This window comes from Mesitornis unicolor, unplaced genomic scaffold (assembly GCF_000695765.1).
Source record: "Mesitornis unicolor isolate BGI_N332 unplaced genomic scaffold, ASM69576v1 scaffold13582, whole genome shotgun sequence".
Lineage (NCBI taxonomy): Eukaryota > Metazoa > Chordata > Aves > Mesitornithiformes > Mesitornithidae > Mesitornis > Mesitornis unicolor.
Window position 1 is genome coordinate 61,397 of NW_010169972.1, and position 63,616 is coordinate 125,012.

The 63,616-nt window shown below is 41.3% G+C and overlaps 1 protein-coding gene across 1 annotated transcript; it reads right to left on the minus strand.

Annotated features, from left to right (window-relative positions):
- Positions 1-32,638: 32,638 nt before the first annotated feature.
- On the minus strand, positions 32,639-47,251 carry ELOVL4 (ELOVL fatty acid elongase 4; the record flags this gene model as incomplete). Its single annotated transcript, XM_010179539.1, has 5 exons — positions 32,639-33,532; positions 34,056-34,183; positions 36,380-36,551; positions 43,720-43,800; positions 47,060-47,251. Coding segments are annotated over 5 exons (849 nt in total), but the record flags the coding sequence as incomplete, so codon positions are not given.
- Positions 47,252-63,616: the final 16,365 nt, after the last annotated feature.

The window sequence follows — 63,616 nt, forward strand, 5'->3', positions numbered from 1 at the left end:
TGGGTTTGGCGTCTCGGCACAATCCAGTTGCTGTAAGGGGAATGTGAGGTGCTGCATTTTAAAATGCAGGTATGGTGCTTAGTAGTGGGTGTTTTTTGTCACAGCCTGTTACCTCTGCTGAGAACCAAGCAGGGAAATGAGGGAGCACTCGAAATGGAGCGTAGGCATTGCTTGCTGCTATTTGTACATGCGATATTACAGGCCTTGCTTGTCCTGCTGAGCTGTGCTGAGCTCCTTGAATTAGCAGAAGACCTGGGGGTGCAGAAGGCAGAATTGCAAGTCATGGCACTTCTCACCATCAAGCACCCATAAGTATCACTGTTGAGTATGTTAAGGATGGTACCACTGCTCAGATCCAGCTGCCAGAGCAGCACAGCAGTGTTAAGGGGTGTTTTATCCTGACATGAATTTTGGAACCATAGTTCACTGTTCCTCAGCATTATTTGGTTTTTAAATAATTCCAAGTGATTTGTGTGAGCAATCTGGGTTTGGGTGATAATCATGGGCTCTGCCAAACTTTGTCCTCTACTTGTGAGAATAAATAATTAAAAAGGGAGGAAAAAAAGAGATTCTGACTTAGCTGATTTTTTTTTCCCATCTAGTATGTCGAAATCCCATCCAGGCTTTGTCATCTGCTGCCTGCTTTGGGGCAATATTGGTAGCCAGAAACATCCATCTGAAAACGTAAATTATGCTTTTGGCTGAGACTCCAAATTATCCAGTGAATCACCTCTCCCAGGTGCCTTCTCTGGGTCTGAGACCAGTGGCAGCTCCTAGGGCTGAGGGCTAAAGCTATGGAGAGGTGTCGTGGTTGTGGCACACCCCCTTTGCCATCATGCCCCTTGGGGATGTGCTGCACCCCTAGCACGCCTGGACTCCTTGGGGTAGATGGGCCCTGAGATCACCTCAGAGCCAGGCAGCCAAACTGAAAACTGCTCAAAGCAACAAGTAGGGAATACCATCAAGCAAGTAAATAGGCTTTTTAACATGTTCATGAAAGACAAAGTTAAAGTGGAACAGCGACAGAAAGGGGCTATAAGGCTCTCTATCCTGTGGAGGGGCTAAGTAGAAAGGGTGAAACTATTCAAGCTGTAGACACCTTGGCCACAAGAACAAGTGATGAAACTGGCCACAAACAAACCTACACTGGGAAATAAAATATTTCTGATATAAATTCTGGAATAACTTCCAGCTAAATGCAAAAAACACAACTGCTTTTCAAAGCAGAATTTAAACAATACATGGGAGGGATGAGATAAGGTAAGCACATAAGCTGCCTCACTTGCAATGATGTACGTGTTAGAATGTATTTTTCATGGGATAGTCTGAATCATGATGCAAAGAGCACATCACACGGGGCACAGCACTATCTTCGCATTGGACACTTTCTGTGTCAACGGTGCCTAATGTGTGGCAGTACATGTTTAGGTGGAGAGGTCCACCCTAGCCAGTGAGGATGTGTTTCAGAGGGAGATATTTTTATTATCTCACACTTAATCTTCCAGGTATTTCCTGGAACAAGGTGTTGCACCCAAAAAAGTCTTTCCTTCACCTTCTGGCTGCTCCTCTGCTGATCACATTGGAACATCATCATCTGTGCAATAAAAATCAGCTGAGCATCCCCAGCCAAAACAGTGCCAGCATTTGAGGACTGGAGCTGGTGGTCAGGTCTTCCCCTCAGAGTAGTGCAATTGAAGCCTGCACTAACAGCACGAAAACATACCTGCATGTATGGCTCTTGCAGTATGTTCCATTGCTCAGCCAAATAAGCTATAATCATGTTTCCTTTATGTGCTTTTAAAGGCCCTAATCCCTGCAGGAATAAAAAGAAATTATTTGGCAGATTAATGTAAACACTTCATTATACAATCAGAGTTTTTGTGTTTGGGCCAGAATATTTATGTTTTCCATCAGTAGGAAAATACATAACAGATACCTGCCCATTATTAATCATCTTTATGTTAAGAAAACCTTTCATTTATGGTTACCTAGTACATATTGTGTGATTAGGTTATTTTAAAATGTGATGAATGGAAATTTTACCTCTATTCTGCCAATGAGGCAATTTTTATACTCAGATGATATTTACATTATAAATAGCACAAACCGACTGCATTAATACTAATAGAATCATTTGTTACTGCTCTCTCAGCACTCCTCGTGAAAGCTGGCTTCATTGGATTTAAATCCAGCCGGAGCATTTGCACGAGAAGGTATTCGTGTCCCATTAACATCCCCTCTGTGTGCCAGCGGGAAGACCATTTCCTTGCGTGTTAGCTCCACGTGGAAACAAATCAGTGTTCTTTCATGACTTAAATTAGCCTCCCCTCCTCCCCTTGCTGGTTTCAAATGCGGTTTTCACATTAATCTTCTTAATAAAGCTCGGAGGCATCTGTGCTGCATTTCCTTGACCGTGTATGTATCCAAATTTCCATGAGAGGTAAATCAGGACATCTGGCTTCTCCTTCCCCCTTCTTCTTCTTTTTCTTCATGCAAGCAGTCTTTCCTGAGAAGAGCTCCAAGCCTAATGAGATGCTGCAGTAGTTAGAGAAACGCTGCTGGGTGATGGTGCAGAGTGTGCTGCTGGCACGATTAACTCACCGCAAGCTCTCTTCATCACAGAAACATGTTTCTATGCTGAAACGCATCTCTACACTCAACCCCTTCAGCAAACAAAAGCATAGTTACAGGATGAGGGCTGAAATTACCCTCTCATGTATTGGAAACCAATAGTGCTTAAGGCTGCATGACAGTGCTGATGTGAATAGGGATACAGAAAATCCCAGTGCTGGACCTTGCTGTGGATCTCCAGCATCATCTGGCAGCATCCTCAGAGCAGGAAGTTGAGCAATAACATCTCACACACGCATAAACACACGTACAAACACACACACACACACACAAGCAAGATGCTCAGGATTTTGTTTTTCCTTGCTGTTGCACATGTGGCCTCAGGCCTTATTTACTGCGTGCTAGCCAAAGCCTGTTCTCAAATACTAATTTCCTAATACTTCTTTTTCTCCCCTGTGGCATTCTTTACCCCATAATGTGACTGCTTCACAAACAATAATGAAATTATATCTCCACAAGATGCCTGCAGCAGCGAAGCAGCACTGCTGGCCTTGCCTCCAGCCCTTCTGAGGCACAATGTGACAAACACAAACTGCTGCCTACCGAGGGCTGGCCTGAGGCTACCTTGCAGTGGGGGCAGGAGGAGCACGAAGGAAACTTTGGTGAATTTTGCTTGAGTGTGTACATACCTAAAAGCCCCCCTGAACCCCTTAAGTAGTGCCAGATTGGCAAAATCCTGCCCTGCCTGAAGGCAGAAGGATATGCTCTAGCTAGGTGCTATTCTCTGTCCTTTCTGATATCCCAAGGCACTGGGCTAGGACCACAGCTTCTGATACCATGGGATCAGCACCACAATGAAACTGATGGTGACATCTCCATCCTCCTTGCAACTACTGCAGCTGGCTCACCATAAGCATCAGAGCAGTGAATCAGATTATTGGTGGTAGAAGATGGCCTCTCCATCGTCTGGAATGAGACCTCACACAACTGAGCAAAAGCAGAATAATGGAGAGCTGAATTCCTAACTTTCTCTTTTCAAGCATCTTGCTTTATTAACTAGTAGAGAAATAAATATGAAACAGATGGTAATCACAAAGGGACATGATCAGACCATCTGCAACAGAGCCAGCGTGGAAGAGAGCAATGACTGATGGAGACTCTCCATCGCCAAACTCTGCCTCTATGGTAGATGAAGGAAGTTGAGCAAGTTGGGTTAAACACCAAGGCTGTGTGAATGTGGCCCTTTTAGCTCTGGACTGCAGAGACCCAGGTGTGACCAATCCCAGGTTTTGGGAAGTCTGAACAACTCGGTGCTTTCTGGAGTAGGAGATACTAAAACTCACCTTTGTGCCGTAGCGGGTGGTTTGACTATGGCACAGCATTATCAGAGACACTGAGGGAATCACCATCCCTCTGTGAAGAGAAAATGTATGAGTAATAATGGGAAGGACACTGCAAATGGAAAACGGCATCTCTGGAATCAACAAAACCAATGGCTGCATTACTGCTCTGCAACGCTCTGCTCACCAGAAATGCACCCACAACCTTGCTTTAGGGGTCCCCTCACATTTGGTCTCCAGACACTCCACTGCTTTCAGTATTCAGTTTTATGTGCATAAATGCTCAGTGACAGATTCTAATCAGACAGCATTATTTAGAAATGTAAGATTTTCCAAAAGATGGCATTTGAAGTGTCTTGCTATGGTAATTGATGTTTTTGCTTATTCCTAGATTACAGACATCATAATTATTTCACATCATCTTCCTGCTACTTGGAAAAAATCTGCTTACTTTTTTGGAGGGGAAGGAAGGAGAACAGCTGCTTATTTATATACACTGATTTGCTATGCTGAGAAAAAGAGACAGACAATAACACGAAGTGTCCCATTTCAATTTTTCTGTCTTCTCTTAGGGTATGCATTAGCTGCCATTAACGATAATCACAGCTTTATACCTTCCAGGTGTTTCCAAATTTCTCCCTTAATATAGTCTATATATAACCAACATGCATTTCATAATCAATACCTTGACAAAATATGCTTTAGGGTTATTTTTTCTGAATAAATATTACCATTATTTTAACACTGACTCAAACTTGCTGGCTTTTGCAATTACATCACTAACCTGATTTATACAGCTGCTAAAGTGAACTTGCAGAATTGTATTAGCAAACAGCATCTCTAACCTCTTTCATCTTACTTTTTTAGCTCCATTAGAGCAACAGTACCAAAATACCCTTTAAGGTGTTGTCTTTGTTCTCTAAATCATAGTATTTGCTGGAGCTGAGTGTACGTGGGCCATTATTCCATGGGATATTGGATTGCTGCAAGGGTAAGTTCTGAGCAATGAAAAGTTCAGATAAATAAACTGCAGCCCACAAAATCCTCTCACCCTTCTACCATGTTATTCTCTCCCAAAACCTCAGCTTGATTTCACAGTCACAACTGCAGTATCAAGATGTCTCCAAAGCAACGGTTCAATTTCTTCCGCTACTGCAGAACATGGCTTCTGCTTTTGTGCCCCTTTAGACTGTCTCACAATTACCTTCAGCTCCCCGGTGCCCACAGCTCATCCAAAACCTTTGGGGTAGGGATCTTTTCTCTATGTACAAAACATTTCTCATGAATCTGGTGTCCCTAAACACTAAGGTACCACACATCGTCATTAATAAAGGTCCATGCATGCAGTCAGGCTATCACAGAGATTTTTGAAGAGGCTATTGGAGACTGCCAGAACTTCTTTATAACAAATCCTTGGGGTTTAAGTGGAAACCTAATACTTTGTTGAAATCCATGAATTTTAACCTTATTGCCAACCTCCATCATCTGTCCTTAAAACTATACCTCATAGAAGTTCATCTATCCAAATATTTCAGCTGTGGTTTCATTGTCCATTTTATCATTGCCCAGCAAGCATAGAAAGATTCAGAAGCTTAAAAATAAGATTCTCAAAGACTTTTGGGACTAGAGATAGGTGATGCCATCTTTTGTCATGAGACCTAATCGACTTATTTGAAATAGCACCATTCCTTGACACTATTTTGGGAGAGCTCCTGGAGGACTGCATTTCTGCAGTTTGATGGCTGCTGTCTGCCCCTGAGGTGGATGGATGTTCAAAAGGAACAAACAGGTAAAGTACGGTGCCACAGTATTTAAAAGGAGTCTCCCATCTTCCTCTCTTCACTTTAAAGCTGATGTGAGTTTGCTGCTGCTGTTGTGGAGAGCAGGTGTGGACATTTTCAGACTGCACCTGTGGGAAAGGGGGAGCATTTTCCAGCTCTGGTGGCTCCCCTGCACCAGCCCATCCTACCATCTGCTCTGTGGGATGAAGGCTATGGGGAGACATTTGGGACTCACAGTGTTGTCCAATTCAATAACGGGGTGAGGTTGTCCTGATTTTGGTCAGAGGAAGCTGGCCCAAAACTTGCTCCTTTATGCAGGCAAAATCCTAAAAAACCTGTTCAAGTGGCTCTAAATCAGGCTTGAAGTTACAGCTGTGAAAACGGCCAACATGGACTCTGGCGAGTTATAACTGCTGTCCAGGATCACTCAGGGAGCATGGGAGAGGCTGAAGTGGTGAGGGCCAGCCTAAATGTGCAGGTGGAAATAGAAGGGTGCCAGAGAAACACTTCACAGGAGCCCAGGCACAGCACAGATGTCCTTAGAAAGGGTCTAGAGTCTTTCTAGAGACTGGATATCTTTCACCAACAAACTGTTTTGCATTTTTGCATGTATTGAGGTCATTACAATATCTTTGTCTTGTGTCTTGGACCTTAATTATACTTTCAATCTTCCTTTCAATCACTTTAATTAATTCATTATTTATTTCTCTCAGATATTCAAGGGACATGTCTGTCAGAGCAGATAAAATGGAGCTGAGGTACTGGATCAAATCCCGGCATATGATTATCCACCACGTGGGAGGGAGGAGAGGGAATTTAGGAAATGTCCTCTGTGAGCTCTGCCAGACCTCTTGAACATAAAGCCAGAAAGTGACCTCTGGTACCTTTCATTAACTAATAAAAATATGGCTACTGAGTCCAAAATAGTAATTCTCAGTGCCTTCCTATGGCTGAGACTGGGGAGCTGGCCTGTTTGCGGCCACTTCCACCATAAATGCCCCATGTGGATTTTGGACAATGTGCTTGGATGCATACTTCATTTCGGTGGTAGATCAGCATGCCAAGTGTTTCTGTGAATTTAAGAAGTGTTCATCTTTGGGTGCCAATGTGAATTTTTAAAAGTTGACATACCTCCTTATCCCATGGTGGTCTTGCCTGGATGAAATGTGTAAGTGAGCAGAGGTACTGCAGCGATAGGAGGCTCTGTCGCATAACTATTGGCAGCTTAGATGATTTATGAGTCCTGAGATAATGGATAAATCTTTTCAGATGCCATCTACATATCTTGTGTTTCTATGTGGTGATCTGGGATCACATATGTTGTAAATCAAACAGACTTAAGCAGTTGGCCATTTGGATGAAGGATATTATATTTTATTTATGTGTTTGTCTACTTCTTTCTGGAACTCATAAACTCTGCAAGTCACTCTGTAATCATTGTTACAGCAGATAATAAGCAGTACTTACAGCTGGTGGGAAAAATCACACTAATACTTCTGCGTCTGGGGGCATACAGTGAACCAGGCTGAAGAACCAGAGCAATCCACTAAAGAAGGTTCATTTTGGACCCAGATCAGGGTCATTTTATGGTCCCACAAAAGCTGTGAAGGCAAAACTGGAGAGGTGACATGGGACTGTGAGTGTTGAAAGACAGGGCAGGATGGGAACCATCGAAGGGAACCTTTGTTAAATGACAGCCTAGCAGGCAGTGTAGCTGGTGTCTTAATAAGTAACTCAGCTGCTAAGTTATGGGTAACCATTGACCTAAAATGTGCTTTCAGTAAACCTATACATCTGTCTAGTATCGGTTCAAGCAATTTAACTGCACCAGTATCTGACGGATGCAACCAAACCTGCCCAGGCACACTGTACTGGGAAAGGATTTGGGATGACACGCTACTGAGTTAAGAGGCAACGCGTGAAAGGGAAATTAACATTTATTCAAAGCCAACTTTAATTTGTTCAAAATAGCACCAGTTTTAAGTTCTTAAGGCTCTGCGGGCATTTAATACATTTTAAATGCTTGATGATGAATTAAACATTTTGAGATTTTCCCTTTCTCATACTGATGTGGGTCTGAGGGGAGATAAAAAGTAGGATTTGATGTCATTGTTGTGTAATTAGACTTGTTTGGCCTTTCATTAACCGCTACAATTGCTCCCTTGGACCTGTCCGTGTAGCATGATTTGTAATTCAGCACAGGATAGGTTTCCCTGGCTTCACATAATTGCTCAAATTTTTATTTGTCAACTGTTGTAGATCACAAGCATTTTCAGTTCTGCATAGGCAGGCAAATGCTGCTTAAAATAACCCACATCTTGCAATTCTTTCCCCTCCCACTCGTCTGATTAAAATATTTAAAGGAATACTAGACAAATTCAGATTGTTAAGTACCAGACATGTCCTTCTCTGTATCAGCTGACTCCTGCTCATCCTGACAAAAGACGGAAAGGAAATCTCAGTGAATCAGAAGTCTGCTGTTGTCTAAGCCAGGAATCCTCTCCTCTAGTGAAGGGGACAAGCTCTAACATGTAACAGATTGGACCAAATATTATGGAAGAAGAAAGGAAATAGGCAGCAAAGCTATTATAATGTGTTAGTTAAAGAACTATCTGTTGCAAATGGATTTTAAAATAAAGTTAATAATTGGGTCTGCCACAATTGTTCAAAGGTCTGTGATTCAAATGGAAAATGAGAAGTCCCAGTGTGAGAATTTAGGGGTCTTCACATGAAATCTGTTAACCTCACTGCTTGTATGTGATAAGCATGTCTGATGTTTGGTAATGGGATGTTATGGCAGGCATCAGGAGCTGCCCATTTCAGCTGCTCATACATGAATCACACAGACTCTTCTTGTCAAGGTCAATGGTCTGTCTTCATCTGCTCAACGTTTTTGATACCAGCTGCAGTCTTCAACACAGAACTTATCTATATATTCCTAGGAGTGGTATAAAATTTATGAGAGTGCAGAGTGAACTGCATCCAAAAAGACCACTCTGAGGCTAATAGTTGATAAAGAAAAACATTTCCTCTACAATGATGATTTAGGAATACTAATTTTCTGATATACGGGCATGAAATCAGCACCTTTGCACCAGCCAAGACAAAAGAAATGAGGCTGGAGAAGCAAGGACTACAGAAAGCAAGAAGCAGACTTTCTTATTGGAAAGGTCTTCCTTTATTTTAAAAAATATATATTCTCAGTACCTCTAGTAAGAAGACTAATGGGAACTTTAAAAAGAGCTTTCCATCCTACAATTTTCCTCTGATTTTCCTGCTAAGAAAGGTAAGTGACATGTGGGGAGAAATGCTGATGGGAGGTGTTTTTGATGGAGTCGGTGATGACCAGGACCAGGATGCAGCTGCTTAACAACAACATAATTACTTAATCTTTTTATCAATAAAAAACCCTGATAAGACAGTATTGATGGAGGAGGGAGAGTTTAAAGCTCTGCTGATGAATGATGAGTGAGAATGAGACAAGCTGCTTGGACAGGAGATCCACATGGAAGAGGACACATGAGATGATGATGACATCCTGGTCTTGACACTCAGCCCTAGGGCTTCTCATGTCCCTCCAGAGATGTCCCCTCAGCATTGGGTCCTGGGGTCCATGGGGCAAGAGAGGGTGGCAGGAGGACCACAGGCAATGTGGGTTTTGATGCCAATGAGGTAAACATGACAGTGAAGGTCCTACCAGGTTTGGGAGCTTGAGGTATGAACCTCTACCCTGTTACTGTAGCTGATAAAGCACCAAGTCTTTGCTGTCCACTGGCTGGCCAAGCTGCCTTGGGTGAGGACATGGGCTTTCCACACAGCCCACTCACCAAAATAGGTGAGAGGAGGAAAAGTGAAGAGAGAAATGAGGGTGAAAAGAAAAGGTCAGGAGAGATTCGTTGAGAGGAGGTGCAGGGCAGGCAATGGAGTAACACGGACATTGTTGAGCAGGTGAAGTGACCAAGCACGTGTGTGTGGTGTGCCCAGTACAGCTCCCATCTTCCCAGTTTGGGAGAGGTTGCTTTGAAAAATTATTTCACCAGCACATGGAAGAGATGCTGAAGAACTTTCTCCTTAAATCGCAAGCAAGGCACAAATAGTTTCTGATGGAAAACAATATTAAAACTGTTGATTTTTACAGCAAAAAATAACATCCATTAATCAAACAAATGGCACGCTTAGGAACTGAGCAGTGTGGGAGAACAAATTGATTGCAGGAGTTGCCTATTCACCTTAAGTCTCTCAGCATTTCAAAGTGTACATAATACCCAGCTTTATTATTTGCTGGCCCTTTAAGTTGGAATTGAAATGCAATTAAAACGACACTTCAGAGAGCCATACATTTTAATTAATGGCCTGCATTGCTGAGAAGTTGGAAAACAAAGAGAGCGTTGCCCACTTGCAATGAGTAAATCAAGACAGATGCGTTCCTGGGCGTCCATACATCAATATGACGACATAATCTAGTAAAGCGAGAAACCCATCTCTGCTGTAATATCACTTGTTTTGCTTCAGAAATTTAGCCCAACGGGTGCTTATGATAAGTTGAGTGCCAGCGAAACAGCCTCAGTCTTTAAAAATGGGACAAAATATATCTAAGGAGATGTGGTCCTCCCCCAGGGCTCCGAAACCAAAAGAAGCCCTCATGAGACTCAGCCAAGCTGAGCTCTTGCCCTGACCTACCAAACTGGTGGCTCAGTGTCACGGAATCGCACCAAAATGGCTACACGCACACAATTAATGAACTCAAACAAGCTTTAATCTGCAACTGAAATGAAGCAGACAAAACTTCATTCACCAAGACAACATCCCACTGACATTCAACAAATACAGGTTCGAGATGCTGGTTGGGAATATTACCAGACACAGCTGAGTTAAGAATTCTTAAGTTTTGGCCAAACGATCCAAAATGTGCACTCACTCACTCACTCACCAAAAAGGGAGGGCTCTCAATCTCGAGAAGTTACCTTAAGTGGCATCCCAACTCAAGGGGAGAGTCCCCGACTGCAGACCCGCTGCTCCGAGGAGGACCGACTCCAATGAGTCCTCCTGCGGGGCCCCATTTATACCCTGGTCGAACCTGATCTGTGGTCAATACATGGTCGTGTCACCCCCTATTGGCTGAGGACCCCAACTTTCCCACCTGTGACCCCCACTGTGTGGAGCTGTGAGAGGGGAGGCAGTCCTGGCGCCACCAGGGCCAGAAACTTGAGCACTGTCTTTGTTGGGTTTTTCTCAGGTCTTTAGGAGGGTGGGTGCATCTGCCACACTCAGATGCAGCAATCACAGATGAAGATGACATCTACGAGTGGTGTGAGAAAAGTGTGAGCCTCATGATGTAAATTCTGGGGTTCACTCCAGCTCAACAACCCTGATTCCCTAAATTTGTGAATATTTTACCACATGATCCACTTGTACATAGCATTTACTTGGAAACACATTGAGACACTGAAGAACAAGTAACACCACAAGATTTTGCTGAACAAATAGTAAAATGGGACATGGTTCACTTGATATAAGTCACAGGCACTTTCAAGAGTATGTGTGTCCACCCACGCTTCACACATCGGAGATGATTTTGGCTAAGGAACAGGGGCTACATAAAAGGGATTTCTTTGTCTCTTTACAAGGGGAAAACCAAACCAAGGCAAAGCATCAAAAAGACGCTCAAATGAGCCATGAGTTGAGCTGTCCTGTCCCTTTATTAATTTCAAAGTTAAATCTAACTGTTTTGGAGAAGATGTGGACAACCTTTGGCGCTTCAATCCAACAGCAGGCTCTGATCTAGGTGCCTTAGTGAAACACAGAAAGGACTGAGATAGAGAAGTGGGAAGATGCCACTCAACAAATCAGTGGTCCTCCCTTATTTCAAATGCTTTAGCCAGTTTTGGTCACCTCATCTTAAAACACATGAAACTGCTGGGATTCAGAGAGGGGTCAGCAAACAAGTGAACGTGAAGAAAAACCCTTCTTGCTTGCACCTCAAGGTTGAGGCAGCTGAGGGCTTTCCATTAGTCTTGAAAGAGCAATTAGTCTTTCTACATTTCCAAATCTTTCAATTTAGATTGGATGTTAGGAAAAATGTCTTTACTGGAAGAGTGGTCAAGCGCTGGAACAGGCAGCCCAGGGCAGTGGGGGAGTCACCATCCCTGGAGGTGTTCAAGAAGTGTGTGGATGTGGCACTTCAGGACATGGTTTAGTGGGCATGGTGGTGTTGGGTTGACAGTTGGACTTGATGATCTTAGAGGTCTCTTCCAACCTTAATTGGAACCTTCTGGGGTTCTATGACTTTGGCAAGGTTGGGTAATGGCATCACTAAGCCTTCCTGTGGCCACTGCTTTTCCAGATGGCTCACACCTCGTTCGTGAGCAATCCAGCCCAGTCAACCCTTGGCCTGTGTGACTACAACCAGGTCTCTGACAGTCCGTGGGCAGGCATAAGCATCCCTTGGCCTGGTCTGCAGGTCTTGTCTGTGGACAGATCTGCATGTCCAGATCAAGGAAATCCTCAGCACATGTGTGTGCAGAAGGGGAGTTGCATTGGTTGGGGAGACCGGGGAGAAAGAGAACTGCTGGCTTTTTGCAGCCTGGCTGCTGTCACCTCTGCCTTCTCATTAAATATAGTTGGAAAATATTTCTCAAGTGAAAAACAGTAGTTTAGTTTGTTTATTTTTTTCCTCAGCATTTAATAGCTCTTTTTGAATGCATCACCAAGGTTTTCTAGCAGCCAGCAGTCATAGTAACATGCGCCCACTTCAGAGTGCATGATTTATCCCTGAGATCAGGAGAAGGTGGGTGGCCCTTACTCTACACCTGCACGTCCTCTGGGGCAGCAGCAAAGCTGAAGTGCTTCATCTTTTGGGCAGTTTGCTTTAGTGAGATCTCCTCCTGGCAGCAGAAACTGGGATATCATATTGTCACTCAGACTGGTGAAATGGAGCCCAAATAGGCCCCTTACCAGCCTCGTTTTATTTTCTGAGGTACCAAAAAGCTGGGATGGGGAAGATGCACTTGAAAGGTTACCACCGGCTGAATAAAATGGGCCTGATTTGAGGTCAAGTTAAGTGCAATGAAGTGAAGGCGAGGAATTTGGATGAAACAAAAAACCACTGTGTAATTATTAAAATAACAGATGTGTTGCTTTATAAACCACAACGACCACATATTTAGGGTTATGCTGCATTCTGAACTTCGATTTGTTCATGCAGTTATGTCTTAATTGCCAACTTTTATAGCAAGACAAAACAAGCATAGAAAATCTGAGCCCCTAAGTCTATGTGCTATTATTGTTGCCAAGAAGAAAATCCCCTTCTCTAACGGTCAAAGACTGAAGGTGAACTTGAACTTTCCAAGAGCCTGAGGTGGAGTTTGAATAAGAATTCATAAAGAAAATGGCATGAGCCTTTGGCTCAGGTATCCAAAACGGCACACTAAAAATAAAGAAGGATGTCTCTCCTCCTTTTGTCGTGTCCGTACTGCTGTGTGCACTCAGACCTGACTGCTTTCCACCTCAGAGCGCCACCCCACTGGCCACTTTCTGCACGTTCACTGCTGTTGCTCTGCTTATTCTGCAGGTGAAAACCATTAAAACCAGTTGGTGGTGTAAAGGGTGAAGAAGTGGCAAGTACACTCAGCTGGTGTGTTTGAGAACTGGGAAAATAGCATCATCCCAAACTAAAAGTGGCTAAAATCCATTTACCTACAGCTACCCTTGACTATACCTTTGCATTGTCCCTGAGTTTTGAACGCAGTCTGCAGGTGTATTTAAGCAGAGCATTTGCAACGGCACATAATGGGGAACAAGCTAAATATCAGGAGGATGGGGAAATAAATTCCCTGGGAAGCTACTGGAAGATCTACACTTTCAGTATTTTAGTGTTTAAAAGCTTTGTTTAAGAGCTACACCACATTTTCTGGCAGCAATACGGTGCTCCCTCATCCATGCCCATAATCAGCGCTGGTTATTTTTGGAGCTGTCACCTCCATCCTGCTCAAGCACTCTCCCCACCAGTGTGTTCCTTAGAGGAGGCTCTGGCAGAGATGTACTGGAAACCAGTAAAGCCATTTCATGGGTGTGTCTGTGAGACAAACAAACCACACACCTGAAGTCACTCATAGATATCAATTTGAGTTTGTTAATCAAAAGCAAGAAGAGTCAACTTTTTCAGGAATTCATACCTCTTTTCTGTTTGTGAAGCTAGTTTAAGTGCCTACCCTTTAAAGATAATGTTTCAGAGGAAAAAAAATGGACAAACCCCTGAACTTCTCAAGATTCAAGATCTGGCACAAAATAGGAAGCCAATGCTAGACTCAACTGGGAGGACGGTGACCCAAATTGTTTGCTTGCCTCCCCACAGCAGCCTTTTGGTGTCTAAAGCCACTCGCGGTTACAAGGCAGGATTGATCTGACCCAGTCTCAGGAAACCCCAATGCCAGCGGCTGATTTCTGGAAGGAGAGGATGGATGGAGGAGAGATACATGTGCCTGCTTTTTACACACCTTCCCTACTGATGTGCAGTCTCCTGGCAGGACCTGGGCACCGAGCTCGGTGGACCATTTGCTGGTCTTTTCTAGGGTCCCCTTTGGTGCGGCAGTCCCCGTGTTGCTGTAAAAACGCCCAGATGCTCTTCTTGCTGCCTCCAAAAGTGGCCCCTGCTCTTCTACGTGTTACCTGCCAGTCTATATATGTCTCAGTTTTGCTTTTCTGTTTGCTTATTGCTAAGAAGGGGTGCAGGCAAGCCTCCCATGACCCTCCAGGACCTTTGGGCTTGGTGTCCATGATCCATGGCCAGGGGCAAATATGACTCAGCACTTCTTCTTTAGCAAACTGCAGGTTAATGGCAAAGCAGCCAAGGCTTGGGCTGCCCCCAGGAAATGGAGACATCCAGGAAAAGAAGAAAAAAAGGCTTCCAGGATGATTAAAGCGACACCTTGCAGGGCTGAGCAGCTGCTGGAGCAGAGGGTCCCTTTGCAGGACCCCGAGCTACATTGACATCACCTGAGGTTTCCCCGTGGGGCAGCTCAGAGGCTGAACGTGTTAACTGAGAAAAACCACATTAGATTTTTAAAACCAGCATTGGTGGACAGCCCTGCGCGGTGCAGTAGAAAGAAAACTCGGCACTCGGCTGGGTAATCCTGTGATATTTTGAAGAAATCGTGCCCCCTGCTGATTTAATTAGATTTTTTTTTAGCCTCAGCTCTAAACCTGGTGAGAACATTCAAACATACTGATTAGCGTTCAAGGTCGGTAACTCAGATGTCCTGCTAGATAGTAAAAATCTTCTCTTTCAACCCTGAAATAAGATGCTAATTATTGATTTTTTTTGGAAGCAGAAGGCAAAAGATGAATGGCACATCCTCGCAGGACCAACCTTTCTGAGACCATGCCTAACATTTTACATGCCCTTTGTAGCATTTAATGGAGAAATAAAACCCTGGAATAATAATAATACAATCAGCAATTTGTGGCCAGGGGATTCGCCAGGTTTATAAAGCCTCTGTGGAAGTTAGTGACATACCTGCATGGTGAAATTGTCTCCTTTTCTAGCCTGCCTGCAATGGACAGTTATCACTGCCCATTTAAAAATGACCACGAGTGATTAGCACAATAAAAATAGATTGCTGTGGAATAGCAATGACTGTTGTGTTTTTCACAAGATCGTTGTTTCTACCCCAGTATCTCACATCAGCTCTCTCACTTTTTTTTCAGAAAACCTCAGCTGTGTCAAACCAGCTGGCACTGAGGTCACCCCCAAAGCAGTTTGTGACACCAAAAGCAGGAAAGAAAGGACAAAAATCCATCAATGCGCTGCCATGGGGGTACCAGTTGGGCTCCCAGCCACCCCACATCCAGTTCCACAGCACAGCCAAACACGGACCCATGCTCCCCACTCTGCTTTTGGGTAAAGGGCCACCAACCCACAACCTCCCATTGCCCCATTCCCATCCGGTGCCTTGGGGCTGCTGAAGCCGTGGTACAGATGTGTTCCCGCTGGGTTTAAGCTGGTCCAACACTTCTTTCCCCCAAACCCCTCCTTTCTGTGATTTCTGGTCCACTATTGTTAACACAATGATCGGTGACGTTTTCTTTTGGCTTTCCTCTCCTTGTCGCTGAATTGCCAACCTGCCTTCACTGGAAGGTCATTGAGTACCCTCTAGTGGATATTTTTGGAAAATATTGCTCAGCTCTTTATTGGTCTTTGGAGACAGCAGCAGCTCTGGAAGCCCTCGTGTTTATGGTGAAGATACACAGGGGATGGATTACCGTAAGCAGAGCACACGCTAACATTTTCCAACTCTTACAAGAGCTCCTTCTCTTTAGTTAAATCAAGCATGAAGGGCAAACAAGATTAAAAATCAATGCTTCAGAGAGAAACTGCGTGAGTTTTTTGAAGTAGTAGCTGTGTGCAAGGGGAAAAATACCTGTAAGGAAAAATCAATCTGCCAAGAGCATTAATTTTCAGTTTTTGGAGTAGCCTGGGATGGCATCTGATCCCTGACTTACAGCATCCAAGGACAGGCTGGAAATCATAGCAGGGAGCTCCTGGGAGGAGCAAGGATATGGCTCCATGATTGGCCTCATTACCCTTTATTTATTAGGTTTGTTAATCATTCCTTTTAAAAAATTACCTAATGCATTTGCTCTTTGCTTCCTGTAAACCGTATGCGGTGGGATAGCTTTGAAAACAGCCACCTAGCCACTCATTCACTCCTGTGCCACAGAAAAATGGGATGAAAACCCTTTTGTGACGAGGAAAAGACAGGGAGCTCACTGGCCAGTTACCATCACAGGCCAAAAGGACTTGATTAAGGGAAAACTATTTTAATTGGTTGTGAATTAAAATAGATTCAGACAGTGAGAAACAACCATTAAAATGATGACTTCCTTCTCCCCCTTAGCCCAGGCTTCGCTTTGTTACCAACTCCTCTACCTCCTCCTCCCCCCAAGCTGCACAAGAAGATGGGGAATGGAAGCTGGGGAATGGGAGCTGGGGTCAGTCCATAACAGCTCCTCTCTTCTGCTCCTTCCTCCTTATGCCTCCTCCTCCAACCTTGGTGTCCCCTCTGCTGCTTCTCGCTTTTCCCCTCCTCTTCTGCCCATCCAGCGTTTTCTGCCCTTTCTGATACAACTTACTGATAATGTCTTCACTGAAGTGTTGTATGGCACTGAACCAAAAGATGAACAGAAACCCAAATGTCTGCCTACACTGCGTGCAGATAAAGTCTCCATGCAGAAAATCCTCTGTGCCTTTCTCCTCCTCATCACAGCAAGCAGCGTTTGCTCCTGTTCCTGCCTCTGTCAGTCCAGTCCCTCTGTCAGCCGCCCCATCGGTTGCCTTGGGTTGATGTCAGACTGCATATCACACAATTACCAGGCTCATCTTTATGACTTCTTAACAGCAGCTTAATGCTAATACTCTTTAAGGCTTCGGGTATTTCCCTGGTACGCTGGGATGAATTCGAAATGAAGATGAGAGGGCCAATTATCTCCTGGGCAGATCTTCCAGGCCTCCTGAGTATGTAGCAAGACTTAAACCTACTTATGTCTCATACAGATTTTTAATGTCCTCACTTATAGCTTAGCAGCTAAAAAATTATGACTTCTCTCATTTTGCTTGACTACACCATCCTGCTTCTTCCTAAATGTCTTATAGAAATATTTATCTGTCTTTACCTCTTCTCTCCCATCTCCTTAGTGAGGAGTTGCTGTGGCTGCTGTTTTTCAAGGATGTCCATCAGACTTTGCCCTTTTGTAAGTCTTATTTCTCGTCAGGAGCAGGAGCTGCTGGATATCTCATACAAATACAGTACCTCTGATGGCTTAAAAGTCTTCTGGACCCCTTCTGGTTTTAAGTTGGTGTTTCACCTTTTTTAACGTCTTTTTGTGTGGAGCTTTTGGCCGTGGCTTCTGAAGCTGGACCTCGTGTGCCGTTCTTACGCTGTGCTATGGTCACCATTGAAGCTCCAATTTCTGAAACACTCTCATGGGTGGAAATTTGATTTTGCTGGGATTTACCATTATTGTTCAGGAAGAAGCTTGTAGTTCAGTTGTCATAATTTAACAGAAAAACAGACTCTCTCTATATACAGGTAGGTAAAAGAGAGGGCAGCTGAGCCCCGAATTCTCTCTCTAACTTCCTGCTTTGGATCCTTTGTAGTCCACCCTCTCCACTAACAAACATCCAGCCCCACTCTGCCCCATCCCTGCATTCATTGAGGTTTCTGAAGGATAAGTGTTTGGGGAGGACACATTTTCAGTAATAGGCAGGTGTTATCTGAGAAGCTTCTCAATTGATGGAAATTGGCCCAGACCTGAGCAGAGTTTTGTACCAGAAGGTCCCGAGAGACACCTCGCAGGCTAAATTGTTCTATGATTCTGCTTAAAAATATGGTATATCAAGTGTAAGATAGGTGAAAGTATTAAAAAGAGGCAAGAATGGGCTACAGGATGAGGTACAAGACAACTCAATTACATTATTGGAAAAAATATATCATTTCTTGAAAAATTTGATTTCCTGAAGGAAAAATCACCAGAAAGTGCGTAACCATTTTTAAATTTTATATTCCCTAATCTGATGATTTTCTAATTGCTCTGAAGCTTATCCATTACTGCCAGGCTGCAGTGCTACCACCCAGGGATGTACCCACCACTCCCATGATCTACATTTTCCTTACTGGCTCCTCTGTTATGAAGAGCCTGCGCTCCCTGGAGAACGAGACAGCGATAACACTGCTGTGTTGAAAGTGATGAGTCACCTCCATTTACTAATAATGTGTTCAAAATATGTATAATTTCTGGCTGTGTTTTAGCCAAGGCTTTGAGACACCTACCAGACAGTGCAGAACCACAAGAAGACATTAACCAGTGTCAGCAAATACTAAAAGTGTATTTCCAGTGAACTGGCCTCCATGGCCTGCACAGCATTGGCTTTTCAGACACGCTCTGTGAGCATGCCATTGCAACACAGGAGGCTTGTGTGGCTTCTCCAGATTTAGTGAGTCCATGGGTTTGGCTTTTGGCCACTTCCTGTGGCACTGGAAAACGGGGGGTATTGACTTTGCATGGCAAGGCTTTGGTAGCGGGGAGCTACAGGAGTGGCTTCTGTGAAAAGATTCTAGAAGCTGTCTCCATGTCCAATAGAGCCAATGCCAGCCAGCTCCAAGATGGACCACCGCTGGCCAAGGCCAAGCCAATCAGTGATGGTGGTAGTGCCTGAGTTAATATAGTTTAGAAGGGAAAAAACTGCTGTGCAACACCAGCAGGGACAGAGGAGTGAGGACATGTGAGAGAAACAGCTCTGCAGACACCAGGATCAGTGAAGAAGCAGGGGGAGGAGCTGCACCAGGCACTGGAGCAGAGATTCCCCTGCAGCCTGTGGTGAAGGCCATGGTGAGGCAGGCTCTGCCCTGCAGCCCATGGAGGTTAACGGTGGAGCAGATGGATGTGCACAAAGGAGGATGTGACCCTGTGGGAAGCCCACACTGGAGCAGGCTCCTGGCAGGACCTGTGACCTCGTGGAGAGGTGCCCTCACAGGAGTAGGTTTGCTGGCAGACTTGTGACCCCATGGAGGGACCCACACGGGAGCAGTCTGTTCCTGAAGGACTGCACCCCTTGGAAAGGACCCACATTGGGGCAGTTAATGAAGATCTGCAGCCCATAGGAAGGACACACATTGGAGAGGTTCGTGGAGGACCGTCTCCTGTGGGAGAGATACCATGCTGGAGCAGGGCAAGAGTGTAGGGAGGAAGGAGCAGCAGAGACAACGCGTGATGAACTGATCATAACCCCCGTTCCCTGTCCCTCTTCAGCACTCAGGGGAAGAGGTAGAGAAAAATGGGAGTGAAGTTGAGCCCAGAAAGAAGGGAGAGGGGAGGGGAGGCGTTTTTTAGTGTTGTTCTTATTTCTCATTATAATATTTGTTGTTGATTAGCAATAAATTAAATTAATTTCCTTGAGTTGGGTCTGTTTTGCCCATGACAGTAGCTACTGGGGGATCTCCCTGTCCTTACCTCGACCCATGAGCCTTTTGTTGTGTTTTTTCTCCCCCATCCAGCTGAGGGGGCAGTGACAGAGCGGCTTTGGTGGGCACCTGGTGTCCAGCCAGGGCCACCCTACCACATGGGGACACATCAGCTCAAACACCAAAGGACAATCTATTTTAGGGAGCAAGCAGAAGCACAAGCGATTTCAAGCACAAGCGACAAACACGTACAGCAAAAAATAAATGGGCTTAGGCAGCACTTCAAAGGGCGTGAGCTGCCACCCATGGTAATTTCCCCGATACCTGCTGCCTCCCCTTTTGCACAGGGCCGCCAGAGTGACTCACATGCTTGTCTACTGATGTTCCCGGCTTCTTAAAACCACCCCGCTCACTCTTTGCCTTGGACCCAAAGTTCACAAAAGGTTTTAAAAAGGGCTGCGGGGTTTATTTTGTGGTTCATGGAGCCTTCCTTTGAAAGAGAGGCGTTCCCAGCCTGCGCCCTAAGATGGGGCTGGCAGTGGGACATCGCCCTCCTCTCCTGCCTTACTTCAGGCTTGTTTTTCCTTGCGACTGCTCCCTGCAAGGGACGGAGCCGCATCCTCCCTCCTCATGGACAAGAACTGAGACACTGAGCCAGCAGGAGCACTCCCCATTGAGGAAGACCTTGTCCTTTTCTGATTAGGCTGCAAAGTTACGATGCTGACCCAAAGGGAAAGCCAGGATGTGCAGGCACCTCCTCCCCTTGCTTTCCTACCAGGCAGCACCACGCTTCCATATTCTCCCTCCTCTTTTTCCTGCTGGACGCCTCTGTGCCAGCCCGACCACTTACCATTTCAAAGAACCTTCAAAATCTTTCCTAAAAAGCATTACAACTCTCTATTTATTATCACAGATGGCAAGGACTACTTTATAAGAGGAAAAAGGAGCTCTGTGTGTCCCAGCCCTGAAGGAGAGCCATCGGGGCTGGCATGGTGGCACGGCTTCCCATTGCTGCGGGCTGGCGCAGCCACATTTCCCACCGCCTCCGGTGACTGATCCACTTGTCAAAGCGGCTCTTCTGGTTATGTTCCGCACCTTAATCCTTTTTCTCTCCCTTTCCAGAAACGACAACTTTTCTGTTTGCACCTCCATTGCATCACTACCCCATCTACAGCTGCCCTGCATTTTTTTGCCTAACAGCATGTAATTAATCAGCTCAGGTTTGTAATAAAATACGACGCCCATTTAATAGACTGAGTCACCAGCACAGCCAAGCAAAATTAGCCGGTGGGAAGGATGGCAAGGAGATAACGCGGGGCTGTCAACAGGCGAGGGGCAGGCCTGCCTTGCACAGCCAGTGCTCTTCAGAGGTAGCCTGGACGACACCAAGACCAAACCTGCTCCTGTTTCCTCGTTGCTTGGCAATGTTTTGGCACGTTTTCCAGCCAGATTGGTCAATCCTTCTATAAGTGAGGGGCAGAAACGGAGGGTTAGGCTGGGAACCGGGGAAGAAACAGAATGGGTGGAGGAGAGAGGTGACTGCCACCCCCACAGGGACACCCTCCCTCCAGATGAGGGGAAGGGGTCTGGCCCCACTGAGGGATGAGCCTTTTGGGGGAAGTCACCAGCCTTGTCCCCGAGGCATTTCAAACATTGGGCTGATATCCGTTTGTAGCATTTTTCGTTACCAGGCTGTGGTACAGTCACAGTGTGAGTCTTCATTTGGGGTGATAAAATACTCATGTAAAACCCACAGTAAAAGCAGCCAATCACCATCACTGTACTTTATGTGCTCTGGAGTCACACGACAAAGCAGTCCTGTAACGTTATTAAAAAAATATATATATACACATACACATCCCTATGTAGCTCAGAGATAGCTAAAGCTGATGAAGAGTCGTCCTTGTGCAGCTGACAAAGGCTTTCAGGGTTGCATACAAACAGCTGTACTGATGGATCAGGAACTGCCCCTTGATAACACCAGGAAGAGGCTGGGGGTTTGCACTATTTGCAGGAATTGCAGAAAAAATACAGCAGTGGCAGCTTAATTTCATTTTAATGTTAGAAATACAGAAAATTGCCTGTATAGACTCAACGTAAGAGATGATGCACGCAGGAAATGAAGAAGACAGGACTGACAAAAGTGAAAAGTGCAACATAACGTCAATAACGTGGGTGTCTGAGCGTGCGTATCTGTAAACACTTTCTGATTTTATGATTAACACATGCAGTTGCATTAGAAGCTTTTAAAGAAGGTAACTTTATCTTTGGTTCAGGCAATTATGAGTATTTCCATATGACTGCTTTTCATCTGTTTGTTAGAAAAGGCTTATCTCGAATACCTTTATGATGTAAGCTAATTGCATCCCAAATTAAAACCACCTTATTATTCATGAACAAGATAGTGGGATTTGGCATTTGCTTTCAGCATTCAGCAAAATTCCTATTTAATGCTGCGCAAACTGATTTGGTTTCCCATCCCAGACCAGAAACTGTGAAAGTTGCAGCGATACAAATCGCGCATTGCAGGACGTTCATTGTACAAGAACATTTAGGCCATACTCAGGACGGGTAAGAGAGCAAAAGCTTTGCCAGGTCTTGGTGTTTCTCCACACCACCGTGCCCAGGGAGGTGGTGGTGGCTGGGGGACCCCATTTCCAGCCCCTCAGCACAACAAGCCCCATACAGAGCTTGCAGACGCAGCATTAGCCCTGCATTAGCTGCCACGGCTGCGGCAGGAACAGGATCAAAGGAGAGTTGCAAGAGTTGTTCATCAACTATCCCAACCACTTTGTAAATGCCTCTTTTTTATTGGAAAAAGCCATTAACAAGGATCTAGCACCAACACAAATTACCTACCCCACTCTGTATTGTTGAATAAATAATCTCCTTCCTTTATAGCGCTGCCAGGAGGGATAATGCTATTGTTCAGGCATGACACCATGCTGCAGAAAGGGTGTCTGCTCGAAACCTGCTTGGTCCTCTCTCATCCTTGCCTGTAGCCACTGGAAAATACACAAACCTCCTGCTGAGAAACAGCATGGCAGGCAAACTACAGGTCTTCTCCTTTGGTCTCCTTTCCCTGTTAAGGTAAAAAATAACTCAAAGTGAAACACCTGAGTGTGGTCTTTTAACTGATGTTGAGAAGCTCCTGAAAGAACAGCTTTTGCTCTTGGTGGTAGGTAGACACTAGAAAAGCACTATAAGGTTGCCCATCAGTTAAATGTTTAAAGGTGAGGAGGTGGAGCTGCAGGAACGCCCAGCCTGTTGGTGCCAGAACATTATTTAGCTCTTCCTCAGAAACCATCAGCAGTCAGGAAAGGCTCCAGGTTTTCCTAAGGAAACACAGTAGTGAAATGCATCATCCCATGGCTGTGCCTCCACCACCACTCACCTGCATCCATCCATCCTCTGTTAACAGCTCACAGGTTGTGCAAACCCTACTAAATCCAAGTGCCACCTCAAAATGTTTTGCCAGTGGATGCTGTTTCCAGCAATGGGAATTTTCACCTTCCCCACTAAATCGCCTGGAGCAGAAATTCGATGCCTGTTATTCTTATTTATTTACTCATTTCAATTGCTGTTCAGTCAATCCAGTAAATCCCCAAAGGCAAACCAGTCCCAAGGAATAGGAATGACCAGTGATCAGTATGCTGTAATTTTAAAAGGGGGTCAGGGGCAAATATTCCTCTGATTTCTAATTCCTTCACTTTCCACAGGACACCAGGGCTGTGCTGCTGTACACGTATGGGATTCCTCCCTGCTAACATTAAATGCTGATGCTGCTCCAGAATTTACAGCTCCAGGAACTGAAATTCTGTCTTAAATGTTCAGAGTGTATTATAGTGGCTGAAAAAAAGAGATCAAGAAATACCATTAGCCCACCCCCATCTCTGATTTACTGTATCATTAATATCTTTTAAAAAGATTCTTCACCACATGAAGGCTATTTTATCTAAGCAACAAAGAGAAACAGGCTCCAGCTGGGGCTTTAAAACCTGGTACTGATTTTCTTAAAATAAATAGCATTAGTAAGCAATAATGAAGGCATTTCTTTATTTGGTTGCTTCCAATACTAGAATAGCAGAGGGCACAAAAAGAACAGCAATAACCTCGGCGAGCGCACATCAGGGATTTTTCTTCTTTACCTTATTCCTCAATGCTGAAGAAAGAGAAGACAAAGTACTGTTGAATGTAATGAGTTTTAAAATAGATTTAAATGAAGTATTTAGGATACAAAAAAGCTGTGTTTTTTCCTGAATTCCAGGTTCCTGAGCGTAGCTTTTGCAGCTAATCATGGCATAGATCTCTATATCCTGGCCTAGCCACAGCGCTGGAAAAAAGCTGTTTACTGTATCTACATTGTAGCAGAGGATGATTTTTATTTTTAAATTTATAATTCAGATCCAGAATACACTGCTCACCAGGTCATACCAATGCTGATAGCTAATCTTAGTTTCCAGTGTTGTGCTTCCAAAGGGAGCTTGCTCAGTGAAGGAGGTACCGTACAGCGCTGTGAGCCTGTTCTAACAAACAAAAAAGGAACCACATTGCATCAAGATGTTACGCTGCCAAAATTGCTACACCAAAATTCAAACAGAATAGAGCCCAAAAATCACCTGTCTGGCTTAAACAATGTTATTTTCAGCATCCTTGCAATTCAAAAGCGAGCAAACCGCTAACACGTGCATCTGTTTGTAACCCAGCACATGTTCCTATCCCCAGTGACAAACATGCATCAAGATATTATGTGAAGAAAATACAATATGTATTTTGGGCAGACTAAAATACCTACATAGGCCCCAATCAGTCATTAAAATTCCAAACAAAACACATTAAAGACATTAAACAAATTCCTTGTATTTAACACATCACCTACTAGGGTTGCAGAGCAGCCATGTGTTAATGCCTGCAGTGAACCGCTGAGAGCCCAGTGCTGCTCCCTGGTAGCTGATGGCAGGACCAGAGACTCATAGAGAATGAGAAACTGCCTCAAACAGGTGCCAAAAATGAGCTGAAACACATTTTTGCAAGGTAATGTGAGTCTAAGTACAGGAAAAAAATAAAAACTACACAAGCTTGCTTAATTTAGGATTCAAAGTGTCATCCTAAAGGTTCAGTTCAAGGATTTTACTGAATCAGGACCTCTATGGCTTTCAGCAGGCTTTAGACAACACCTTCCAGACCAAAGAGGTTTACAGCACTGTGAGACAGATAACTTATGGCAACTGCTTATCATTCCAGGTGTATCCTGCATTGATGCTACCAGAGAGTTTGAGCTACAAGTGTTGCACGCAGTCTCATATCTGAGTCCTTATCAAAAGCATATTTAATGAAGTGTCAGGAAACAAGGGAAAACAAATACTCCCATGCACTCTGCAGCACCAAGCAGGTTTTGCCTCAGTAAGGAATCTGGCACTGCCAACACTGCGTAATTTCAAAATACATTGCCACTTCTAGTGTTTTACCAAAGTAGTAATATCTTCATTGTAATGTCTTTTAAAAAACCTAAACAGAAAAAAATAAAGTTTGTGGTACTTATTTTCCTATTATTCTCTGAATATCTTAGTGTGCAATGTGAGGTCTAGATGGTAAATGAGCTCTTACAAATTTTGTTAGCATCAGAGTGTCCTTAGCTAGGGAAATTCTCACTGAAAGAAGTGAAACTTCACCTAGGGAGCATCAAAAGTTCAGGATGAGGATTTTTACCTGTGCAAGAAAACATTTGTACTAGTTACCTGACTTTGAAATAAAGAACAAAAGTCAGATTTATATAAAAATCCATCTTTTATTAAACTCTGATCACAGAAGAGAATAGCTCAGTATAAAACCTCTAACAACGTGATTTTATAGCGCAGTCAACTCTCTGTCTCTCGCAGCCATAAGCTCTGGTTATGTGCACCACACGCCTTGTTACACAGAATTCAAAACTGGAGTTTGCCCTTGTAGCCCTGTATTTGTTAGGCAGGAAGACAACAAATTTAATAAAAGTTGATCCCTTTTCTAGCTTATTGTATCCAGAACATCCAGTTTTGTAGGGATGTTTTGAGACCATTATATGCGAAGCATTGTTACTGCTCAACCTGCTCAGACTGCAGCTGCTATTCGGCATTTCAGACCATAAAGAAGTCACTCAAACAGCCCGGTGACAAATCACAGCAGTGAATTATCTCCTGAACACACACAGCAATCTTTGTCCAAGGAGCCACCCTAGCACAGCAAGGGCATGCACAGTGGTTAATGACAGCAAAGGGGAAAAAAGGGCAAGTTTTCCATTAAAAAATAGCGACTACATACACAAAGCCTCACTTTCTGAAGAAATCCTAAAGGGCTTGGTTGTTTTGTTTCGTTTTTTGTTGTTAGTTTTTTTTTTTTTTTTTTTTTTTTTTCAAATGGTTTTTTTTTTTTTTTTTTTTTTTTTTTTTTTTTTTTTTTTTTTTTTTTTTTTTTTTTTTTTTTTTTTTTTTTTTTTTTTTTTTTTTTTTTTTTTTTTTTTTTTTTTTTTTTTTTTTTTTTTACTGAACTGGAGTTAAATATTTCCAGCAAATTTGGTTTATGTCAAGCAACTAAGAACTGGAGAACATGCGGGGCTCTCTACGAGTACTGAATCCAGAGCCACGTTTTCGTCAAACTTTTCACCTCAGCTGTCAGCGGAAAGTGCCCAAACACCCCCTGCCACATTTGGTGATTTGAGAGTAGGCAGAACTGAAAAAATAAAATACAATTTTAAAAAATCCCCCTTAGCCCAAGGACTTCTCCTGCCCCTTCTGTCAAATGTGTGGAAACCAGGCCAGGCACCAAATCGCAGGTGATAGTCTGCTGTCCAGTAAGGAAAATTCATCATGGGCTGGATGGACCCAGATTGCTGTTCCCTGTGCCCAAGAGCAGCATTTGAGGCGATGCCAACATACAAAGAGATGCCATGGACTTAAAACCCATTGACCATACAACACCCCAGGGTCCTTTTTAACATTTTACTCACTGCTACAAGATCTTTCTATGAAGTGCATCCCACTCTGGAATAATTTAGTAAGCAAGCGTCTGACCTGAAGACACATCTACCAAAAAAAGAGAAACAAAGCAATAATAGGAGCTCTGCAAAATAGGTTTTTAGGAGTTATATAGCAATTTTCATCTTCACAGAGCTTTGTATTATTGCAAGAAGCTCCTCACAAGCTCTGAAAAAGATCATTAAACAGAAAATACAGAATAAATATTAATTATTTCTGAATCCTGCCAATGCAGGACTACGACATTTGTTATTACTTCCACTACAAGCATTTGTGGTTAGATAAATAGCTCTATTGTAATTTAAGAAAAAGCAATTTTTATGTACTTCAGAATGTACTTATGCACAAGTACACTACTTGTATACTGTTACAGCATCTATAAATAATAAATACACAGCAGTAACAGTTATAGAGTAGTCACTAAACTCCCGCAGCATCTAGTGCCAAGGGCAAAAACGAGAGCAGCTACTACTCCATGTTCTGTAGCGTTTGGCCCAAGTTAGTTCTTGTATTTCTCTAGTTTTCTCTCATAAACAGACTCCAAAGGTACCAGCATAAAGGTAATTTACTCACGAAATTAATTAAGATGATACCACTGCAAGAATAACAGTTCTCAACCTAAAGATAAGGACAGACAACATTTATCTTTGAACCATTTCAAGAATCAATGATTTCTCATTTAGGAGATTAAAATCTACCTGATATTGATGTGACAGATAGCATAGACAGGTGCCATACAAGCTCGTATCAATTCCCACATATTAAATCAAAATGCAAACAGCTTTTTCCCCTCAAAGCTGTACTGATGGTGTGGTGCTCTGGCAGGACCTGCCACCCCTGTTTTAATATCATCAGAGCAGCGTGCACTGATCAGGACCTGGACCACTGGCACTGCCACGATCAAAAGAGCGATAACCTTGCCCGTCAGTAAGCATCTTTGTTATTAAGTCAAATGCGATGTCACTGATGCATCAGGCAATGAATAGAAAAGTGTGTGTGCACTCGTTAGGCTACCTTGAAGTCTCAAGCACAAAAAGACACTGAAAGGCACTACAGTACTGCCTTCAAGACTGTCTCAAGACTGCCTTTGAGCACAGCCTTTGGTTGTGTCCAAGACTACAGCTCGTGCTCATCCACCCTCCTGTGGTAACTCCAGTGCTTTGAGCTGAGCAAGCAAACAGGTAGCAAAACCCTAATCCCCATTTTCTGCATGTTAAGAAGGAAGTGATACAATAAGGAAAAACCAAACATGAAAACCAAAGGATCCAGTGTATTCTCTCCAATCAGAGTGCTTCAGATTCCCCAAGACGAGACTGTTAATGCAATGTAGTTACAGCAAAAGCCAAACCATGTGGCTAACTGTATTCCTAATCGTTAGCGTTTCCAAGACCAAACAATCTGGAACCTTGAGTACAGCATGCAAATTCTCTCACCACCACCTTCTCAAAATATATCAATAGCTTCTTAGCTAGAACTGTTACATTCAGGCATTACATCCATTTTTCACTTTGCTGATCCTTCCCTCCCTCTCCTGCATATGCAAGGCACAAACCATACTTGGAGAAAAGCAAAGGCCAACTCCATCCAACACTTCCAGTTTATTCCAGGCTTAAAATAGCATTTGGACCAGATCCGATGCCAATACATGTCCTGCACAGCCAGAATATATTCCAGGAGACTTGGTTTTGTTTAAGTGGACATCTTATTTTCAGTCAGTTCCCTAAGGGTGACTTCAAAGCCACTAGACCGCTATTTTGGGACAATATCCAAAATCAGAAAGTCCCTTAAACCTTAAAATGAGAGGATATGCAACAAGTGTTTCTCACAAACTTACGGGCTACATAACAGATTACATCAATGCAACCTGTGCAGTTCTGTAAAATCAGTGAGCATCTCAAAGCAAGATGGGATGCAGAAGAACATTCTACAGAATACATAAAACCAAACTCAAACAGCATGAAAAAAGTAATTTTTATTTTAATTGTTTACAAAAGCACGAACACCTTATGCAAAAGCAGCATCCTGAACCATACATTTCCCTCATCCTCCTGGGATATTGGCAGAAAGCAAGTATTTTCTCTGTTCTTTAGGGTTAAATGTACTCTGCTGAGGTTAATGGAAATTAATTTAACCAATTTCCATGGAGCTCTGACTCCTTACATCAGCAAAGGGGCCAACTCATCACATCATAAGACGACGAGATGTCATAAGGGTGACTTGCTCTAGGTGCCAGACTGGCAAAGTCTGTGCTTCTGACCACGATGAATACACTATCCAGATACTTAATAAGCTCCTCATTCTCTTCAATTTTAACTGAAACAGATCTGATTTTAAATACCTCTTTAAACATTACGACTCTCATCCCACACTAACTTCATGCAAGGTTTAACTTTATGCACCATGAACAATTTTACTCGAGTTTTTAAGAGATAGCAAGGATCATAAGCTATTCATAAGCTATTTTAGGAGTGAGACCTTTCAGCACAATAGCTATTTACTCCTTTCTTACCTCCCTCCCAAACACACAGAGGCCAAGTGCTTACTCTGAAGAGACGTGGCCTAAAGTTAACTTGAAAAAAATGTGCAGCATTTTTATTTTGCCTTCATCTTTCTCTCCTGATCTGGAGCTGGATGTCGTTAATGGTCATATAACCAAATAGGTCATGCTTTTGAACCTACAGAGAAACATTTCTTTAGTTATTTTGTAAAAAACTGTTTTGTTAAACAGCGAATTTAATTGCAATGATTTCAAAGACTTACCTGGAGCAAATTACTCACACTGTTTCCTAAAATGATCCCTACTATAAAACAGAATAATTCATCAGCTCTCCTGAGTCAATGTCCCTCCCCTCAGAATCTACAACCGATGCCTAAAAATATTAATTACTCTGGGAGAAATGGCTCTGGCTTGTCTCCCATCCTATGTCTAAAATGACTGACAAATACTATTTATGTCTGCAAGACTGATCCTGGATCTACAGATCAGTAAAAAACTGCTTCGTTTTCCTGCTCAAGCTGTAGGAACTGTTCTATTAGCTCCTGCCAACTTCAAAAGACATATAATTTACTTCACATACTGAAATAATCTGCTAAGAACCCATATATATATATACACACACACAAAGTATGTGTACACATATATACACACACATCTCTAGATACTTTGTGTTTATTTTACACTGACAAAGTGCTAAAAGAATCCAACAACTGTCACTGCTAGAGATGAGGCTAAATGAAATGGTATCACTTATATGGCATCAAATAATTATGAGACTCTGGTCCAAGGGCTTCAGAACTGTTAGGAAAGTATCTTTCATTGCCAAAAAATGAATGTTCCAAATGGTTTGAATTTCACTTTTAAATAAATTGGAAGCATTTAGAAAAAAACCCCCACGTGCAAAGTACTTTATATAATTTAAATTTCAGTTCTGTGTAGAGCAAACACACACATTTATACATATATTCTATCATTTTAATAGCAAAATTCTGAGGTGCCCTGGACTCAATGACTTTAGTGAGTCTGCAGTATCCCACATGTGCATCGTTGCCTCAAATTTTGAAAAAGAAAAGCTGTACAAGTTCAACCCTGTATTCTGCGAGTCTGGCTGCATAGTCAGAAACAGAAGTATTGCACTCAAGACCATGCCTACAAAAATGCACATTTAATAAGGCCATTATATTCAAGATCATAATAGGACTCAAGTCACATGAGCAACCAAATATATCATCAAGTGACCTAGGAAAGCCGTACTGCAGAAGATGGACTCAAAACAACAGTGTTCCAGAAATTTAATAACAGGTTTTCCTTCCATGAAATGCCAATCTTTCTAACTGGTTTTACCCACAGGGCCAGACAACATGATGGATATATGTACACATGCATTCTCACAATGTGGTGCTTCTTTTTTTTTTCTTAAAAGGTACCAAGTGCCCCAGAATTTGAGGGTAGGATCCTACTCCAGTTCTGCCAATAAGGTTCGAGTTGTTACCAAATTTAAGCAGCTTCCATGCAAAATTAGGGGAGACAAGATTTGACTTTCAGTTATTTACTTGCCAACATGCAAGACATGATTCTTACTTTACAAAGGGTAGCAAAGACATAATTGAACCCGTACTGGAATACTTCCCAGTGTGCTCTTTCAGAGCTAGATCACATTAAGAGTATCGGTTTATCTGATCTGGCTTACTGAAAGAAAGACAGAGCAAACAACCAATTTAACACAATACACGGAATGATACAGATTTACAGGTTAGCTGCCCACATCCCATGGCAAATAGAAAGAAGCTACCCTTTACTCAAAGCTGGGTAAGCTACCTTGAATTTCCAGTAGGGTAAGTGTATTCACACCAGCCATTACCTTGGAGTAGCCGGCGTGCTGTAAATCTGCTGGTTTGCTCTGTGGTTATTTGCTCCTTTTGCCATTCCAGAGTTACCCCATCAGCCAGCATTTTGGCTTGGTCAAGGGTAGTGGCATTTGTCCAGGAAGAAAGGATACTATCAATATCCCTCTTCCCCATGCCACACTACATAAATACATAGTTATGCAAACGCAAAAAGCATCAGTACAAAGACTGGAAGAAGCACAAGACACAGCAGATAGGAAACTTAATGGTCACATGCATTACAGTTCAGCAGAGACATCCTTTCACAATCCTATATTCTGCCATAAAATCCACAGTGGTGGAGGTTATGGGTGAACCACCTCCCAGCTGAAACAACTCCAGCATTATAAATTATATCTAACAGACCATATCCAGCCCTTTTTTCCCTAGGACCTGTTTTTTGGGGGGTTTAGATAGTTTTCAGTACAGAGACAAACCTGAGACAGAGAAGATGCAACCTGTTTGCAGATTATAAACAAACAAATGGATAATCGAGATGCAAAAATTAGTAAATGTGTCACACTTTACACCTACAGCTCCATGCATTTTTTTCCATCAGCAACAGCGTCACTTGCCGGATGCAATTTATCACTAACGATGAACGTGTTTTTGACCAGAGCTGGGAGGAATGCATTTAGAACAGCAACAACACAGCTCTTGCAGTGATGAGCGAGGAACCTGGCAGTTCAGGATATGGTTTCTAATTCCATCTGTCTTATACTCACTGCATGCTGAGCAGCTCCAAACATCTCTCTTATAAATCACGTTATTTGGAAGCAGGAAAACCTCTTTCCATAGTTTCTTCACAAAGTGAGCAGTAAGAAGTCCGTTTATGTACCACCAAAGATGAAAAGCCACCTAAAAGGCTTCTCCCTATTTCAGCAGTTCTGACTAAAAAAAAATTATCAGCAGACTCACTTTGTCAATTAGGTTGAAAAGGGCTGAGAACATTTTGGGAATAGAGTTTCAGAAAGCCCACCTCTGACATTCTGTGCTGGTTTTGGTTGGGATAGAGTTAAACTCCTTCATAGCAGCTGGCATGAGGCTATGCTGTAGATCTGTGCTGAGAATGGTGGCCTGACTACTGCAATACCTGCTCTGCAAGTGTCTAACCAGTGTTCTGATGAATATAAAGCAGTAGCAGCATTTTCAACAATTTTTGTTCACTGTATGTAGTACTTTTTAACCAAATTCTCTCTCCCGATAAAGTGACTGTCTTGTAGTTAGCATGACTACCCATAAACACAGCATTTCTAAATGGAATTACATATTGTTCTTTTCTCTACACCGTATATTATCTCACCATTTTCAGTATTGGTCAACACCACAGGTTTAATGCAGATCACAGCCAACAAGCAGCAGCCCTACTTTTACTGCTTGTTTCAAACAATGTATTCTTTCATATTTATACATTCTTAAAATGGTTTCTTCACTTAGCTATACTAAAAGTACCACTCCAAAATTTCAGTTTACATTGAAAGAGGTTATTGATGACTTGACCAAAAAATATCGCAAAAAATCCCTTTTACTCCCACAGGAAAACCTATTTTCTCCTGAATTAGTGTTAACAAATATGTATATCAGATAACTCCATATTTCAGAAACCAGTTATTTAATTCTCAGTATTCTTTTCAGTAGATGAAGAGGTAGGTATATTTCCACACAAGAAAAAATAAACCTGTAACAGACACTCGGTTAAATCAAGTAATGTCTGAAAAGTCAAACACTGTTCTGACATGACATAAACATAACGTGTCTCAAGATAGACAAGAAAAGTTGCACATTCTGATTAGATAATATGTCATAATTTGAAATTTAATAATTTTCTGGAAAGAAAACACAGTATCCAGACACTATTTCCTTCCCTTCCCTCCCCCCAGAGAAATGTGGGTGCCAACAAAACTGCCTGTATCAATGGTAGTATTAACTTTTGGACTGCTAAACATGGAATCAACTGCAATTCTTCCTTACATTTACCAACACCAGCAGTCTACAAGTTTACACATAGACCATATGCATGATAATTACATAATTACAATAGAAATTCAACTTTAGTGTTGTTCTTAAAACAATCTTCATAAATAATGAAAATACCTGTGTTCTAGCTCTTCAGTAACCTAAGGTTAATTGGTACAGATAGTGGTTTTTTTCTTCTTTTTATAAACCGAAGCAGAGGTTCCTCGTTGCCATCAATGGTTAAGGCCTGGATCAAGTTACTCTCCTTTTGCTTTCCCCTTTTTCTGCTTTTTTCCATTTTCCACCACTGCATTATTTTCTGGTTTGCTTACTCCATTTGCAACAGCACCATTTGCTATTTTGCCATTCTTCACAGGTTCCTTGGGCAGCTTATATGTCCGATAGTAGAAGTTACCAAACAAGAAAATGAAGGTGACAGCATAGAAAATTACACCCCAGTGCATCCATTTAGGGAAAGGACAATCAATATAAATAGACAAGGCTGTGTGCCCAATAGTCACATGGAACTGCACCTGAAAGAGAGAAAATACAGAATCAAAACAGGTCTGAATATTGACTGTAGGTCTGACTGCACCAACGTACACTGATGCATTAAGTTATGAAAGCTGCTAAATTGGGAGGTGGTAGGGAAGCTGTATTTGGCTGTCACATACTGCATGCACCCATATGGTTCATCAGGGACATCAAGTTCAGTGCAGAAAGTGGCATCAGTTTTCAGAAATAGAAAAGTGAGAAGACATTAAGAGATCTGGATTTTCTCAACCTTTTGAACAGGTTTTTGCAATTCAGTTGAAAAAACCCCAACAAACCAAACAGTAAAGTAGTATTAGACTTTACTCACACAACTCTTATCTATGCTGCATATTTTTTGAGAAATGAAAGAAATACTTCCATCACCAGAAGTATTCAAACCTGAGCTGTGAGTATCGGACAAGTAAAAACTTTTGGAAGGAGCAGCATCTGTTCCCAAGCTCTGCAAATGCAAATCCACTCAGAGGCAATGCCTTCTGAGATAAAGGGAGGAATTTTACTTACCAATTGCAATATGGTCAAGTATCGTTTCCACCACAGGTATTTCTGAAATTTAGGGCCGCAGGCAGCTAATCCATAATACATGTACATAATGACATGAATAAATGCATTCATCTGAGCTCCAAAAAAAGCTGCACAGGAACAGAAGGGAAGATAGTCATGTAATTTTGAAAAAAGAAATGAGTCTTTTCCAGTATTTCTCATGTGACAGTAAAAATTATGAAGCACAGGACATGCCAGGCTTCCATCTTCAAAATAACAGTATAGCATAGACCTGACTGCCAACATGTGCTGACACAAACAGCAATGTTCATGCAATTAATAGGTCACATCCTTCACGGAACTAATTATGCAAAAGCTTTTCATAGGGGTTTTGTTGACCAGACATAAGTCGCATGGATTCCACATTAGTTACTGTAGTATAAGCACAAATGTTTTGCTAAAGGATTGTTAAAAATGGTAACTGACAATGTCAAGTATAAAGTATCAGGTTCTGAACTTAAATATTTTAAAATTTATCTAAATGTACATGGGTAACTTTTCAGCAAGACATCAAGATACTCATGTGGAACTCTGATTAAAGACCAAAAAAATCATACAAAGCCAGTGTTCATTTGTGGTTATAGGATGTTTAAGCACATTGCCAAGTGAGTTTGTCTCAATTTCTCATCTTTAGTTTCCTTATTTATAACTTATATATTTAAGAATGCTGGATATTTTAAGTGTATAGTATAACTTTTTCCAGAATGATCCATGCTGGAAACTAAGACAACAGCTCTCATTTGCACTAAGATCTCTTTGCTCTGTCAAGATTAGCAGCCATTTAACAAATACAAATTACATCTTGTTAAGGTATTCTTACACTGCCAGGGAGGCTCAAAAAGGCTCTAAAGTATATTACTATTATATAATTATTAATGTATAATACAGACAATACCTGCTGACATCAAATAGCTCAGATGCCCACATGGTCTAGACCCAGTTAGTTATAATAGGGTCTAGCTTATAATAGATGTGGCTATGTAAGCAATGTGCTACCAACTAGAAAACAGAAGAACACAGATCTATCCACATTTATGTAGTATTGCTACATAAACGCAGACGAGTAACTGTTGCTTTTCCTTTTGCATGGGCTTGAAACCAGAAGGCTGTGCAACAGCACCAAAACTTGAAATACATTTGGAAACAGTTGCAACTGCTGATATTTACCATGAAAAGTCTGAAAAGGCAACAAAGGAGAAGGCATTTTGAGATATGCAGGGAATTTTAAAGTAAGACTACAAGTAAGCATCCAGTCTCCAGTAAAACTTATTTTATGGGTGCAGTAGCAAATAAAAATCATGAAACATGTGGCTGAGCACCCACATCCTGCAGGTTACTTGGGAGAAACTCAAGGATAGTTACGGATACTCATTTTAAATATTTCTTTTTTTGAACATAAGTAACCACCCAGTACAAGATATGTATAGTAAATGAGAGCATAAACCCCTCATGCATTAGTGTGGTTTGGCAAAAAAAAAAATAAAATCCCAAAATATTGATTTGGTGTGGTGTTTACTATACATTATTTTCAGTGTCTTAATCCTACAAAGCACATTGCAAACAGAACAGAGTATTTTCCCTGAACACCCAGCTCTGTAGAGCTTAAAATTTGCAAAAGACAAGGCAAAACAACAGGAACAAGGGTACAATGACGGCAAGGGAGGATCTGTTAAGTACAACAAACTAAAATTCCTTGATGGAGGCTTTAGAAAGGAAGCAAGGAAAAAGCCCCAGGCTCATAACGAATTACAGACCTATGTCATTATGAAGAGGTTTTAAAAGTTAATTGACAGATTTATTGGCTCACCTTCAAGGAAAGGTTTCAGAATTTTATACATGCCTCTTTATAAAAAAGAAAGCAAACCCCAAACTCAGATACAATGCCAAAACAACGTCTCCATTAACTTCATTACATTTGCACACAGATTGTGGCCCGTAATTAGATTTTGCATTTCTCTGTAGCTGCAAAAATTAAAGTTAGGCAGGACACGTTCATCTTTCTATTTCATACAGAACAAGGATAATTTTTAAGACAGGACTTCAGGCTTGCAATTGATGCCCAACAGAAAAAGTTTTGCAATTCATTAGATTATTGCCCTGTTATCTTTTCCTCCCCCACGTTTCCCACAGAGGAAGACTGTACGTGCTAAAGCTACTGCACTGCTTCGGTGCTATTTAAACAGTCTCGTATCTAATAATGTTAAGTCTACAAAAACTTTTTCCATTGCTCCCAAACAATAATAAGTCTCCCTTGAGTCCAGTCAAAACAGAGGAAGGGAACTCACCTTGTCCACCTGCAACCCACTTAATACCAATCCACCACAAGGTGAACATGGTGAAATGGTGATAGACGTGAAGGAAACTAATTTGGTTAAATTTCTTCCTCAGGATGAAGAATACTGTATCCAAATATTCAATTCCTTTAGAGACATAATACCACCATAAAGCAGCAGCTATCTGCAATGAAAAAAAGACAACACAGAAGTTTTAGTGATTCTAGGTTGGATGGAATAAAGTTCTCTCCACCCACCTGCTGCAAGAGAAGGATAACTCTTCCTTCCCTAAATCCTGGTAAACGTTGAGGTGGAGTCACCAAACATCTGATGGTGTGAGAACAACAAACGCAATGCTCCATTCATCTGTTCTGGACATGGAAATATCATTCTGAGTCTACTGCTCACAAATCACAACCATAAAAAAAAGAGCTAAGATAAATAAAAGCTTTACTAAAAGCTAAGATAAATAAAAGCTTTTGCTAAGAGCTAAGATAAATAAAAACTCTAAACAGTTTACAACTTAAACACAGGGAATTTGTGTTCTCATTCTCTATCCTAAGCTTTGTGGGAGAGGACTACCACAGGGCTTCCCGTACTAATGGGGCAACACTCTGATGTGATCAGAACAACGGGGCAGAAATATGATTATAAAATGAAGCTGTAAAGGCTGAAACCTTATATAAAATTCTTTCAGTACCACAGGTACATGGGGTGGAAAGACACTAAATCACTCTTACAAGCTAGGTATGGTAAAGGTTTCACATCCCTTAGGGCAATATCCCCCTCGGCTTCTTCTGGTCTGCTCAGTAACCCCTCTGGAAAGCAGCATTTCCCCAGTGGCTTTGTATCATTCAGAGAATAGAAGAGATGAAACCATGGGAGCCACCACACAGGTTGCAGAGATGTAACCCATCTACACAAGAAGGAAGTGCCACACACCCAAATTCTTTTTCTAATCCACCCATCACTGTGGATCTTGCCCAAGATGCAACATAAACATGGCTTCCTGCTGAAATCAGGATATTGCTGTTCCAGATAAAGCCCAGAAGCTCTGTGTAGCAATTTGCTAATACTATGATATAGGAGTATGGTGGTGGTGGGGACTCCCTTCCAGATCCCAAAACATAGCAACAAGTCTAGTTCCTGGCATCATAAGTCATCGAGCTTGTTATGCAAGGGTGGGACCAGAACATATCCCAGATGGTGACTCACAGAGAATGAAAAGAAAAGTAAAGAAAGAAAAAATAAAAAAAGAGAGTTGGAAATGGCACCACCAACAAGGAGAGCAGGGAATGTCATAACACACCTATTTGTAAGAAGTTAATCTGGTCTTTCAGGACCCACCTGATGGCAAATCAGACTTTCTTACCTTAATACGGTGTGAAATAACCCCACCACCCCCTCAGTCCCCAAGGGAGACAGAAGAGAGAAAGTTAAGACAGCAGTAGTTTCCCTTCCCAAATGCACACATAAGCCAGTAAAGAGAAAGGGCAGTCAGGAGAATGAGCAGTACAGAGCCAAGCTACAGCCCTGCATGTGTTTTCCTCCACCTCTCCATACTAGCAGGAAAGGATCACATCTGTCCTCAGAGAAGCTTGCCACAGCCATAATTGGACCAGTGAACATTTTAGGAGATTACAGCAGAAGCAAAAAAAGCAGTGCAGGAGCAGAAGAGTGCTGCAGATCTGCATTGCAGACTCTGTGGGTTCCCAAAGGGACTGCACAACTTACTGTGCCAAACTGCAGACTTCTCCCTATCCATTGCTGAATGCCATCCTCACTCTGGACGTGATTGAGCCTACTTGAGATCTCAGGAAGAGGCGGCAGATTTTGTCAATTTTATATAAAAAGATACTAATATCTGTGAAAGCTGGAGAGAGGCTTAATGAGAGAAAAGCGACTCCCACAGATCTTAGAGTTCCCAGACACACAGGCGAGCTGCAAGAACCATCAATATATATGTATCTGTTGCTCAATATCCAGTACAGTTCTGCCTTTAGGACAGGTAGTCACCTGTTTAATAACACCCACATCAAGGCTTTGTCTCACACCCATAGATTAGCATAACAGTCCGGCATCTTTTACAGATCTTTGCTAAAGCTGCATCTCTTAAATAAATTAAGATAAGCATCTTTTCATCTCATGAGTTAACAATAAAAACTTTGGACTGTATCCACAGAGTGACAAGCCAGCACTACAATACTCAAGCTCCTTGGAGGTCCTTCCTTCCTTCCGAGAAATTTTTAAGGAATCAATAGGTCAGTTACAAGCAAACTGCCATAAAAGCTCTGATAAAGCCAATGTACATTTTGTTAAAGAAATAGTGGAACAATAAGCCAAAGAGCCAACAAGCAAATAGCCTATTTACTGTATGACATAAAGCAAAACGAAAGCGGAGAAAAATCCAACAAAAAGCCTTATGTTCTATGTCCGAGATGCCACAGGTTCACTATACGCTCCTGGACAAGTCATTCAACACACCTCACTGCTATTCTTTTGAATTCCACTTGCCGTGCTGAGAAAGCAATTACAGCCCATGGATCAAAATCAGCCCAACTTCTGATCAAAATGCTTCCCGTCACTTAAGAACAGAAATAGCCTCCCGTTTCTTTGCAGGATTTTACTGGCTGATTTTTGTGTTCCTCTAGATGTTTTTGCCTAACAACTCCTTTGTTCCCTTCCTATCATCAAATCTTACTGCCATTTATTCCCAAACCTGGTTTCTTGTATCAATGATCTATTTCAGTGCTCCCAAAGACTTATGCAGATGTTTTGATCCTTAGCTTATAGATGCAGAAAAAAATGAAGCAGATGTTAAGTCATTTGCCCAAGGCCATGCATGCAGTCAGTGAGAGAGGGCAGAAATAAAGCAGAATAATGCATCGATATGTGAGCTATGTCAGGAGCAGATGGCAACTGCTGAAGTTCCTCTGCAAAGCATCAGAAGTTAGGACCTAAACCTGTAGCCCTTCTTTTGACACAGCATGAGAGAAAGATTGAGCTTAAAAGAAAATATGCATTAAAAAAGGCATTTTCCTGAAATAATAATGCTAGGCACAATTATAGCTTTTCTGGCAATTTTCATACATGCCAAACTAAGTCTGTTAAAACACCAGATGGCACAGAATGATTACATTACAGCCCGGGATTAAGGGGGTCAACAAGAGGTCCAATCCCATGACCTCTGGCTGCTGCAGGGTTTTTGAACAGAAGGTGGTTTTAATACAGGACTTGGTTCCTGCACTCTCCTTCCTCATTTTGGGTTGGAGACCGTTATCCATCAAGGGTTTGAAGGGACAGGTACTTCTTAGAAGGTAAGGTGTAATGTGAAAATTAAAGTGGCTTTTAAAGGGAACCCTTTTTCCTGCTTCAGTTATAGAATTTTGTTTACAGGACCATTAAGTCTATTTTGATAAGTCAAGTTCCCTTTTCACAGAAGTTTAAAGTAAATTATTATTACATTTATTTCATAAGAATAAACTACTCAAGCTCTAGACACAAATACAAACAATGCAGATTACAATTATAATAAAGAAGACAACCATAGCTTAGCTTTACGGTTATGATCAGCACACTTAAAACTAGGAACTAATTCACACAGCCTCAGATTCCCAATCCTCAGCTCTTCAAAAATGCTAATAAAAACAGATGAACCTTGACCTGGGAAACAAGGACACACAGATGTAAGCAGAGGGGGAAAGTGACTACTCACAGACACTACACACCTTAAGTTAGACAGTGTTAGGAAACTATTCACTCCAAATACTGGAGCTCCCAAAGGCACACTACAAAGCATCGATTTAACACCTCAGCCCTTTGCATTTATTATTTTGACTCCTAAGCTATAACCAAAAAAATTCTTCCAAGAGGCAGCTGCAGCTCCTTCAAAATCCCTTCTTGGGGATTTCTTCCCCCTTTTCTTTCTTGTCTACTATGAACATTTTAATTTTACTATATAACCAATTACAAAACACAGTCAGTAAGGTGGTTACCTACTACACCCAGAAGATAAGTCCTTTAGAAAGGAGTTTATTTCTGCAAACTGTGGAATCTAATTTCCATCCCTGCTTGCTCCAGTCATCCCTTGCCTCTTGTAGAACAACAGCCAGGGGAGCCTGGTTGAGACTAACAGGTGTAGGTAGGTTCAAAACATTAAGGAGGAGGACCAACTTCTTCATACTATGTGTAAACTAAGTGTCAGTAAAAGCCAGAAGCTTGATAAAAGTTGAAGAAAACATACAAATGAATGAAAGAATATTCCCTTAAAAACTGGCAAAACAAAGAGGCTGTATCTGACTTAAGAGGTCTGTGAGCTGCAGATCACTGGGGTTTGCTGGACTATAAAGAGGACGTGCCATCACGTGCCCTTACACTGTTCCTTGTAATCATCATTGACTTACTGTCTTGAGACACGATATGAGTTGGAATGAAGGGGAAAAATATTCTTTGGCACCAAGGAGCCAAATTATTATTTTTTTAATCTTTTACCATGAGGAACAAAGGATGGTTTCTTGACCCCTCATTTTAAGCAGGAGCTTTGGTGTCAACATCCTAGTGGCACATTCCCAAAAAGACAGAAACAGAGGTGATAACAGGGCTTCTAAATTTCCATTTAGGCCACCATGTGCAATTAGTTTCACATTTCTCAATACTTGTTCCAGCTTTTCTAAGCCCCACAGTAGTCATAGAGAAAGCTGTTGCTTTTCAGAGCATGTCCCACAATGCTTTCTGGGCTCAGTACTGTTTCCATTTGAGCTAATCCTAGTCTCCTTTATCTAACATAGAACTCATTTACTCATTCTCTTACAAATAAGTAATTGCATTTGTAATTAATTCTACTGTTGCAGTGCAGCATTCCTCTTCAGAGAAAACTCAGTGCCAATAGATACCAGATATTTAGTATCGAGGGTGTGAGAGATGTGATGTGAAGGTTTATCAGTTCTAAACTCAAAACAGCAAAACGAAGCCAACATTTACTTACTACTGTGCCCTGGTGAGACCGCATCTGGAATATTGTGTTCAGTTCTGGGCCCTTCAGTTCAAGAAGGACAGGAACTACTTGAGAGAGTCCAGCGCAGAGCCACAAAATGATGGAGGGAGTGGAGCATCTCCTGCTGAGGAGCGGCTGAGGGAGCTGGGGCTCTTTAGCTTGGAGCAGAGGAGACTGAGGGGTGACCTCATTCATGTTTATAATTTGTAAAGGGCGAGTGTCAGGAGGAAGGAGCCAGGCTCTTCTCTCTGATGTCCAATGACAGGACAAGGGGCATGGGAGCAAGCTGGAGCATAGGAGGTTCAACCTGAACATGAGGAAAAACTTCTTTACTGTGAGGGTGCCAGAGCCCTGACCAGGCTGCCCAGAGAGGTTGTGGAGTCTCCTTCTCTGGAGACATTCAAATCCCATCTGGACACGTTCCTGTGTGACCTTCTCTGGGTGATCCTGCTCTGGCAGGGGTTGGACTGGATGAGATTTCGAGGTCCTTTCCAAATCCTAATATTCTATGATTCTGCGATGTTTTAAAATTGCCTTTGCAGGTTTATATTAAAAAAAATGATGGTGAAAGGAATCTTGAGAAGGTTTCTGGGTTTTTTTTTTGTCTTACAGTGTCAAAACTCAACAACATACCTGCTAAACATAGAGCATGATACACTGTAAAACAGGTCAGAAACACAGCCTATGCTCTTTAGTTAGACAAAGTACACTTGTGGAAAGTAGTTTTCTACTTGTGGCTTATTTATGTAAATTGAGAATTCTTTCAAAAGAACTAATGGATAATGACCAAGACAAGGGTCTTGACTTAGACTATACAGTTGCTGCAACAACTTGAGAGCAACTCACTTTTCCTTGGTTCCTCAACTCTATCAGTTGCAAACTGAACATGTTATAACCTAAAACTTTATAAAGTTTATGCAAACCCACAAGTTTGCAAAAAAACTTAAAAAGTCAGGAAAACCAAAGAGTAGATACTGCTAGAGCAACCTTTCATTCCTGGACATGATATATATGCGATAAACACATTGTGCAGGTCATTCTGCCCTTATTTCATTGTATAATAATGCTTTGTTTGTCATAATAAACAAAATGGGAGATAATTCTTTTGAGCAGGTCTGACTCCTGCACAGCCTTCCACAAACAAGTCCACCTAAAAGAGAGGCTATGAAACAGAATTTTTGGATACTAAAAGTCATTACTTCTTATAGTGAAGGAATTTTTATAATAGCCAAGTTCATGCCATACCAGCTGAGGTTTTTGGGGGTTTTTTTAGGTGGGTGGTTTTTGTTTTGTTTTGTGGGGTGATTTGTTTTGTTTTGTTTTAAAAAAAAAAAACAACAAACGTGTCAAGCATTTGTTATCCTTGGCTAGATTTTGTTTTTAAACAAAATTATTAACAGAAGTATTCCAGTGACTGAAATAGTGAGTGCACATTCTTGACAAAGGTGAAAAATAGGTGACCACCATAAGGACAATAAAAAAACCACAGACAGAATTGTTCTGCAATATCAGCCATCATACATAAGATGCAAAACTCAAAGCTATCCTTCTCACTACCACCCATGCCATGTGCACAAGCTTTTTAAGTTATACTGCCCAGGAACAGTCATCCTGTAGACAGACATTTTTCAAAATGTACTATAAATGTTAAATGTCTTTTCATTACAATTTCAGGAACATGTTCTAATCTGTAGATAAAACTTGCAAGAACAGCTGAGAGATTCTCAAGTGTCAGCTCTGGCGGAAGAGAAGCTTGAGTACATCAGCTAAGCAACTGCATTACAGAAATTAACCAGCATCTGCACTTTGATTTTTATTTGAATGCTTTCCAAAAAAAACATACATTTGAAATCTAAGCTTCTGCAATGTACTGATAATACATTTGCCAGAAGCCAGCAACACCTTATGAAGCCAGGGTAAAGGAGACAAAAAGTTGCCTCACCAGTACGAGTGAAGTGCAACCACAGTATATGCTGACAAATCTTACTCGCTTTGATCTAGCTACAACATTGCACCTTTACTGCGGTTACCGTGGTATCGAGCTTCAGCAAGGTCTGGAAACCAAAGTCTGTATACAGAGTTTATCCTGGATTGTACAAGTGCAGATAAAGCCAGGGATGGTATCTTTAAGGCTACCCTTACTTGTAGCAGTCAGATCAAAGTTAATGCAAACCTTCCACCGACAAACACTGATGCACTTTGATCAAACCTGCAATGTGCAATGCAGTCAAACCTGAAGTGGTCTGTGAGAATATAACGGGATATTACTTTGGAAACACTATTTTAAGACAAGACAAGACATCATGTAGTACTATATATTACATATGTTCATATACAAATACAAAAAAGAAATACTCACCCTAACTTCATAAACATTATCTGAATAATCCACAGTCTGGCAGACGTAGCTGTACCCTCGAGCTCTTGATGACAAGAACAGCTGAAAATATTAAAGTCATACATAAGGGGAAAGATGCCACATAAAACATGTTCATAGCAATTATCAGCAAATTTCTTGCTATATCAAACTTACCTGAACAGAAATATTTAAAATATCCTTACAAGTCCTCAGAATACTATTGAAGAAAGCCAGTATTTAGTTCTAAAAACCTGTTGTTACACAGTACCTATTTTTTCTTGTAAATTAAAAAGAAAATACTCATGCATACTACATGTATCTGCCCAGATTATTAGAGCCCTGTAAAAATTAGTAAGAATTCCAGTATGATCTTAAACTATTCAAACATGAGTATTCCCTCTGACGGCTCTAGCTTCAGAGACAGATTTAATTGCTTTCACTAGGAATGACAGAAACACCATTCCTGTGATGGATTAGAGACACTCTCTCCAATGGACAGGGATTAGATAATTTGGATCTACTATTCTTAAAATGGTATACCAGTCAAAATCTAGGAAAAAAACCCAGAACAGCCAATGCTGAGCACCCATAAAACTTTGAGAGAAAAAAAATAAAATTGAGAGAAACTGGATGAAGCTCCCCATTTTGTGCCAACAGAAGTGGCCTAAAGCACATGAAGTGCTCCTGCAGGGCCGCTCCAAATAAAGCGTGTTGCAATAATCTGGACAGGAGAAGATAAACCTGACATTTGAGTGAGATCCCATTGGAAAGAACACTTGTCTACAGCTGTAGAAGTTTCAAGTAATGCTTTTAACCTTGACATTCATAAATGTTATGATCCAAGATAATTTAAAGCCAGGTAATTCCATCCTGTTAAGGATCATAAAAAGACAGCAGTGGAGCAGATAGACCTGAGAAATTGTGAGCTGTAAAAGGATGATACAAAAACAAACACAGGAAAGCTCTATTCTTTGTGTTCCCCTGACTTCTCTCTCATTTAGACTGAACGCGAGTTTACTTCAGTATCTCAACTTGCACAGAGCACTAGGAGTGCAGACAGATGCAGAGACAAGTGTTATCCAGGTAAAACCAACATACAAAAACTTGTGACACTTTGGACTTATTTGCTGCATATGTCTTATGCAGAGAACTGAAAGAACTGTCCACAAAAACGATCTGAAGAATGAAAGTGAACTACTTCTGCATCATCCAAGTCCATTTGGAAACTGCTGTTAACACCACTGCTCTCCAGTGTGGTCCTCCACAGGGACGAGCACATTTGACAATATTGGAGAAGAGCAGGGAACAGCGTAGTCCGCACTGGTAGAGAAATCACCCAAGCTGTGCTGCAACTTACTGGGTTATTTCATCAAGGATCGCTTGGCAAAAGATCATAAATTGACTTTACCAGACTGCCTCAAAGCAGAATATGAAATTCAAGATTTTGTGGCAAAATAGGGGTTGTGCATCTGGGACTTCTGCAACATTTGCTCCTAAGTTGAATCAGAATTTGAGTCCAACGTAGGATAGTCTTGGACTAGACAGCCTAGCAGCACATTATGGACTTACCATTTTAATGTAAGTTGTCACAGATGAGTAATACAGCTTGCCATCAGGATCATTATTTAAATAACATTTAAAGGCATTTCACATTCAAATTCTGTTCTCAGCAACACCTAGAAACTTTACAGTCATTCACAGAATAAACCGTGTACCATTTTACTCATAACATTACTCATGTAAATGATAACAATGGCACACTGGTGTTGTAAACCCCACGTAGATTGAAGCAGAAGTTGCCTGGTTAAAGGGAACAACTGAAACTTGAACACCTTCCTCCTATCGGTCTCTAAGATCAAGAAGAGACACTTCCTGCAAATGTTGTATCCGTAGCCTTAACATCCATTGAATAACAACCGATCATTTGAAATAGCAGGAAACTGAAATGTCTGTCTGTGTCTAAAATTATGAGCTTTCAGCTTATCAGCAGCAAATGCATATTTGAGGTCCCATTCATTTTTAAGTGAATTCAGTGATCTGGAATTGCCATGTAAACACATGCATTGTCCTACAAGCAGCACAGGTTTTACAACTAATTGACCACAAATCTGGCATAGTTCAGTTTATGGATAAACCAAACCAATTTAAAATAAGTGAAAAAGACAGACACGGTAAAAACTGCAGAATTCATTTCAGAGGAGTTTCAGTTTTAACCTGCCAAGATGATTGGATTTCATCCATTCCCACAAATATCCTTGCATGTCAGCATTAAGTTCTGTTGTACCTGTAATATTTTATTACTCGGGGAATAGCACAAGGAAAGAGTTTAGACAAAATGACAACTGAGGTGTGATGGCTAAAATTTTACTGAACCATGTCTTTAAAAAAGGCTGAAATCAGTCAATGACTTTATTATAGCTCTGGGGAAGGCTCAATATGCCATGTTTTCCTGGCAAAAGTACAGAACAGACCAGCCAGAAAAAAAGTTCTGCAATGCTGTAATTTTAACTGCTCTGTTCCTTTGCTTACTTCTGGAAACAGACTTTGCAAATTTATGATCAGAGGTTTTCCAGAAAGAAGACTCTCGATCCACACAGGCAAAGTCACAGCAGCATAAACTACTCCTTAGCATCAGCTATATTCTGGACAGCTACTCATGAATAATGATTACCAAACTGTTAGGTAATCCTACTTAGCTACTGCTAAAGAGCTGATCCACTGCATTGTTACTACTCGTTTCCTCTGTACAGAAAACCTAACAAAGGTGAAGTGCAGCAACACTTCAAACACTTATTCAAATTATCACACTCAGAACGTTGCAAACCATGAATTAGAAGACTGTATTCCTTTATTTTAAAAGACTCAGTTCATTTTTATTCTTATTCTAAAAGATAACTTGCAGACAAGATAGATTTCCTCAGTACAGACAATGTACATCTGAATTTTTAAAAAATATAAACACATCGAAGGCACCAACAAATAGCTCAATTTCTAACAAGATACATTCTGATGCCCTTTAACTGATTTTTTTTAAATAATCCTAAAGTGTTAAATCTCTATAGATTTCGATTAATATGCCCAGCACTCACACTAACGTAAATCTAAGAACTCGGAATAGCTAGTACTGAAACTGTCCGTATAGACTCAGTGTAGTTATTCTCAAACAGAACATGCCTTGCTACAGAAATACTCACATCAAAGGCAAACTCAACTTTAAAAGTCTGTGCAAAACATTCACTCTCAATGGACACCATGAATATGCAAGATAATTTTCATTTTGCAATCTGTAGACAGCCTCAGACTTAAATAGGAATTCCCTCCTGCAAGAGGGCATACACACCTCTTTGAAAATGAAGAAGTTGAGTAGAACCATTCCAAAGTTGTAAACAACCAACAGGAAACGTAACTGGAAGGGCTCTCTTGTCTTCATCCATTTGGGGCCCAGCCAGACAGTGAGAAGATAAATAGTGCTTATAGTCAGGGTTGGAAATGGAGACTGCATCAAGGGCCAATCATCAACACGTTTATCTGGGAGGGGTGAAGCAAACAGAAGGAGTCAACAAGGTCTGAATAAAATATGTTTCATCATCATTTTAAGCATTGCATTTGTTAGGCATTATTGTCTCCTGGAATAGCTGCATCAGACAGTAGAAAGACAATACATTCATTCATTCTAGGAAGGTGAAAGAAAACATGTTTAAAAAAAACCCAACAAAACAAACAAACACCCAGTATATCACATTACCTTACACAGAGATTCATTTTGTCACGCCAGGTCTATTGTGCGGTTCTACAATCCAAAACAACGCAGCAAACAGAATGAGCCCAAACTCAGCCCAACCCACTAATCCCCAAAAAGCAATTTTGCTTATGATGAACAGTGACCGCAGCAGCAACATAAGCAAATAGTCAACACCACTGCAAATGAAAGATACACAAATTTGGCAAAACACTGATAAAATTAAGAGCTTTTATTAGTTTAAAATTAGGCACTATAAGGTCTCCAAGTAATTTCACACAGGTTGTACGATGCCAACCAAGTACCTTTGCTATTTGACATCGATCAGCCTCATATGTTTCAGACAGAATACTGACAACATTACTGGAAAACAACTAAATAAGAGTGTTTAAAGGCATGGCTCCAGTTAAGAGTAATTCATGCTGCCATATAGGAGACAAAGGCTTTACTTACAGTCTCCTTCAGTCACTCACGGGATCCAGAGTTACACATACTCTAGGGGCCAGAATATATGAATAGAACATGCTATATTAAGTTCTAGACCTGTATCAAAAAAATCTACTCTTCGCCTGATGAATCTGGGATTAGAAGATGGCTCTGCTACAGATGAGGGAGAGACTACAGTGACACCTCCTCACCCAGAGTTCCTCCCTCCCAGCCATATGAAGGCTCAACTCTTGTTATAGCAGGAGATAAAAGGTAACTACTCCATAACTATCAATACTTCAGATACTGCACAGCTCTGTGATACAACCTGGATTATTTTCCAGATGCTCAGGCCAGTTGGAAATCAGATGGAAATCACAGCACAGGGCTCCTCAGGAAGCTCAGACATCCTAAACCCCTGCCCTCAGTCACTTGTGGGCAAACTCTCAGATAGCAGTGCTGTTGCCCACAGACTTACCTACAGAACAAGTTGCTTTTGGAGAACTGGTTTTCTTCATGGTAACCCAATGACAGTGAAAAAAACCCAAACACTATACCATAAATTAATTCCTGATCCCAGGCATACCAACAGGTAAGTTAGAAAACCCTTCTTATCTACAAAATGAGGAACTCTGATGCAATGAGGAAAGTGCAGAACAGAACTGCCATTGCTCCTCCTCCACTTCTTTCTCATTTCTTTGGTTGCCCTCAAGACAACAAATGAGATGAGAAGATTAGATTTTAGGAGCAGGTTTCATGAGACCCTCCATTTCTAACAAACAACTCATATTGTGAACTACAGAAAGACACTGTGCATGGCTGTGACTTTTCTTGCTTCCAGTTGATTTAACAACACTTGATCAGCACAACACAAGGAAGATGCTACGAGGCCTAAAAAGAAGTGGAGAAGAAAGAGAAACCAGCTTAGCTGCTTTCATTGTGGCTGTTAATACCAGAAGAGAGAAGTCATCCTAACGCATGGAAACCTGCAGCAAGGCTGACACTGCCAGAATGACGAAAGCTGGCCTCACAACCGCAGCCACCACAGAAGCCAAGGGCAAGATAGGGCAAGGAGAACCAGGAGGAGTGGCAAAAAACTCCGAAAGACTGGCTGTAGAAACACAGGCAGTGAAACCGAATCAAAGAAAGTGAGAGATGAAAGTTAGTTAAGTCTTACTTTTCAGTAAGTCCCTGGAACAGACACTTCTATTAAGTAAAACAGAAGAACAACTGCTCTGTAGTACAGTGTAGTGTCTTGGGATGTAAAGGAACAGCCTTGTTTCCAGACCTCCCAGGACGCTTCCTACTGAGGCTGAAATCACACCACTGCTTTGCAATTATTACACTGCTATCTCCCTTACACCTCAGTTCCTGCTTGCTTTTAGCAATTGCTCTACCCATCCAAATTTAAAAATAAATGATAACGCCATTTACAAGACAAGAGAAACGGAGAACCTCATCATCCACCTGGTATGAAAACAGAGACTCATCTCCACCAAGCAAGAAGAAAGGCGTCACTTCGTAATTAAAGTGACAGCTCTGGGAATAGCCAATGTGTGACATGCTTTAATCAAACCCACATTGCACTTCAGATGCTGTAGTATACAAAGAGTTAAGAGACTGGACTGCTTTCCCAGCCTTCTTGCACTAAGCAACACAAAGAGCCAAGGACACGTTAGAGAATGTGTCTGATATTTTCTAACTCAGTGTCCCATGGCATCCTGAACACCAAAGTGACAATATGAAAAATGTGGAAAACGAAGAGGATTTGAATTTTACTCAGGAAATCAATATTATCACCCACTGCTGAAAATAGGAAACCATGACCTAGTCCAGATTTCTTTTGTGGCAGGAGACATAGATTTCTACAGGAAAGAATGAGGGTGCACCAGAGAGTGAAAGGAAAGCCAAAAGGGACAACTTTTATGAAAGCCCAGCTGCAAGCGGGCTTTGCCTCACCATCACCATTGCTAACAACTCTTTCACCTATTTTCCACAAACACTACAAATGAAATAACTTAGCTGGAGAAAAACCAACAGATAAATTGAATTAACTCTAACACCAACATAAGAGCACCTGGGCAGCTACCATTACACTTCCATAGCTGTATCCTGGTTTCAACCTGTTCCTTCTCCTCTGCACAGGGTTTTTAGACAGTGAGCCACCTCATCTCAGAGACAAGTCTTAAAGTATTCACAAGAAAAGTATAGCTGATCAGATCACATAACACACTGCCCAGGGAATCTGATTGGGATTTTGGGAGCCTGACCTCTCCTTGGACAATTAATCACATTTTGAACACAAAGTGCCCGTATGAGAGGGAATACAGTAGGTGATTTTGTTGTGGAGTACATCCTGGCCAAAACAGAAGAATATCAATAGTCAAAAAGTTTATTCTAATTCCTACTGCGCTAAGAACAACACCTTGCATTTATTTTAAGGGCATTTAGGAGATTATGTATATGATTATTTTTTACTAATAATGTGGCATCAAAAAAAATTGCTACTATTCATCCCAGAACATGCTGGATGTAGAAACTTGTTCACAAGAACTTGCCTGGATAACGCAAAGTAACTTGTTCAGTTTGAAATCAGCTCCACATACCACTGTTGCTGCACAGAAGGTGTTACAAAATCAACTTCACTTCAGTTTACCAGGGAAGCCTGTCTGTGTTTGACACAGAAAACTCGGTCACATGCAGACCCTTGCTCCAAACTTCTTTTCAAAAACCCTCTTGCAAACCAAGATAAATTCACTTTCTTAAATAATCTGCTGAAGTGACAAATCTCCCAAACTACTTCAGCCCCCTCCTCCTCCCAACCCCACACTGTTTTAACAAGAGCAGCACAATTTTGTGTCTGCTTACTAGCTGGTGCTGATGACCACAAATTATTTTCTGCAGATTACAGAGAACTGTGATAGTTTAAGGGGACATATAAGGGTATTATTAAATCCTGCAGTACTTCACACGCAATAGGTACATTATTACCTGAAAGATGAAATAAACTTGAAATAAACAGGTCAGCTCCCTGGTTTAAAAAATCCCTCCAACTGCTTTGAAGCAAAATGACCAATGCCTTTACCTGATTAGAATTGACAGAGACTGACTGAATCTTTCAGGGGATTAATGCATTTGTCTTTCAAATCCTAAGACCTAGATTCTAATTCGATCACAAATAAAATGTCTGTTGTGATGGCACTGCCTGTAGTACAGTGCTTTCTCTGTAACGTGGGAGAGGTTTTGGAACAAACAGTTCAAGTTGCACTTAAGATTAAAGGTGAATCCAGAGTAGATACAAGGCATCTGGTAACATGTTCCTGAGAGAAACCTACTGTTATATAAGGAAAGAATTTGAAATATTTATATACATAAGGTTTTCCTCTCATTTTGTGTATATACATTTTAAAGTTTCACAATGCACATACAATATACATAGACATATACACACACACATATAAATAATTTAAATGGTCCTGAGGCACCTACCCTTGCAGGATTTAATTCTTTACAGGGAAAATTAAGAGGAAATACACAAATAAATCCCTCTGATTTCTTCCTCCAAAGCAATAACAAGAGCAGAATCAGTAAATAGCCTAGCTGGCAATGTCCAAAGAGGACATAATTAATATATACTGAAATATGGAAGGCAAATGAAGATTAATTTCAACAACTAAGGCTGCACTGATGGTGATTTAGAGCTAAAAAAATCACAAGAAATTCCTGTGAAACAAACTGTAATATGTGTAACACATGCAAATGCTTCTGTTAAATGTGGGTCAGCATTTCTTTACCAATAGGGAGGATTTAGATGGTTAAACCTCCTGCATATTACTGACCCAAAGACCAATTTTTTTTCTTTCCTCAGGAAGTACAAACATTAAAACTAAACAAACAAATGCATGGCAAGTCTTTCCTACATTCATCAGGAGAAATTTTGAAACAGTACAATGGTGACTACCTCTGCTTTTAATATTAAAGAATACATTGCAAAACTAAAATACATTACTTTGAAAAACCCTGAGTTCACATTAGATTCAAACTCAACACTTGGTGAGTTTTCATTTTCACTTTAACAACATGGGTAATTCTTAGCTATAAGGTCGCTACTCACTAATTTATCTGGAGAGCCTTTCCAAGTTATTAATAGCTATTGATACTATTCTCAGCGCAAAGACACTTACAGAGCCAATCCAGCACATCCATCTGTCCAATTACATTTCTAAAGACACTGCAGAAATGATGGTGAGCGTTCAAAAGTGGTTCTTAACAGTGAGAGCTCTCTGCAGATCACACTGCTTATTTCAATAAAGAAGTCCCCTCAAAATCCAGTCTCAAATTTAAGAAAGATTTCCTTAAACGAGTGAAATTTTAATCCCACAAGATAAGGCAGGCAAACCAGTATTAACTAATTGCAGTACTGTCCTATGAACTGCTATAATTATCTAAGAATTTCACACATCTTGTTAGCTCCACTAGCACAATAATTGAAGGGTATTACAAATGGAAAACACATATTATGAAATCATGAGAAAAAACTTCATGCACCTTAAAATGTCCACGAAGCGTTCACATTAAATTCTTCTGCGGTATTTTAGTGTCCTCTGAAATACTGTTTCAGTCCTGTAAACAGTTCCAAGTGAATATAAGGTCCACTCTGTCTACAACCACTGCAGCCTGACTCAGCTGCAAGTAAACTCGAATAAGCACCTACACGATTAGACCCCAGGCTTTCAAACTGAAATGGAGCAATGCATCAGAATCACTTAAAGGTACATTTACTTGTTACCAGCCTGTAGAGATTCTGAGAAAAAAGTTCAGTCTTTGACTAACTAAAACCTCAGAACATACAAATGGAAAACCAACCGAAGCTGTTGCCTTCAAAACACTACATAACTACCTACATGGGCTGCACAACTTGAGACTGAAGACTGTTAGAGAAGTACCATTCCAGAGTCAAAATTGAGAGGCCATTTATCCTTGAAGAAGTTAAAATTTTTCATTCACTTATTTATTACAATTTTAATAGATACATGGCCCAAAATGAATTATTCTTTTAAAGGTCTCCAGTGTCTGAATTATCTTGTCTGCTTTGACACTGATTATTCATTGCACATCTTGGACTCTAATCCTCAGTTATCTCAGTTTATCAAGTTTCTTTATGGTAAAACCTATGACAGAGGATTGAGGCAAGTGCACAAACTAATGTGTCTATTGCCTCTCTCCTGCTTCAATCAGAAAAAAGTCCATGTCCTCCTAGGAGGGATTGTGTAGACAGATTGCTGCAGGAAAGCAAAAGGATTGGGACACAAGGAATGTCCATTTATGCTTCTTTCTCACCTTTGTCCAACGTATCCTACTTGGCAATGTCCGCAGTCTTTGGCACTATGGGTATTTCTAAGGAGCCTGACAGGGTTGAAGATCATAGAATCACAGAATGTGTTGGGTTGGAAGGAACCTTTACAGCTCATCCAGTCCAACCCCTGCAGTGAACAGGGGCATTGGTACCAGATCAGGTTGCTCACAGCCCCATCAAGCCTGACCTTGAATATCTCCAGGGATGGGGCCTCCACCACCTCTCTGGGCAACCTGTGCCAGTGATCTACCACCTCATGTTGAAAAACTTTTTCCTAATATCCAACCTAAATCTGCCCTTTTCTAGTTTAAAACCATTACCCCTCATCCTATTGCTATGTGCCCTACTGAACAGCTCTTCCCCAGATTTCTTATAAGCACCTTTCAGGTATTGGAAGGCTGCGACAGGGTCCCCCCAGAGCCTTCTCTCCTCCAGGCTGAACAACCCCAACTCTCTCAGCCTGTCTTCATAGGAGAGGTGCTCCAGCCCCTGATCATCTTTGTGGCCCTCCACTGCACACACTCCTGTATATGTATATGTAAGATACCTGTACCTAACTCAGGAACATTGCAAGCTAATATAATCTACCAAAAAAAAGGCTGTAAAACTTCCCTTAACACGTTCCCTTGCACCAGCCAAGTCCCTGTCCCTCACAGAAGAATTCTGTATTATCACAATAATGTCATAGAATTAGCTGTGGTTATGACTAGCAAGAAAACAAGCAGGTGAGTATGTTACTGGTAAAAGTAAGGATACTATGCACACAATGCTGCATGGACAAGGGTTCCCAAAACCTGGCACAAAAAAGCACAACAGCTGGCCCGATTTAAGTAATTTTAAAAAAAAATACAGAGTAGTACAGAGAAAAAGTGTTTACTTTGACCCTCAAGAATGAATTGGGAATATCCAAGTTAAGTATTTTGTCTATCCTGAAGCTTTAAATAGCCAAGAACAAACTAATTTGTTCAGGCCGAGACCAAGACACATCCAAATTCTATGGCAAAGCACTGTTGTTCTTACAACCTATGAAACATCAAGCTAAGATGCAAGAACAAACATATTCAGTCTCCAACACAAAGAATAATGAAAGCTCATACTCCGAAAAACAACACAAAAATCCTCATAGATTTTAAAAGTTTGCAGATGAAGCTGTACAAATCCCACTGCACTCAGAAATGAGAGATGCCTGCCCCAAAACCAAAAGGGCTACCAACAAGACTAATGCATCCTGCATGTAACCAGTTGTGGCTTTGTTTTAAACTTCAGGGCTTTGTAATTGACTGTTTAGTCTTCTTTAAAGCTATATACAGCAACATAAAATCAAAATACCACAACTAAGAAGAACATCTCCTGCAGCTAATAAACACATGTGTAATATGCATGTTTCATAAACTCCCATTAAAGTAACAGGAATACCTAATCCAAATTTGTTGTTAAAAGGTCAGATGTATTTCAATAAGTACTGCTGCTATGCTAACTGGAATTCCAGTCTTCTTGGGACTCCCAACATTCAGTCACTAATACCATATTATCTTTTTGCCTGTACACAGCAATTACAGGATCCACTTGTTTCAAGACAAGGATAACAACGGAATTATGAAGAAGTTCAGGAGCCATATCAACTCACCATCAAGTCTCGGGATTTTCAAGTCTAAGAAATTACCTTACTCAAATTAGTTTTGATTTACCTCCTCTGTTGACTATGATTATTTGTGAGGACACTGCAAACGCTCTGCTTCAAGGAATAATAAAAATGTAATCCTCGTTGAAGCTTACACAAGATTTGCAAGACAGTAAGCCCTTGAGGCGCACAGCATTCTCCTGTTTGTCAAACCTTACTTTTCCAGAAATCACAAAAGCAAGATGCATTCTCAGTGCAGTGATACCTGCACGCCTTTTCTTAAGTGTTATAAGATACAGAGTAAACAGGTAGGAAAAAAATCCACCATGAGCAAACCTCCCCCCCAACCAACCCACAGGATGCTGTTTTTTGAACTAGCTGCAGATCCCTAAGGTCCAGCCCATGTCTCTGTATTTCTACAGAAACAAAAGTGCTGCCTAAAACACACCTCAAGGCTTCCTTCTACAGTGTTTCCTTTATTGAAACTTTGCTCCAAACTTCTCTGGTCTTAGCCAAAACTGTATTTTCTCTCAGAAATCTCTAATGACAGGCTGCAGATGTCATTACTTCACACAGAAGCGGTGGGTTTTCAAACGATGAAAATAGTTGCAGGGACATCAGTAAGCAGTAATACAGACACAGGATTTATGCACATCCAATGTTGCAATAAAGATTGGACTATTGGCCCAACAAGTATGATTCAGTGTTTTCCCTCGGTTAGAAGCTAACATCCTTGAAAAATGTGAAGGATTATTGATAACAGTTTAATAATAACTCTGCAAGGCCTTATCCACTGTAGAGAGCCATGTGTTACACACTTAGCATACACAGGACAGTAAGCACAGCACTGCTATCTCTTGCTAAAGAGCAAACAGCACAAGGATACTGATGCTTAACTACACAGCACATGTAAATAACTTACGTTGCTGCTCTTGTGTCACAGAATTATTGGGGTTGCAGATGAACATTTCAATACTCCTAGATGCAGTGACTGAAATGTATGAAAAGCAGCAATGGCAAGTGAATTCTACCTAAAAATACCACCAGAAAGCTATGGGAGAACATTTCCAAGGAGCTGCACAGAAATCTCTCTGATAAACCATCCGTTTTTCCTGTTTGCATCAGCACAAGGATGCAGGTCACCAATTTGATTTTACAGAAGGATGGATGAGGTGGGAATTCTGTTTTGCGTAAAAACTACAAAAGGAGTTATTGAAATATATTAGCGCTTATATATATATTTTCTCTTCAAAGTTCAGGGCCAGAAGTAAAATTTAGCGTTCTGAGGTACCTTAGGTTGTCTGGTAGCCCAACAGAAGTACATCAGTCAAAGCCTCCAAAGAAAAATAACACTGCAGAACATTTAGAAATTATTTCCTCGACATGCCTTCAATGTCAGCAAAAATGACAAATCTAGAGAGAGGAGAAAAAAAAACCCTACCAAAAAAAAGAGACTAATTTTGAAATCATTTCAAAACATGCACTTAATGAGAAAATGTTGTTATATCCAAAGATGACCAGAAGAACGATCAGTGTCTGAATCTTTCACTAGTTTACAGTAGCAAAATCATCAGCTTGGCAGCTAGATAATGCCATACCCAAATGAATGCTACAACTAGGTCTCTTCGCTTCTACAGTCGTGTTACCTTTCATGGTAACGTATGGCCCCCAAAACTAAGCTTCTCTAATGGCTTCTGCAATGCAGTTTCTCACTGTTGATCAAAAATCCATGGATCCCTGAAACTGAGATTGGACAAAGTAGAAGAAAACTGGACCTCAATATGAAAGCATTTTCAGGTAATCTATGTGTGAGTGTTTCTACTGGACACATTTGTTCCTGGTAAATCACTAAATATTAAATGTAAACTCAGAAAATAAGGTTATGAATTTTACCATTTACAGTTAAGCTATTCAATTTAGCACCTGTATTTCCTGTTTAGAGTATCTAGGAACAGGACACAAAATCTTATCTAAAGAGATAAGATTCACTGGCTCAGCAGAAAAAGTGAAAGATGTAGGTTATAAATACCCTTTTTCCAGCAAGATTCTGTGAGTATTTAGAAAGCAATAAAACAATTCTTTATATTTGCTATAACTAGGAGAGGGAAACAAGGAGATAATATCTGTAAGTAGATTTAAAAAAGAAAAAAAAAATAATAGAAAAACACTATGGTCAAGCATGAAAACTGAAGCATAATGTATACAAGAGCTGGAAGAAGACAGTTTTGAGATACTGCAGGAAGAGATAAGAGGAATAAGAAAATAGGATGGAAGCAACCCAAATAATCAAGAGTCCACAACAGTGCTGAAACAGAGGAGTACATGTGGGAGGTGGGTGGATGGAGTGAAGCTAGGGAAGAATCTCATGGTACAAGGGGAGAGAGAACACTCCAGGGTAGGAGATAAGGATCAAACCACCGAAATTATTCAAGCACATAAAGAAAGGAGTTGAGTTGCAGGTATATAAGTGAGTTAACCTAGCACAACCAAGAGCCATTAATGCCCACAGGTGTGCATTATCTTGCATCAAATACAAGTCAAATTGAGGCAGCTTATACCCTCTCACCTTCCATAAGGGAAAGGTAAAGTAGCTCACGTTTATCTTGAGATCCAAGCACACACAGTGGGAGTTAATACAAAACACATTGCACTCAATGCATCTCTTGGCTTGCCTTTGAGCTATTTACTGCTTTACCTACAGTCTAGGGTGCAGTCCTGAGGATCCCCACAGAGCTGATGCCCAAGTCACAGCAGGCCTGAAATTCAGAGCTGCCTTCGTTTATGTCCTCAAAATGCCACAAGACCTTGAAGCCCATTTGCTCAGAAGCGCTTGAGTCCTGACAACGTTGAGCATGGTTGCACCCACTTGCCACTTAAAGAAGATCCGTAATTTACATATTCCCTATCTACATCTTCCTAAAGGAGATGTCAGTCAGATGGTCCCACACACAAGAGCTCCTTATGAAATGCAAAGGCAGCTTCAACGCTGTTTTCAAATACAGCCTGCGAAAGAAAAGCCCTGCCATGTAACAGTTCACCAGTCAGAGAAGTCCTACCTCATGGATCAGATCTGCCCTTAAAAGCACACTGTTCCAATTTCTGTGCTCCAGGCACACTCCACTCACACCAACACTCTTTAAAAGCCAAAGGTCTCATTCTTTTTCTGGCCAATTCTTTTTAGCTAAATGAACTTTCATTTAGCTCCAGTTTTTTCAGGCCTTTCCTGTTTACCCTCATTCTCCTTACCTCAAAAAACTCTTGACGCACCACAGCCATTTCCCCCGCCTAGTCTTGCATCCTAGCAAATTCTTCCTCCCAAAATCTCTCTGTGTCCTCTTAGAGCCTTTTCATCCATTCACCTTTCATCTAAGTGCTCCCTTAATCCTTTCCATCTGAATCAAATAACTCCAAAAACCTGTCTGGACTGGCAGAGGGAAAAAGTGGAGTCTCGCCTCACCTACTCCTCATGGCTTCTGATTTATAAAACCTTAAAAGGAACTACAACTTTCCTCTACTAATTGTCCTTATGCAGCCTTTCACAACCTTTCCTGGTTGCACAGGATAGCCACCTTGAATACAACCTCTTCTGGTCTTCCATAGCTATAATCATAGCCCTGCTATACACCTCTTCACCCTGAGCACAGCATAAATACAGAATGACTACCACAGTCAACTTCTAGTCAAGTTTCTCCAACTAGAGGCAGCTACCTACAAACAACAGGTCAACCACTATGCTCAATCAATTTCTGTAACCAGTACAGGAGGATGAGACACTGACCCAGGTTGCCCAGGGAAGCTGTGGATGCCCCCTCCCTGGCAGTGTTCAAGGTCAGGTTGGACGGGGCTTGGAGCAGCCTGGGCTGGTGGAGGTGTCCCTGCCCATGGCAGGGGTTGGACTGGATGAGCTTTAAGGTCCCTTCCAACCCAAATCATTCAGTGGTTCTATGAATGCATTTGCTTCATGCCATGGATATTTCAAGGCTCCAGGACCACGTGCCAACTTGCACCTCACTAATGGCATGCAGCCTTAGCTAAGAAATGATCTACTGAGAAGTCCACAACAGTCATTTACAGTTGCAATTTTAATAATCCAGTCATTTGGCCTTCTGCAGAAGGTACTAAGTATGGTCATGCAGTCAGCTTGGTTAAACTTTGTATAAAGCAGTTTCCCAACCTTTTTCCATGGAACCTGCTTTAAGAGTATTCGTAACATCTTATTTCCTCCAGAGATTTCAAGACATGTTATCTACACAGCCTGAAAAGGAATTTTCACAAGTTCAGTTATGTTCTTGCAGTTTTGTCCAAACATTTTCTTTTGCTTCTGGGACATGCTGATGAGTGCTCAAACAGAAGTCTGGACCACATTCTTGCTGGTGCTCTTTGAAGGCATTTTTCCGTTTCACCTCTCTGCTGGAACTGAGAGTTGCAGGTGATCACCTACAACTACTCCTCCTTCATTTTAGGAAAGGGAAGTCTTCCACTCGCAGTTCAGCTCCTTGTCCATAGTTCCAGCTTTGCTTCAGGCTACTCCCTCAGGCTTGAGTTCTTGAAGCTTGGTGATCCAAAATCTTCAATCAGGTATTTCCACTTCAGTAATGTACTTTCCTGAATGATGTTTCCATTTCCAAAGGTGCTTGGTATCTGGTTTGTTCTGCCTTTTGAGTTCTGCAATCTGAGAAAGTCTCTTGATAGAGGTACGTGGGTGGATTTTCCCTCAAACACCCAGCAAATTGTCTTCAATAGTGACAGCTGTTATTTCTTCACTAATAAAGTCCCTCCCTACAGTTAAATGTGATGCTTAATGAAATAACTCAAGTAAACTGGGATGCCCCTGTTGCTCAGTTGGGTGGACAGTAGACTCACATCCTCCAGCCTTCAACATTCTTCTGTAATCAATTTCTTCAAGTGCTGCTTCTGCCACAAGACAGCCAAACCAAATTACACTAGCTTCTCCAGTTTCTGGTGTTTTACCCAGTCATGGTCACAGATCAAAAAAACCTGCTCCTTTCAGAAGGAAATTGTATCTGCAAATCAAGTATCTTGCCAAATCACTGACACTCAGCGGGTCCTCCAAAAGCTGCGGAAAACATTCTTCACAATCCTACTGCTCTGCTGACCACCCCAATGAACTTTACTCAAACATAAACACTCAGGATCCTTTGACCCCACTTGGTTTCTGCATGGGGAAAAGAATGAGGGAAAAGAAAGAAGAAATGCATTTTCTACCAGTTCTGTTCCCGGGACTGAAAAAGAAACTGAGCCAAAACCTTCTAAGCATTCCCAACTTAGTCCCAAGATCTTCCTGGCAAAAGGTTTTATGGCAATTTGAGTTCCCACAGAAGCTGCTCCACCTGATGATTTTGAAGGCAAGCAGCTGTCCGTTTTCCATGTTTCCTTACACTGCTGACCCAGCTGATAAAAGCTACAATTGATACTGCTCCTGAACAAGATGCTACTTATAAGACTCTCGTACCACTAAAGTGAAAGTTTGCATCTTTTTCCTCTATCCTTTCCTCCTGATGGAAAAAGTCTGTAATCTTATTAACTGCAACAGCTGTAAATAGTTGCTGTTCCAAAGCAGTCCCACGTGGCCTGAGATAGCCTTACCTCCTTTTAACTTTGAGCTCCAAGAACAACCGTTCTCACCCAAAGTCAGTAAATCTTTCTGTTCCTCAGCTCAATACATTCAAATTAACCAATTCTTCTAAACGAAATCTTTTTGATACAGGGTTTCACAGATCTACTTTTTGAGCCACTGTCTTCTACTTCCCCTCCCCAACTGTGTCTTCATCCATGTTTTGATTCTCCTTCTCTCCTGGATTGTGTCCTGAGTTATTCATCTTAATCGTTCCCCTGGACTCAGCCTGGAACCTCCCTTTAAGTCACTTGCTCACTCATCTAATCATACCCTTCATCTTTCCTGGCAAATCTAACCCCAAACAGCTCCCCCAGCCCAGAGAAAGGAGGAAGCCCTACCCTACCTATTACACATTACCAGTCACATGCACTTACAGAAATAATGTCATGGAATTCCTAGATCATCTTTCCCGATAGTAAATGTTCTACTAACCCCATTTTTTTCCCTTCCTGATGACTGTTAGAGCCATGGTTTTGCCCTTTCTACCTCTCCTTGAAGTTTATGGCTTTCTGAATTGTCTCCTCCAGCCTTTTCATTTGAATATATGATTACAATGGATTTTAGGCTTTAATGAAAGGGGTCTAAAAAAGATAATCAAGGAAGGAGAAGAAAGGAAAAAAGTATTTCAACAGATTTACATGGAAAACCACATTAATCTAAGGCTTAAAATGTATTTGATAATATATATATAGGGAAAAAGTCACAGAATACTGTTATTATTCCCAAATGTAAGATTAAACAAACAAAAAACCAACTCAAAAAACCAACCCAAACCTACAAAGTAGCTTTAGACAGCATGCTTAACGCTAAAAAAAGTTGTGACATCATTAAGAAAAAGCACAGTTAGGCTCATCATATACTTAGTCTTTTGGGGTTCTTTTTGGTCTCAGAAAAGGTTGGTTGCTTTTTAAATAGCACAAAGCAGAGGAGAAAAAAAAAAAAAGACCAAATCTTTACAGCACAAAAATAAAGCAGCACAGGACTCAGTGGGATGTTCTAGTGCAGATCTACACAAGTTTCACCAGAGGAGTCCAGGGCAGCATTAGAAAACACCGGCCGGCAGGACAGTCCCACTGAATACCGAGAACACTGCTAAAGACAGACTTGGGTGTCCAGCAAAAAATGGAAGTAAAGACTGGAGAGAATAAGCAAATTTGGTTTTACATGAATGAGAAGTTCTTGTGTAGGAGTAATAGTGGGAATAAAATTTCTTCACATTTCATTGTGTAATTTTGCTGTGTAGTAGTGTTTCAGTATAATTTATTGTGTAATGCTATTGCACGGCATCATTTGTTGAGCAACTTTGCTGCGTGGTATAGTTTTTTATTTAATGATATTGAACGTTAGGCAATGGTCTTGCATGCCATAATTTGAGTTTTCTGTTGAGCAACATCACTGCCACAGTTCTCGACATAAAGGTGAATTGTGTGAATTCACACGACAGTGCTGAATTTGTGATTTTCATGTATATTCACTCAGAGATGGCAAATGGAGACTATTATTATTTTTTCGAAACAAAGACACATGCAGAAAAGCAGCAAACCAAGCAGGTATTTAAGTAGAACTTAGGGCTTGAAGATAAGATACCATTAAATAGCACTGCAGTGTTGCCTCATAAATGATACTTTCTTATGCAGAGCTACTTTGTTAAGAACATTGTGTGACATTACATGTTTCACATATCCATACCTGACTGTAGGAGGCCCTTGCTTTAAGCACTACTGGGTATAAATAAGAACAGTAACTCGGTTTTGATGTGACTTAGGCTCTGCCCAAAACAGGATGCTGCTGAAATCCAGAACCTGAACAAGAAACTCTCCACCCACACTACTGAACTCAGAGTAATAATTTTAAATTTCCATTAGTAAATTAGGGAGACTTGTGCATATTTCAGATGCCATCACGATCTCATCCTATTACTGCTCAAGATTCTCGCAAGTAGCAGGAGTAGAAAAGAAAAGTTTGCCCTATAGGTAGTACTAATGTAAATTACTTATCTTCACATGCGTTACATAAACTTCCCTTTTAATCCTTCCTTTTTTCCCCTGGTCATTTTTGCTTATAACAAATGTGGTCTGTATGTAGACTTAAATTACACGTTTGAAGTTCAGGAAATGTATCAGAACTTGAAGACTTCTTTCACACAAATCTAGTAATCCATAAGGATATCAACTTTGTACCCACGTTCATTTTTATATCCATCTCAGAATGCTACAGATTGGCTAGAACAGCATCTCTTCCATGCATTACCTGGTAGTCTACAAACAACTGTATGCTGCAAGAGACAGAGAGCAAAACCACTGGCAGGTTACAATACAGTGCTTCTGCAAGCATTTTTATTTCATCTTGTATTCTGGCAGGTTTAAATACAGAAGAAAATTTCTAAAATATGGCAAAAAACGGAAGATAGGATGGGAAGGCAAACTGTGGGGGGGGGGAAGTGAGCTCCCTCCATCTATAACATAAGATTAATTTATTATTTGACAGATGGCAGAAGGGAGGGAGGCGGAAAGGACTGCTGATGCAGTAGTGAGCTTCCCGTCTGTAACAGAGGCCCCACATTCTCACTTATCATACCGCCACAAAATATGTCCATAGCTGCATTCACTCCAGAGTTTTGCTCCATGCATCTCCAGGTGTAAAGCAAAATAGCTCAGACCTCAGAGCTGTGTGGTCAACTAAAAAAATGAAGAAAACATCCAGAGATGTGATTCTTCGGCCAGCTGCCCAGCACTACTCACAACAGCGACTATGAAAGCTGCGACTCTACGCTGCCGATTTCATTTGACCAACGGGAGAGAGCCGTTCACGCTGACCAATACTTCCAGAGCTACCTGTCACTGTGGCAAGTTACCACCTCATTTGCTGTCCCAGCACTGAAAGCTGCTTTTTCGCATTTCTCCATATTCCAAAACATTTTCTCTTCCTTCAGCACCTTCCACATCACAGCCATGGGGTATCAATACAAAAATGGAGCGTATTGAAAACAGAAAACAGCAGTACTGACCCAAACGCACTTAACATAAAACAAAAAGCCTTCTGCGTTGATGGTAACAATCATTTCCTCATTTAGTCTGCTGAACTCCAGGCGATGCTGTCGCAGGACTCCCCACCTGC